Source organism: Scyliorhinus torazame, chromosome 5 (assembly GCF_047496885.1).
Source record: "Scyliorhinus torazame isolate Kashiwa2021f chromosome 5, sScyTor2.1, whole genome shotgun sequence".
Taxonomy (NCBI): domain Eukaryota; kingdom Metazoa; phylum Chordata; class Chondrichthyes; order Carcharhiniformes; family Scyliorhinidae; genus Scyliorhinus; species Scyliorhinus torazame.
In genome coordinates, this window is record NC_092711.1 from 65995520 (window position 1) to 66067608 (window position 72089).

Consider the following 72089-nt stretch of genomic DNA (forward strand, 5'->3'; position numbering starts at 1 on the left):
AGCACTGACAGTGCTGGGTGTCTGGTGGGAGCACTGACAGTGCTGGCTGTGTGGGTTAGCACTGACAGGGCTGGCTGTGTGGGGGAGCACTGACAGTGCTGGCTGTGTGGTGGGAGCACTGACAGTTCTGGCTGTGTGGTGGGAGCACAGACAGCGCTGGCTGTGTGCGGGGAGGACTGACAGTGCTGGCTGTGTGGGGGAGCTCTGACAGTGCTGGTTCTGTGGGGGAGCACTGACAGTGCTGGCTGTGTGGGGTAGCACTGACAGTGCTGGCTGTGTGGGGGGGAGCACTGGCAGTGCTGGCTGTGTGGGGGGAGCACTGACAGTGCTGGCTGTGTGGGGGAGCACTGACAGTGCTGGCTGTGTGGTGGGAGCACTGACAGTGCTGGCTGTGTGGGGGAGCACTGACAGTGCTGGCTGTGGGGGGGAGCACTGACGGTGCTGGCTGTGTGGAGGGAGCACTGACAGTGCTGGCTGTGTGGTGGGAGCACTGACAGTGCTGGCTGTGTGGGGGAGCACTGACAGTGCTGGCTGTGGGGGGGGGAGCACTGACGGTGCTGGCTGTGTGGAGGGAGCACTGGCAGTGCTGGCAGTGTGGTGGAGCACTGACAGTGCTGGCTGTGTGGGGGAGCACTGACAGTGCTGGCTGTGGGGGAGCACTGACAGTGCTGCCTGGGTGGGGGGAGCACTGACAGCGCTGGCTGTGTGAGGAGCACTGACAGTGCTGGCTGTGTGGGGGAGCTCAGGCAGTTCTGGCTGTGTGGGGGGAAGCACTGACAGTGCTGGCTGTGTGGGGGAGCACTGATAGTCCTGGATGTGTGGGGCAGCACTGACAGTGCTGGCTGTTTGGGGGGAGCACTGACAGTGCTGGCTGTGTGGTGGTGTAAATCTGTGTGTGAGCGGCTCTCTGATTTTAAACTGCGACTAAAAATACCTGGTCCTGAACTCGTGCTGACTGTGAAATAGACACCTGGTCAACGATATAATTGTCAAATGTCTTTAAGCATGTCAATGGTTTGAATCCCTTTCATCAACTCACAATAAACCACTGTTTATAACTCACTGGATCTCTCACCGGGGAAGTTATTATATTGAGTGGAATCTTATATAATGTTAGATTGGATCTCAGTGAAGTCAATCTCTCTGAACGGAGGGTTAAGAGGAGAAAGAATTAAATCACACTGAGTGTGGGTATCTGTCAGTGCAGAATTGTACTGACTGTGGGTCCCACACCAGAGTGGAATATCTGACAGCGGTGAACAAGGATTACTGGAAGTATCTGTCAGTGTAGAATTGTACTGACTGTGGGTCCCACACCAGTGTGGAATATCTGACAGCAGTGAAGAAGGATTACTGGAAATGTCTGTCAGTGTAGAATTGTACTGACTGTGGCTCTCTCACCAGAGTGGAATATCTGATCCAATTATCTCTCTATTACTGGGACTATCTGTCCGTGTGGAATTGTATTGTGTGTGGGTCAGTAACTGGACTGAAATTAGTTGGTTCTATTTTGAAATGATGTATTTTATTGGTGAGGGGTCGCTCCATTCTGTGGAGTTCTCTCTGTGTGTTTTAACTTTGGAATAGGTTGAAAACAGGAAGAGTTTGGATGTGTTTTGAAGATGTTTGATATTTATTGTATGAAGTGAAATGTCTCTATCTCTGTTTTCTATTGATCTACTCTAACATGAACAGATATCACCCACACTCTAATGTTTCATAAAACCCACAACAGTGCAGTATTCCACTAGGTTTTGTGATATTTTCTCATTCCTATTCATCCTGAAATGAACTCACATGTTTGATCAATTTTTATGGGTGTTTTTAAACTGTGTTTCTGCTTCACACGATTTGTGAATCTATTCACCTGAAGCCAGAAACCCCTCCACTCCATTCACACACTTGTTTTCCAAGGAGTGATTGGGGGACTTATTGTTCTGAACAAAATGCAGCAGCGGACACTGATCTGTCGGGACATTAATGTCCCATTGAAATACCCACTTTGCAAATTCATAATGAATGATGGTGTGTGCCTGTAATTAGTTGTATTCTGCCTCCGTATTCACTATCACTCTCAATTTGATTCTGTCTGTAAATTGTGTAATTATCATTCTGCTTCCCGATCCCATACTGTTGATGGGAATGGTGAAGGAGAGTGATCCCAGTGCTGATCCTTGTGGAACACCACTTCCCACCTCCACCAATCAGCCTAAATCCCTTTAACTCCTCTCGCTGTTTTCTGTGTGTGTCGCCAGCATGTGTCCATCCTGCTGCTGTGTCCCCTAACTCCACTGGCTCTGAGATTACCCATCAGTCTGTTATGTCGGATCTTACTGACGGCCTTTAGAAAATCAAATTGTTTAACATCCATCATACTACTCAGATCTATTATTTCTGGTAGTTATTGAAATAATTGGATGAAATGTGTCAGGAAGAATGTTGACTTTGGAATATGTGCCGACTATTTAGTATACTCTGTGTTACTGGATTTCTTTCAACTGAGACTTCTAATTCAATGCTTCCAACTGTTGACATTGTGACTGGAAGATGTGATATATTCTGTTCTAAATTCAAGGATAACAGAGACCGACTTCTGCTTTTCAATTCTTTGGTAATTATTCTGATGGTGATCAGTGAATAGATAATATTGTCTCTGCTGTTTCTGTCTATTTTATGAATATTTGTTGTGAAATCCATCCGCCTCCAGTAATCTCCCTCTACCTGGACCCCGCCGTCTGGCCTCCTATCAGCTCTTGATCTTTTCATTGAGATCTGTCAGTGCGACATCGACCGTCTCAATTTCCCTGTGCCTCTCACCAACTCTATCCTGACTCACTCTAAACTTGCTCCAGTCCGCTATCGAATATCCAACCCTGGCCTCGTGATCTAAGCTGCTCACAAGGGCGGTGTCATTATTGTCTGGTGTCCTGACCTCTTCCTCACAGAGGCTGACCGTCAGCTCTCAGGCCCATCCTGGTACCTCCCCCTGGACCAGCAGCACACCACCAAACATCATGATATTGTTTCCAGGACTTTCACTGACCTCGTTGACTCTGGATATCTTCTGTCCTCAGCCTTGGACAGCATAGTCCCACAACCCCACACATCCTGCATCAACCTCCCGCTTCTACCTCCGTCCCAATATCCACAAACAGGAAAGTCCCAGTGCACCCATTATTTCGGCCTGTTCCAGCCCCTCCAAGATCATTTCTTCAGATCTTGATCCCATCCGCTTTACCCTGTTCGGCCCCTTCCCAAAGACAGCGGTGTCACAGTGACACAGTGGTTTGCACTGCTGCCTCACAGCAGCAGGATCCCGAAATCAATTCCTACCTTGGGTGACTGTCTGTGAGGAGACTGTACTTTTTCTCCGTGTCTGCGTGGGTTTCCTCCGGGTCTCCGGTTGCCTCCCATAGTTCAAAGATGTGCAGGTTAGGTGGATTGGCCATGATAAATTACTCCGTAGTGTCCAAAAAGATGTGGAGGTTAGATTAAGGGGTTAATGAGATAGGCGGGGGAGTGAGCTTGGTTGAGGTACTCTTTCAGAGGTTTGGTACAGACTTAATGGGCCGAATGGCCTCCTTCTGCACTGTGGGGATTTTATGGTTCCTGATTCCTCTGGTGTCGTATGTCATATAAACAAGGTCCATTTCCCTGGCCCTACCCGCCTAATCTTCACAATGGACGTCCAATCCCTCTGCACCTCCGTTCCCCAACACGAGGGTTGTGTACAGATCCTCATACCCTGCTTCCTGTAAAGACTGCATCTCATTCTCCCACTTTCTCCGCCTCCATCGCCTCTGATCTGATGCTGGCGTCTTCGAAAGTGGCCCCCCTGGCATGTCTGTCTTTTCCTTAACCGGGCCGTCCCCACCACCTTCCTTTGTTAACAGGGATCTCAATCGTGTTCAATTCACTTCTCACACCTCTGTCCTCACACAGCCCCCTCCCTCCCGGAAACATGATAGGGTTCCTCTCCTCACTTTCCACACCATCAGCCTCCCCATTGAAAGGAAAATCCTCCTCCATTTCTGCCAACTCCAGCATGATGTCACCACCAAACACATCTTCACCTCTCTCCAACCACCCCCCTCAATGTCTGCATTCCTCAGGTACCGCTCCCTCCCCCTTGTCCACTTCCCCCTCACACCCCACACCCCTTTCCCTTCCCCCAGCACCTTCTCCTGCAATCACAGACGGTGCAACAACTGTCCCTTTACCTCCTCCCGTGTCCCGGTTCTCAGCAGCAAACTCTCCTTTCTGGGGAAGCAGCGTTTCACTTCTGTGCCTTCAGTTTGTTCTCCTGTATTCGCTTCTGCCAATACCGACTCCTCGACATTGGGGAGACTAAACGCAGACTGGGAGACTGCTTTGACGAACACCTTCACTCAGCCCACAGCATGGCCCCAGCCTTCCTGTTGTGGCCATGTTAACTCAGCACCTTGCTCTCAGGCCCACATGTCTGTCCTTGGCCTGCTGCCAGAATGCAGTGAAGCCCAACGCAAGCTGGAGGAGCAACATCTCATCGTCCAATTAGGATGTTGCATCCCGCAGGACGTAACTTTAATTTCAACTACTTTATTCTGGGAACTTTCTCCTCCATCTTAACGCTCTTGTTTTGGAATTTTCCTACTTTTTTGACGAATGCAATGAGTCCGAATCTGGAGAGAGTCTATTCTGGCCAAGTGAACCCTGGGGAATGTCCAATACCGGAGCGGGAATATTCCTGAGAAAAGCTTTGCAGGGATTCTTTCCAAGCAGGGAGAGGATGGATTCCTGGGAACAGTGATGTTGGGATGTTCCAGACATGGCAATGGGGGATTCTTGGGAGAAGGTGCTGTACGAATGACTAAACCTGGGAGGGGTGATCCCTCGGGATGTTCTGGAGACTGGACACACTCTATTCTGGACAGGCTGGGCTGCACGGTAGCACAGTGGTTGGCACAGTTGATTCACAGCTCCAGGGTCCCAGGTTCGATTCCCGGCTTGGGTCACTGTCTGTGCGGAGTCTGCACATCCTCCCCGTATCTGCGTGGGTTTCCTCCGGGTGCTCCGGTTTCCTCCCACAGTCCAAAGATGTGCGGGTTAGGTGGATTGGCCAAGATAAATTGTGTTTAGTTTCCAAACAATTTTGATGGGGTCACTGGATTATGGGGATGGGGTGGGATGAACTGGTTTTCTCTTTCCAAGGGCCAGTGCAGACTCAATGGGCCGAATGGCCTCCTTTTGCACTGTACATTCTATATTTCTATTCCCCCCATGGTTATGAAGTGGGAAGGTCCCGCGTTTGTTTTATTTTTCCCATTGATCGTGGAGTATTCAAATAAACCAGGAGTGGGGTCCAACCCCATCAGAATTCCAGTCCAGGGAACGGTCCAATCTGAGGTGTGGTCCAATAATTGAGCTGGGATGACAATCTCGGGTATGTTTGTATCCGGTTTGGGAAACCTGGCTGGCCTGAGTGAATCCTGTAAATCAGACTAAATGAGAAATGTAACCTCCCCAAAGGTCTCTGAATTATTAACATTTTCCTACCACTGCCATCAAACTTACAGGGCTGCAATTCACACTTTCCCCCCATTCCCCATCTTTAACACTGGAGTTACATTCCCTACTCCCCTCTCTGCAATGTTAATCTCTGCGCCCACTCCTCTCCCAGCACCCCCACCCACCCACTGTCCATTATATTGATGCTGCAATTGTGTCCTGGTTCAGACAGGGAGATTCATTACCCAGTAATTTCCCGCGTCTCTCCTTTCTCTCTCTGACAGTTAATATACTGGGAATTGTGATTCTGTGTCGGGGGAAGTGTGGCCTCTCTACCTGCACCACTCGCTACCTGGTGGCCATGGCAACGGCGGATCTGCTGTTTATTATCACTAAACCCATACTGAACATGATCAATGTTTATTATTTCCCCTGGAATTTCCTGGACCTCACCCCTGTGTGTCCTGTTAAAGCTGTCCTGCAGGCTGCAGCCACGGACTGTTCTGTCTGGTTCACCTTCACTTTCTCCTTTGATCGATTTGTGGCCATTCGCTGCCAGAAACTGAAAAGTAAATATTGCACCGGGAAAACTGCGGCTGTGGTTCTGTCCACTAGCGGCCTCCTGCTCTGTCTGAACAACATCCCCCGGTACTTTGCATTGGAACCTGGGAGGATAATCGACAATGTCCAGTGGTTCTGCGTCACAAAGAGCAGCGCCGTCACTGACCCGGGATGGGGTGGGTATCTCTGGTTTGATCAGGTTGTAACCCCATTGGTGCCGTTCTTCTCAATCCTGTTGACCAACGCTCTGACAGTCAGACACATTTTACTCAGCAGTCGGGTCCGGAAGACACTGAGGGCCCAGAGTCAGGGAGACAATCGCAGCGACCCAGAGATGGAGAGCAGAAGGAAGTCAATGATTTTACTCTTCAGCATCTCCGGAACTTTCATCCTCCTCTGGACCGTGTCTGTTATTAAATTTTTCTATATCGATGTGAGAGGATTATATAACATCACCCGTCCTCAATATAATTTACAACAAGTCGGATTTATGCTGCGGGATTTAAATTGCTGCACAAACACATTTATTTATGTGGTGACTCAGTCCAGGTTCAGGGAGCAGATCAAGGTCGCGGTGAAATATCCGGTCACATCAATTATTAAATTAATGAGAAAATAAAACGGACTGAAAACCTCTCAGCCAATCAGGAGCTCCAGCCGCTGACTGTCAGCCTCTCAGCCAATCAGGAGCTCCAGCCGCTGACTGACAATCTCTCAGCCAATCAGGAGCTCCAGCCGCTGACTGACAGCCACTCAGCCAATCAGGAGCTACAGCCGCTGACTGACAGTCACTCAGCCAATCAGGAGCCCCAACCGCTGACTGACAGTCTCTCAGTCAATCAGGAGCTCCAGCCGCTGACTGACAGTCTCTCAGCCATTCAGGAGCTCCAGCCGCTGACTGACAGTCTCTCAGCCAATCAGGAGCTCCAGCCGCTGACTGACCGTCTCTCAGCCAATCAGCAGCTCCAGCCGCTGACTGACAGTCTCTCAGCCAATCAGGAGCTCCAGCCGCTGACCGACAGCCTCTCAGCCAATCAGGAGCTCCAGCCGCTGACTTACAGCCTCTCAGCTAATCAGCAGTTCTAGTCTCTGACTGGCAGCATTTCAGCCAATCAGTAGCTCCTGGCGCTGACTGACAGCCTCTCATCCAATCAGCAGCTCCAGCCGCTGACTGACAGCCTATGAGCCAATCAGGAGCTGGGTCTGGTGCGTGGGGAGCACTGACAGTGCTGGCTGTGTGGGGGGAGCACTGACAGTGCTGGCTGTGTGGGGGGAGCACTGACAGTGCTGGCTGTGTGGGGGGAGCACTGACAGTGCTGGCTGTGTGGTGGGAGCACTGACAGTGCTGGCTGTGTGGGGGAGCACTGACAGTGCTGGCTGTGTGGGGGAGCACTGACAGTGCTGGCTGTGTGAGGGGAGCACTGTGGACCCTTTCCAAGGGAAGCATGCCCTTCTTCAGATACGGGGCCCAAAACTGCTCACAATACTCCAAATGGGATCTGACCAGAGCCTTATACAGCCTCAGAAATACACCCCTGCTCTTGTACTCTCGCCCTCTCGACATGAATGCTAACATTGCAATTGCCTTCCTAACTGCCGACTGAACCTGCACGTTAACCTTAAGAGAATCGTGAACAAGGCCTCCCAAGTCCCTTTGTGCTCCTGATTTCCGAAGCATTTCCCCATTTAGAGAATAGTCAATTCCTCCTTCTAAAGTGCATAACCTCACACTTTTCCACATTGTATTCCATCTGCCACGTCTTTGCAGAATCTCCGTGTCTCAAAGTCCTTCTGCAGCCCCCGCCCTTCCCCCCCCCCGCCCACCTGCCCCCCCCCCCCCCGCCCACCTCCCCCCCCCCCCCCACCGCTTCCTCAATACCACCTGTCCAGATCTTTGTATCATCTGCAAACTCAGCAACAGTGCCTTCAGTTCCTTCTTCCAGATCATTAATGTATATTGTGGAAAGTTGTGGTCCCAGTACAGACCCCTGAGGCACACCACTAGACACGGCTGCCGTCCTGAAAAATACCCCTTTATGCTGCTCTCTGCCTCTGCCAGTCAGCCAATTCTTTTTCCATCCCAGGATCTTACCCTGAACACCATGGGCTCTTAACCAATTTAACAGCCTCCTGTGCGGCACCATATCAAATGCCTCCTGGAAATCTAAATAAATCTTACCGCTGGTTCTCCTTTATCTAACTTCCGTGTTACTTCCTCAAAGAGAACTCTAACAGATTTGTCAGGCATGACCTCCCCTTGACGAAGCCGAGCTGACTCAGTCCTATTATATCCTGCACTTCCAAGTACTCCGCAATCTCATCTTTAATAATGGATCTAAAATCTTACCAATGACCGAAGTCAGGCTAACCGGCCGATAATTTCCCGTCTTCTGCCTCCCTCCCTTCTTAAACAGCGGTGCTACATTAGCCACTTTCCAGTCCTCTGGGACCCTTTCTGCCTTCAGTGATTCCTGTAAGATTCCCGCCACTGCCTCCACAAACTCCTCAGCTATCTCTTTTAGAACCCTGGGGTGTAGTCCATCCGTCCAGGTCATTCATCCACCTTCAGACCTTTCATTGTGGGCAGAACCTTCTCCTTAGTGATGGCCACGGCACTCACCTCTGCCCCCTGGCTCTCCTGGAGCTCTGGCATCCCACTGGTGTCTTCCACCGTGAAGACTGATGCAAAGTAACTATACAGCTCGCCTGCCATTTCTTTGTTGCCTATTATTGCTTCTCCAGTCACATTTTACAGGAATCCAATGTCTTTTTTTGTCTCTCTCTTACCTTCTATGTATTGAAAAAAACATCTTCCTATCTTCTTTTACATTACTAACTAGCTTGCCCTCAAATTTCATCTCCTTCTTTATTGCTTTTTCAGTTGTCCTCCTCTCGTGATTAAAGGCTTCCCAATTTTCTGGCATCCCACTATTCCGCGCCACATTGTATGCTTTTTATTTTGCATTACCGCTGTCCTTGACTTCCCTCATCAGCCATGGATTCCTTGTGCTCCCCTTGGCATGTTTCCTCCTCCTTGGGATGAAATTCTGTTGTTCCACCCGAATAACCCCCCACAACTGATGCCATTGCTGTTCCAATGTCTGTCCTGCTGGGCTCCTTCTCCAATCAACTCTGGCCAGCTCCTCCCTCATGTCTTTGTAGTTACCCCTATTTAATTGTAATACTGTTACAGCTGACTCCAGCTTCTCCCTCTCAAACTGCAGGGTAAGTTATATCATATTGTGGACACTGCGCCCTTCGGGTTCCTTCACTTTATGTTCACTAATCAAGTCTGCTTAAGTTCCCTAATCAAGTCTGTCTCACTGCACATCACCAAATCCAGAATTGCCTGTTCACAAGTCGGCTCTGTCACAAGCTGCAAAAAAACCCATCTCTTAGACATTCCACAAATTCCTTTTCTTGGGATCCACGACCAACCTGATTTTCCCAGTCCACCTGCATATTGAAGTCCCCCATGATTATTGTAATATTGCCTTTTTTACATGCCTTTTCGATCTCCTGATTTAATTTCTGCTCCACATCCTGACTACTGCTCGGGGCCCTGCAAATAATTCCCATCAGGGTATTTTTATCGACGCCATTCCTCAACTCTGTCCACAGAGAATCTATGCCTTCTGATCCTATATCACTCCTCGCTATCGATTTAACTTCATTCCTTCCTAACAATAGAGCCCCGCCTCCTTTACCCATCTGCCTGTCCTTTCGATAGAACACTTGCACATTTTGATCCCAGCCCTGATCACCTTGCAGCCACGTCTCTGGGATTCCAACAACATCATACCAGCCAATTTCAATGTGCGCAACATGCAAATTTACCTTGTTCCGTACACTGCGCACATTTAGGTCCACCACCCTCAATGCTGCATTGAGTACCTCCCTTCTCACACTCGGCACTTTTTTGCTCTGCCTGAGGGTGATGTTGTTCAGGTATTTGTGTTCTCCGTTTCCCCTTCAGTTATTACACCTGCTGAGCTACCTCTCTGGTTCCCATCCCCTTTCATATTAGTTTCAATTCTCCCGGGTGAGACTAACAAACCTCCCAGCGAGGATAGTGATGCCCCTCCAGTTTAGATGCTGCCCGCCCTTCTTGTCCAGGTCCCACCTGTCTTGGAAGATAGCCCAATGGCCCAGAAATCTGAAACCCTCCCTCCTACACCACCAGTTTAGCCACGTGTTTAGCTGCACTATCCTCTTATTTCTGGCCTCACTGTCACGAGGCACAGGGAGTAATCCTGAGAGTAATCCTCAGAGCACCCGGAGGAAATCCACGCAGACACGGCAGAACGTGCAGACTCCGCACAGACAGTGACCCAAGCCGGGAATCGAACCTGGGACCTTGGTGCTGTGAAGCAACAGGCTTCACGCCTCTGTGCTACAGTGCCGGCCTTCAAATCAGGAATCCTGAAGAATTGGGAGAGTGTCGGTATCACGGAGAGCTGTGGATCTGCTGTGTAATACTGAGAAATAAATCACCAAGGCCATGGCAGGGTTTGATTCTCCTACAATCCGCCAGCTCCAATCTTAACCATCACATTAGACCCCGGCATCGATCAGTCCATTAAGACTGGAAACAGACTCTAATTGATAAATAATGAATGGAAACAATGGTTGATCACTCTCTTATTGTGAAACAGTCAGTATTTTCCCGAGGAGAAACCCTAGAGGATACAGAAGGGAACCAAAAGGACCAGTCTCCCCAACAACACCAGCGGGAGCTTGTGGTTATCCAGTTGTGGCAGTCAGATAGCCTCAATAATTTAAATAAATATGTGACACAATATATAATTGTTTTTGAGCCCATTACTTCCCGGATTCGATTATTTAAATTGCTGGGACGTCTTCAGTAGAAACATGCAGAGAGATCACAATGTATTCCACCACATAGCAGCGATATGTCTAGTAACTAATGGAATTAAAACCTGAAAGATAATTTCTGATACTCATAGACATTTTCAAATGCATATTATTGTGAAAAGTATAAAGAGTTCTAGATATATTCAGTAATCATTGGACTGAAAATAATCATGTTCCTGGCATGATGATTCTATAGAAAGATAATCACAGTTTAGTTAATTGTGAGCAGAAATGTGCAAGTTCAGGTTATTATGTTATTATAGGGAGGTCAGGAATTACTGACTCTCTTTGAAAGAACAATCTTATTATGATTATTGTCTGAACAATATTTATTTACGCCTCTGAGGACTGGAATAATCAATCCTTCAATAATCACGTATTAAATGTTTTTCGTTATTTATTGTTCAATGGACTGAAAACGAATGTGATGCTTTCTATCAATGTTGTGCAAACATGATGGTGTAATATATGTCATCCTGCCTTCCATCATTGGATTTCAGAGATCATAGAATTTGCAGTGCAGAAGGAGGCCATTCGGCCCACCGAGTCTGCACCGGCTCTTGGAAAGAGCACCCTACCCAAGCCCACACCTCCACCCTATCCCCATAACCCAGCAACCCCATCTAACCTAAGAGCAATTTAACGTGTCCAATCCACCTAACCTGCACATCTTTGGACTGTGGGAGACAATCAGAGCACCCGGAGCAAACCCACGCAGACACGGGGAGAACGTGCAGACTCTGCACAGACAGTGACCCAAGCCGGGAATCGAACCTGGGCCCCTGGCGCTGTGACGTCATAGTGGCACCACTATGCTCCCGTGCTGCCCGAGTTACTCAGTTTTCTTTGGGAGAAACAGGCAGAGAGAATTCTCACACTATTCAGTCATGGCACAACTATGATCAATGAAATTAAATCCTGAGATATGATTGCTGGTATCATAGACATGGAAAATATTTCCCAATACATATTATTGTTGGAAGTTAAAATATTTATTCATACCGTTAGTGATCAATGGATTAATCAGTTTCTGCCATGATAATTCTCTTGGAAAATGACCATCGGTTTAATGTCCTGTACCCGGCTCTCCGTCCCACCAGCCCCGTTATCCGGCGCTGCCCACCCACCGCCACAACGGGATTCTCCGTTCCCGCATCCGGTCAATGAGGTTTCCCACCGTGACCACCCCACGCCATCGAGAAACCCGCCGTCATGGGTGCGCTGCCGGTGGGATTGGAGGATGCTGCCGAGGGAGAATCCCATTGATTGGGATTGTGAGCTGAACAAATGCATTTTTAATTGATGCTATTATTGTTGTGTGGTGAGGAATTACAGATTCTATTCCACTGATTAACAATCTCAATTTGATTATGGTCTGAACAGTAATTAGAACCCGCCTGTGATTATTGCAATGAACAATCCTTTGACAATCACAGTGAAAGATGCAATGAAATGTCTTTAGTTATTTGCTGTGTTTAATGGACTGAAAACTAATTTGGTATTTTCTCTCAATGTTGCACAAATAATAATTAGTTATGTAATGCTTGTTGGACTTTAACATAATGAGCTGTTCACTGATTTAATTCAACCTCGCACTGAATGAATGAGATAATTGTTTATTGGACCAAACAATCAATTCCAGTTCACTCTGATTATTGGGATGAACTATGTTAACAGGTGATTAATCTTCCACAGAAAATAATTAAATAATTCAAGTAAAAAGCACCATATCCGTCAGAATTTCACCAGTTTAAAGACATTTAATGTTGGGTCTCTGGCAATCATTGATTAAAATATCTGAGCCATTTTAACAGCTAGTTCTTCCATATTCGCTTAGATTATTGGGTGGAATGATTAAAGGTTAGTTACTTTAACTCTTGGACTGATGAAGAATTTGCTCTTCACTTTTATACGGAATCCAAGCAGTATAAAAAGTGTTGGCCCTCAGGACAATCTCAACGAAAGGACATTTGAAAAGGGACCTGTTGCAGTGACTGATGTTGTCTCCAAATCCCTCAGCCCACTCACCCCTCTCTGGGGTTGGGTGATATCTGGGGTTGGGTGATATCTGGGCTTGGGTGATATCTGTGGTTGGGTGATATCTGGGGTTAGTGATCTCTGGTGTTGGGTGATATCAGGGGTTGGATGATCTCTGGGGTTGGGTGATCTCTGGGGTTGGGTGATCTCTGGGATTGAGTGATATCTGGGGATGGGTGATCTCTGGTGTTGGGTGATATCAGGGGTTGGGTGATCTCTGGGGTTGGGTGATCTCTGGGATTGGGTGATATCTGGGGATGGGTGATCTCTGGTGTTGGGTGATATCAGGGGTTGGGTGATCTCTGGGGTTGGGTGATCTCTGTGATTGGGTGATATCTGGGGATGGGTGATCTCTGGTGTTGGGTGATATCAGGGGTTGGGTGATCTCTGGGGTTGGGTGATCTCTGGGGTTGGGTGATCTCTGGGATTGGTTGATATCTGGGGATGGGTGATCTCTGGTGTTGGGTGATATCAGGGGTTGGGTGATCTCTGGGGTTGGAGATCTCTGGGATCGGGTGATATCTGGGGATGGGTGATCTCTGGTGTTGGGTGATATCAGGGGTTGGGTGATCTCTGGGGTTGTGTGATATCTGGGGTTGGGTGATATTTCGGTTTGGGTAATCTCTGGGGTTGGGTGATATCTAGAGTTGTGTGATATCGGGGATTGGGTGATCTCTGGCATTGCGTGATAACTGGGGTTGGGTGATATCTGGGGTTGGATGATCTCTGGGATTGGGTGATATCTGGGGATGGGTGATCTCTGGTGTTGGGTGATATCAGGGGTTGGGTGATCTCTGGGGTTGGGTGATATCGGGATTTGGGTGATGTTTGGCAAGGGGGCATGAATTCCAGGCAGGGTTCATATCCGAGGGGGGGGGGGGCTGATATATTAATAATAATAATCGCTTATTGTCACAAGTATATTTCACTGAAGTCACTGTGAAAGGCCCTTAGTCTCCATAGTCCGGCGCCTGTTTGTTGAGGCCGGCACGGGAATTGATCCCGCGCTGCTCGCATTGTTCTGCATTGCAAGCCAGCTATTTAGCCCACTGAGCTAAACAAGGCCATGTTGGGCTGGTTCGGAGGGGATGAGGGTGTCATCGGGCGGGATGAGACCTTGCTGGGGGCATCCACGGTTTGTGGGTGTTAATCAGGGTGATAATATCGAGGGTCATTATATCTGGGGACTGACATACGAGGGGGGGGCATGATCTTTAAGGGGGTGGTATCCGGTTGGGAGGGGTGACATTTGGCGGGCGGTGGTGATCTCTGTGGGAGGGGCGGAGTTGAAATCCAAGAGTAGTGAAATCTGCCGGTGGGTGATATCGGGGTGGGGGTGATATCGGGATGGGGGTGATATCGGGGTGGGGGTGACATCGGGATGGGGTGATATCGGGGTGGGGGTGATGAAGGGGAGGGGGTGATATTGCGCTGGGGGTGATATCGGGGTGGGGGTAATATCGGGGAGGGGATGATATCGGAGAGGGAATGATATCGGGGTGGGGGTGATATCGGGGATGGGGTGATATCGGGGCGGGGGTGATATCGGGGAGGGTGTTATATCGGGGAGGGTGTGATATCAGGGAGTCGGTGATATCGCGGAGGATGTGATATCGGGTGGGGGTGATATCGGGGAGGTAGTGATATCGGGGTGCGGGTGACATTGGGGAAGGGGTGATATTGGGGTCGGGTGATATCGGGGTGGGGATGATATCGGGGAGGGGATGATATTGGTGAGGGGGTGATGTCGGGGAGGGGGTGATATCGGGGTGGGGATGATATGGGGAGTGCGTGAAATTGGGGGTGGGGTGATATCGGGGAGGGGGTGATATCGGGGTGGAGGTGATATCGGCGGAGGAGTGGAATCAGCGAGGGGTGATATCGTGGAGGGGGTGATATCGGGGAGGGGGTGATATCGGGGAGGGTGTGATATCGTGGCTGTCGTGATATCGGGGTGGGGTGATGTCGTGGAGGGTGTGATATCGGGGAGGGGTGATATCAGGGTGGAGGCGATATCGGGGAGGGGGTGATATCGGGGAGGGGTGATATCGGGGAGGGGGTGACATCGGGGAGGGGGATGCTATCGGGGTTGGGTGTTATCGGGGAAGGGGTGATGTAGGGGAGGGGGTGATATCGGAGAGGGGGTGACTTCGGGGTAGGGGTGATATCGGGGAGGGGGTGATATCGGGGTGGGGTGAAATAGGTAGGGGTGATATCGGGGAGGGAGTGATATCGGGGTAGGGGTTATATCGTGGGTTGGGTGATCTCTGAGGGTGGGTCATATCTGGGGTTGGGTGATATCTGGGGATGGGTGATATCTGGGTAGGGTGATCTCTGGGGTTGGGTGATATCTGGAGTTGGGTGATGTCTGGGGTTGGATGATCTCTGCGGTTGGGTGAAAACTAGGGTTGTGTGATCTCTGGGGTTGGGTGATATCTGGGGTTGGGTGATGTCTGGGGTTGGGTGATCTCTGGGATTGGGTGATCTCTGGGGTTGGGTGATATCTGGGGTTGGGTGATATCTGGGATTGGGTGATCTCTGGGGTGTGGGTGATCTCTGGGGTTGGTGATCCCTGGGGTTGGGTGATATCAGTGGTTGGGTGCTATCTGGGGAAGGGTGATATTTCGGGTTGGGTAATATCTAGGGTTGGGTCATCTCTGTCATTGGGTGATATCTGGGGTTGGGTGATGTCTGGGGTTGGGTGATATCTGGGTTTCGGTGATATCTTTGGTTGGGTGATATCGGGGGTTTGGGTGATATCTGGGGTTGGGTGATATCTGGGGTTGGGTGATATCTGGTGTTTAGTGATATCTGGGGTTGGGTGATCTCTGGGGTTGGGTGTTCTCTGGAGTTGGGTGATCTCTGGGGTTGGGTGATCTCTGGGGTTAGGTGATCTCTGGGGTTGAATGATCTCTGGGGTTAGGTGATCTCTGGGGTTGGGTGATCTCTGGGGTTGGGTGATCTCTGGTGTTGGGTGATCTCTGGGGTTAGGTGATCTCTGGGATGGGGTGATCTCTGGGGTTGGGTGATCTCTGGGGTTGGGTGATATCTGGAGTTGGGTGATCTCTGGGGTTGGGTGATCTCTGGTGTTGGGTGATATCTGGGATGGGGTGATCTCTGGGGTTGGGTGATATCTGGGGTTGGGTGGTATCTGGGGTTGGGTGATATCGGGGGTGGTGCCGGTATCCGTTCTGCGGTGATGTTTGGCGGGGGGCATGAATTCCAGGCTGGGTTCATATCCGATCGGTTGGGGGTGATATATCAATGATAATAATCGCTTAGTGTCATAAGTATATTTCACTGAAGTCACTGTGAAAAGCTCCTAGTCGCCATAGTCCGGCGCCTGTTTGTGGAGGCCGGCACGGGAATTGATCCCGCGCTGCTCGCATTGTTCTGCACTGCAAGTCAGCTATTTAACCCACTGAGCTCAGCATGTTAGGCTGTTCCGGGGGGTGGGTGTATCATCCGGTGGGATGATACATGGCTGCGGGCATCCAGGGGTTGTGGCTGTTAATCAGGGTGATAATACCGAAGGTCGTTTTCTCTGGGGACTGACATAAGAGGTGTGGGGTGATATTTAGGGGGTGATATCCGGTTGGGAGAGGTGACATTTGGCGGGCGGGGGTGATATCCGGGGGAGGGGCGGAGTTGATATCCAAGAGTAGTGACATCGGCCGGTGGCTTCTGTCGGGATGGGTGTGATACCGGGGAGGGGTGATATCTGGGAGGGGGTGATATTGGGGTGGGGGTGATATCGGGGATGGGGTGAGATCGGGGAGAGGGTGATATCGGGGAGGGGGTGATATCGGGGTGGGGGTGATATCGGCGTGGGAGTGATATCGGAGAGGGGGGTGATATCGAGGAGTGGGTGAAATCGGGGAGGGGGTGATATCGGAGAGGGGGTGATATCGGGAGGGGGTGATATCGGAGAGGGGGTGATATCGGGTAGGGGTGATATAGGGGAGGCGTGATATCGGGGAGGGGTGATATCTGGGAGGGGGTGATATCGGGGAGGGGGTGATATCGGATGGGGGTGATATCGGAGAGGGGGTAATATCGGGGAGGGGGTGATATCTGGAAGGGGGTGATATCGGGGAGGGGTGATACCTGGGAGGGGGTGATATCTGGGTGGGGATGATATCGGGTAGGGGTGATGTCGGGGAGGGGTTGATATCGGGGAGGGGGTGATAACGGAGAGGGGGTGATATCGGGGTGGGGGTGATATCAGGGAGGGGGTAATATCGGGGAGGGGGTGATATCGGGGAGGGGGTGATATCGGGGAGGGGGTGATATCGGGGAGGGGGTGATATCGGGGAGGGAGTGATAGCGGGGTGGGGGTGATATCAGGGAGTGGTGATATCGGGGAGGGGGTGATATCGGGGATGGGGTGATATCGGAGTGGGGTGATATTGGGGAGGGGATATCTGGGGCGGGGGAGGGGCCGTGCTGCGGTGTCTATTGAGGCACATCAATCCCGTACACCCCCAATTGGTCCAATGGGCAGCAGAAGCCGCCACTGCGCCTGTGCCACACCCATCCCAGCATGCCCTGCGTGTCGGAGGCAGCCATCTTGTGTTGCCAGGGGTCCCCCGGCAGCCATCTTGTGTTGCCATGGGAGACACCCCGTGGCAATCTTGTGTTGCCAGGGGAGACACACGGCAGCCATCTTCTGTTGCCAGGGGCGTCTCCCGGTGGCCATCAACTGTTGCTAGGGGAGTCACACGGCAGCCATCTTGTGATGCTAGGGGCATCTCCCCGCAGCCATCTTGTGTTGCCAGGTGCGTCTCCCGGCAGCCATCTTGTGTTGCCAGGGGAGACACCCCGCGACCATCTTGTGTTGCCAGGGGAGACACCCCGCAGCCATCTTGTGTTGCCAGGTGCGTCTCCCGGCAGCCATCTTGTGTTGCCATGGGAGACACCCCGTGGCAATCTTGTGTTGCCAGGGGAGACACACGGCAGCCATCTTCTGTTGCCAGGGGCGTCTCCCGGTGGCCATCAACTGTTGCTAGGGGAGTCACACGGCAGCCATCTTGTGATGCTAGGGGCATCTCCCCGCAGCCATCTTGTGTTGCCAGGTGCGTCTCCCGGCAGCCATCTTGTGTTGCCAGGGGAGACACCCCGCGACCATCTTGTGTTGCCAGGGGAGACACCCCGCAGCCATCTTGTGTTGCCAGGTGCGTCTCCCGGCAGCCATCTTGTGTTGTCAGGGGAGACACCCCGCGACCATCTTGTGTTGCCAGGGGAGACACCCCGCGACCATCTTGTGTTGCCAGGGGAGACTCCAGGTGGTCATCTTTTGTTGCCAGCGGCGGTTGGACAGCGGCCTCTGACGGCAGGGAGGGGGCACAGCAGCTGGTGAGCAGTGAGTGCGGGTGGGGCTGAGTCTGTCTCTGTCTGTGTCTCTGTCTCTGTGTCTGTCTGTGTCTGTGTCTCTGTCTGTGTCTGTGTCTGTGTCTCTGTCTCTGTCTCTGTGTCTGTGTCTATGTCTCTGTCTTTGTCTCTGTCTGTGTCTCTGCCTCTGTCTGTGTCTCTGTCTCTGTCTTTGTCTCTGTCTGTGTCTCTGCCTCTGTCTGTGTCTCTGTCTGTGTCTCTGTGTCTGTCTGAGTCTGTGTCTGTTTCTCTGTCTCAGTCTGTGTCTCTGTCTCTGTGTCTGTCTGTGTCTCTGTCTCTGTGTCTGCCTGTGACTGTGTCTCTGTCTGTGTCTCTGTCTCTGTGTCTGTCTGTGTCTCTGTCTCTGTGTCTGTCTGTGTCTGTGTCTCTGTCTGTGTCTCTGTCTCTGTGTCTGTCTGTGTCTCTGTCTCTGTGTCTGTCTGTTTCTCTGTCTCAGTCTGTGTCTCTGTGTCTGTCTGTGTCTCTGTCTCTGTGGCTGTCTGTGTCTGTGTCTCTGTCGCTGTCTGTGTCTCTGTCTCTGTGTCTGCCTGTGTCTGTGTCTATGTCTCTGTCTTTGTCTCTGTCTGTGTCTCTGCCTCTGTCTGTGTCTCTGTCTGTGTCTCTGTGTCTGTGTCTCTGTCTCTGTCTCTGTCTCTGTCTCTGTCGCTGTCTGTGTCACTGTCTCTGTGCCTGCCTGTGTCTGTGTCTGTGTCTCTGTCTGTGTCTCTGTCTGTGTCTCTGCCTCTGTCTGTGTCTCTGTGTCTGTCTGTGTCTGTCTCTGTCTCTGTCTGTGTCTGTGTCTGTGTCTGTGTCTCTGTCTCTGTCTGTGTCTGCGTCTGTGTCTTTGTCTCTGTCTGTGTCTCTGTCCGTGTCCCTGTCCGTGTCTCTGTCTCTGTCTGTGTCCCTGACTCTGTGTCTGTCTGTGTCTCTGTCTCTGTCTGTGTCTCTGTCTTGTCTGTGTCTGTGTCTCTGTCTCTGTCTGTGTCTGTGTCTCTGTGTCTGTCTGTGTCCCTGTCTCTGTCTGTGTCTCTGTCCGTGTCTCTGTCTCTGTGTCTGTCTGTGTCTCTGTCTCTGTCTCTGTGTCTTTGTCTCTGTCTGTGTCTCTGTCCGTGTCCCTGTCCGTGTCTCTGTCTCTGTCTCTGTGTCTTTGTCTCTGTCTGTGCCTCTGTCCGTGTCCCTGTCCGTGTCTCTGTCTCTGTCTGTGTCCCTGCCTCTGTGTCTGTCTGTGTCTCTATCTCTGTCTGTGTCTCTGTCTTGTCTGTGTCTGTGTCTGTGTCTGTGTCTCTGTCTGTGTCTGTCTGTGTCCCTGTCTCTGTCTGTGTCTCTGTCCGTGTCTCTGTCCGTGTCTCTGTGTCTGTCTGTGTCTCTGTCTCTGTCTCTGTGTCTGTGTCGCTGTCTCTCTGTCTGTGTCTCTGTCTCTGTGTCTGTCAGTGTCCCTGTCTCGGTCTGTGTCTCTGTCTCTGTCTCTGTCTGTGTCTGTGTCTGTGTCTCTGTCTCTGTCTGTGTCTCTGTCTCTGTCTCTGTCTCTGTCTCTGTGTCTCTGTCGCTGTCTGTGTCACTGTCTCTGTGCCTGCCTGTGTCTGTGTCTATGTCTCTGTCTCTGCTGTGTCTCTGTCTGTGTCTCTGCTTCTGCCTGTGTCTCTGTGTCTGTCTGTGTCTGTCTGTGTCTGTGTCTCTGTCCCTGTCTCTGTCTGTGTCTCTGTATCTGTCTGTGTCTCTGTATCTGTCTGTGTCTCTGTCCGTTTCTCTGTCTCTGTCTGTGTCTCTGTGTCTGTCTGTGTCTAAGTTTCTGTGTCTGTCTGTGTCTTAGTCTCTGTCTCTGTCTGTGTCTCTGTCTGTGTCTCTCTGAACATCTGTCTGGATCTCTGTGTCTGTCTGTGTCTCTGTCTCTGTGTCTGTCTGTGTCTAAGTTTCTGTGTATGTCTGTGTCTCAGTCTCTGTCTCTGGCTGTGCCTCTGTCTGTATCTCACTGTACCTCTGCCTGTGTCTCTGTGTCTGTCTGTGCCTGTGTCTCAGTCTCTGTCCTGGGCACATTCTGCTGCACAGACAGTGTTTAAGTGTGAGGCACACATCCAGCTGATCGGCATTGGGAGAGTCACACACATCCAGCTGATCGGCATTGGGGGAGTCACACACACCCAGCTGATCGGCATTTGGGGAGTCACACACACCCAGCTGATCGGCAATGGGGGGAAGCACACATCCAGCTGATTGGCCATGGCGGAGGCACACAACCCGCTGATGGGCAATTGGGCGAAGCACACACCCTGCTGATCGGCAATGGGGGGAAGCACACTCCCAGCTGATCGGCAATGGGGGGGGGAAGCACACTCCCAGCTGATCGGCAATGGCAGGAAGCACACTCCCAGCTGATCGGCAATGCGGGGAAGCACACACACAGCTGATGGGCCATGGGGTAGTCACACTGAACCAGCTGATCGTCCATGGCGGGAGTCACACTGACCAGGTTGACCGGCCATGGGGGGAGTCACACTGACCCAACTGATCGACCATGGGGGGAGTCACACTGAACCAGCTGATCGGCCATGGTAGATTCACACTGACCAAGTTAACCGGCCGTGGGGGGAGTCACACTGACCCAACTGATCGGCCATGGGGGGAGTCACACTGAATCAGCTGATCGGCCATGGGAGAGTCACACTGGCCCAGTTGATCGGCCATGGGGGAGTCACACTGACCCAGTTGATCGGCCGTGGGGGAGTCACGCAATCCCAGCTGATCGGCCATGGGGGAGTCACACTGACCCAGTTGATCGGCCATGGGGGAGCCACACTGACCCAGCTGATCGGCCGTGGGGGAGTCACACACACCCAGCTGATCGGCCATGGGGGAGTCACACTGACCCAGCTGATCGGCCATGGTGGAGTCACACTGACCCAGTTGATCGGCCATGGGGGAGTCCCACTGACCCAGCTGATCGGCCGTGGGGGAGTCACACAGATCCAGCTGATCGGCCGTGGGGGAGTCACACAGACCCAGCTGATCGGCCGTGGGGGAGTCACACTGACCCAACTGATCAGGCATGGGGGGAGTCACACTGAACCAGCTGATCGGCTGTAAGGTTTTCGGGCAATTCGGCCCTTTTTGGACTGCCCAAGAATAAAACTCAGAGACTGTAAACTGACTTTTCAGCCAAGAGAACGGAACCAGTTTTCCCAGCAGGCTTGGTCCGCTGAGCTGAGTAGGGACATAAGTACATAAATATTTACAAACACCCCCCGAGGAGCTACAAGGAAGAAGGAGCCAGACAACAAGATAACATCAAAACACAGACAAAGGGGCACGGGAATACACAGGAGGCTTGCATGCAAGCAGGACAATGGGATGGTCATAGCCCCATGCAGATGTAAAGGACTTTGCCTCCACCAGAGCAGAATCCAATCAACACCGCATCAACATAGCAGCTATCTCCGGAGCAGATGGAAGTCTTTGAAAATCTTCAAGGGAGCTCAACCTCGTTATCTCAAAAAAAACAGACTGGAGGCGGACCTAGGGGAGGTACTCCCATCTCGACAGGTCTGACCGGCCCAAAGGGGGCGGGACCAGCGGGAACTTTAAACCTTACCTTTTTCAATGCAAAAGGGGCTGGCCGATCACAGGACAAAGCCAGGTAAAACAATATAAAAGGGGCTGTGTTTCGATTGAGGGTCTCTTCGTTCTTGGCTCGACCTCTGCACCCCTGACTTGACCTCTGCAGCCTGTGACCGTAAGTATCCTGCAGCAGCTTGCGAAACTCCCTTGACTTTAATAGTGGTTGAGGCTTTGGGGAAGGGAACTTGTTTTGTGCCTTGTGATATTGCTAAAAACTGTGTAATCATAAGAATTTTCGTTGTGTCCGCTATATTACTTTTGAATAGCCTTAGTTTGTATTAGAGCATAAGATTTTATTGTGTTTCTTCTGTTGATGATTTTGACCTGGGTTTTGCAATAAACCTTGATTTGATGATAATTGGAGTCGTTTAAATTCTTCAATCTTTCACCAGCGATCTCTGACCAAGTCATTGTTAAAATACTCCTCACCTTAATTCCGGGTTCAGGAATCGAGGGTCATCTTGAGCGATTCACTCAGGACAGACTGCTGGTTAGGGAATAAACAGCAGTGTCCTATTCTCTCTCTTGGGAAAGCTACTCTAGTGGAGTAGGAACCGGGTGAGTGTTGCACCACCGGCAAGAGAGAGAATCACCTGGGTATTGGTAGGGGTCTGGAGATCTGTGTGCTATAAGTCTCAGGCTGTCGGTTAGGAATAAACGGCAGGCTTGAATCAGTGCTCTCTTCAGTGGAAGTGTCCCAGTGCGACATCCCCTGGCCTCTGAAGTTTCAGTGCCAGCTGGAGAGAGACACACACAGATATTCAAACCCCAGATATCGGCCCAGTAGTGGAGTAGCGGAGATTGCACCCTCTACAATGGCGAGCCAGCCAGGAGCCCGGTGGTTTGGAGTATGTGACTTGGCAGAGGGGGTGAGGGAACGAAGTAAAATGGAGGAGAGAGTCTCCTCGTATTTGTGGCAAAAGGTCAACCTCACCAAACCTTGGGTCTCAGAATTAATCAATGCGGAGCAACCGGTAATGGCAGCGGCTGCATGGACAGACAGTAAGGCGCACAAAAAGCACTTGGAGAAGGCAGTTTGGCTGGTTTGCCTGTCCGAGCAGGTAGTCAAAACAGAGGATAGGGTCGAAGAGTTAGAGCAGGAGTTGAGAGAAGTGAGGGCCAGCGCAGGGGACAGCGCTAGCGCAGCGGAACGACTGCGGGAAGAAATGGCAGAAATGAAACAGGAAAGCGAGTCTAACCGGTGTGAGAAGGACTATCTCCACTGCCAGATAGTGGAGGGTAAAGAAAAGGAACGGAGGCTCCAGGAACTCTATGCTCGGAGTACAGAGCAGTGTAGGAAGCTGGAGGGGAAGTTCCGGGACATCCAGGCAGCGTACCGAGTGGCTCGCGAGGAAGTAGGGGACTGTGCCCATGGGCCGTGCCAGGCACGAATAACGGAGTTGGAGGAGGCCTTGTCCAAGGTCAGGGGACAGATACACCTGGTAGGTCCAGGGGGGTCCCCAAGGGGCAAGGTGCTCCTCGCAGCGGATGATTCCCCACAGGCCAAGGGGAAGAGACCGCCTCCTGAGGCACCGGGATCGTGCCCGGGTCGGCAGGCGGGGAACGGACTGCACGTTCAAGGGCAAGTCCAAGGGGGGTCGGCAGGGTACCCCCAGCTGGCGGCGTGTCCGCCTGGTTTCGTATGTGGGTCCCCATGGGATGGGGACAGACCGCTGCCTGGGATGCCGGTGATGGGGCCGGGTCAGCAGGTAGGGTTTGGACCGCCCAGTCAGGGGCAGGTCCAAGGGGGGTCAGTGGTGTATCCCCAGATAGCGGCGTCTCCTATATGGGTAGCTAGCCCGGGGACAGGGGGGCTACCCAACGAGGCAGGAGAGCTGGACAGTGGGGAGGAGGAGCAGGGACCCCAGGTAGGGCAGATGTGCCCTGTCAGGCAAAGGAGGTATGGTCCCCCGGCGGGGATGGCAAATAGGGGACCGGTTGAGGGCGACATTATCGTTCCTCATGGGGCATCCGCGCTCAGGGGGATGGTGGCCCACGTTCCCAGACTAACTCCAAAGGGGGATCCGTCGCTGCATTTTATGGAGGTGGAACAGGCTGCCAACATCAATGACTGCGACGAAGGGGAGCAAATAAAGATGCTCCTGATGACCCTAGATGCACAGCTATGCAGGACAGTGACCTCTGGGAATGGGGGAAGACCTGACACATGGGCGGCAGCACAGACTGCTGTTCTGGAGGCGATGGGCTTAAATCTGGGGAGCCCTTTCATGAGGGTGGGGGAAACCAAGCAGCAACCAGGAGAATCTCCCACCATGTTCGCAGACAGACTGTGGACTGTCTATATGGAGGCATGCGGGGTTCCCGCGGATAGACGGAATTTAGGGGAAAGAACCGCCCACTGGCTGAAGACCCTAGTTGCCAACTGTCTCCCTAACGTTAGGGCAAAAGCCGAACACTGGTTCGACCCGCAGACCCCGGCCCTTAATGAGGAAGAGGTCCTTAGGAAACTTACCCTCGCATATCGTAATGGGGAGAGGGGTGAGGACAAGCCCCTTAAGGGTAGGGTGCATGGAATCGCGCCAGCAGGCCCTAAGAGAGAGTGGAAGCATGAGGAATACTTATGCTACGGGTGTGGGAAGGCCGGGCATTTCAAGAGGGAATGTAAAAACCCTAGCAAGGAGGAGAGGGCTCCCGCAGTAGAGAGTCAGACCCCGGCGGCAGGAGCAGCTGCCCCGGAAACCTTCGAGGTAAAGAAACTTTTAGCCTTTTTGCAGAGCCTAGCAGCTGGGTCGGGACAGGTGGCAATGGCAACGGGCCAGGGCCTGCCCGCACCCACACCACAAGAACCCGTATGACTACCCAGGGAGCAGCCTCAGGAAAAAGGGAGCGCAGGGGTAGTTCTAGCCCCAGACCCTGGTCCGGTCCAGGTGCAGGGTCCCATTCTGGAGGCTGCCTCAGCGGCTATTTGCAGTTTAAATCCCTTAAGGTGGGACCCATGCGAACGCCACATCAGTCAATTTAAATTGTTCCACCCCATAAGGGCAAGAAAGAGCAAGGTGGGGGGAAGACTGGGGGTGGTAGTGGAGAAACCGCCTGCAGAATTAACGACGGTGGGGGAGGTCCCTGACTCCACGATCACACAACCGGTGACAAGGTGCTGTCCCGAAGGGGCAGTCCCAAAGAGACCGACAGTGCTGCAAGCACCCAGCCCAGGGACAGTAACGATTCCCAAGCCCTTACCTGTGGGTCAGGTGGCCTGCCTTAGTATAGAGGCTAAGGAGGCGGAGGAAGTGGAAGTATCACCTTGGGCTTGGGAACCAGTCAGGGGACGAAGGAGCAATCGGGTCTCCAAGCCCCCTCTAAGATGGTCCCCATCACAGCTCCCTAGAACCCGGTCCCGCAGTAAGGGGGCCCGAGTAGAAGGGAACGCTGAGGGATCCCCAAACCCTGTTGGGGAAGGAGAGGCAAGGGGCAGCCCGAACCCCCGGAAGGGGACGGTCTGGCCCGAGCCGTTGGACCAAACAGGTGAACTGCCCCAGTTTAGCGGGGCACAGTTTTAATTTGGCCACCCGGAGACGGGTGGCATTGTATATAGCATTCCCCCCCTGTTAGTTCTAATTAGTGTGTAGTGGTGTGTGAAGTATTTAGGATCGTGGGAACACAGAAGCGCCTGGTGCAATGGTAAAATGATGAAGCACCAGGCACTAGGACCCTGGTGCAGCCGGGCTGTAAACACAGAATCACAGACAGGCTGCGGCAACTTCAAAGCGGGAGCTGCTGCTGCCGCTGGATAGCGGCAGGCACTAGGACCCTGGGGAGCCGGGCTGTGGACACAGAATCACAGACAGGCTGCGGCAACTTCAAAGCGGGAGCTGCTGCTGCCGCTGGATAGAAGCCATGCACTTTAAGGTAGGTAGGGCTGTAGAGGCAAGGATGTGTTTTGTCTGTTTTACAGATGGGGCACCCGACGATGTGGAGCTTGCTGATGATCTTGGCGATGGTGGGACCGGGAGAACTCCGCAGAGGCGAGACAGAAGAGTCCTTCGACTGACCGGGTTAGGGTGACTGAGGGCAGGCGGGTGTGTTTAACCTGTGAGGGGGACGTTCCTTTGGGGAGATGGTGGTGGCCCAGGAAGCTGAGGCTGGACATGAGGGATCGGTCCTCGGACTGGGAACACCTGGACACCAACACCTACCGGACCATCACGGGGTCACCGGGTAGGATCACCGTTTGCTGGGATAAGGGGTGGGCTTCTGACCAGGGCATTAATTTGTGTTCATGGGGATCTACCAAGGCATGTCCACAAGGGGCACTAATCACTTTTGTAAGGTGGTGGCAGAACCCAGGGAACGGGATAAATTGACCGCAGTGGGGAGGGATGTGTAACGCCCAGGGAAGGGATGACTGTAAAAGCTACCGAACTGCTGGTTCAGGTAGAGCGACCCCTGCCCACAGCCCAACCGATCGACCCTCACAACTGTCCGATCACCACCAGGGGGGGGGCCTGAGAATGGTTTAGTGTTTGCCCCCACAAAGAAAATGTTGTACAGGGGGTACATTATGCTGTCGCCTCAGTTGGACTAAACCTCTCAGCTGCAGGTATCGACGATGGAGGAAAAATGAAGAGCCTTCAACGGGAAGAAGCGAAGTGCAGCCAAGAAAGGAGGATCCTTGGTGAAATAAAGAGATGCAATTGTAAATAGTTGTCTGGATTCGCGGGTTTTCACTTACTTGATTGTGATATATGTACAGGGACCCTTACGTTTGGGGTTCCGGTGAAATGTGTACTTGATTGTGATATATGTACAGGGACCCTTACGTTTGGGGTTCCGGTGAAATGTGTATATGTTACTGTGTGTTTGAATTAAGTATGGTCTTGTCTTTCCCTTTCATTGAAATCAGGGGTAGCCTAGATTAAGGGAACTGTCTTGGGACTTGTAGTTTCGCATGTTGTTGAGGGGGGGCCTACGGTCCACACAAAAGGAAATGATTGCCCTTCACCTGTGTCGATACGGTCCAAGCAGGTAGGGACGTATCGAAGGGGCATCTGTAAGGTTTTCGGGCAATTCGGCCCTTTTTGGACTGCCCAAGAATAAAACTCAGAGACTGTAAACTGACTTTTCAGCCAAGAGAACGGAACCAGTTTTCCCAGCAGGCTTGGTCCGCTGAGCTGAGTAGGGACATAAGTACATAAATATTTACAAACACCCCCCTAGGAGCTACAAGGAAGAAGGAGCCAGACAACAAGATAACATCAAAACACAGACAAAGGGGCACGGGAATACACAGGAGGCTTGCATGCAAGCAGGACAATGGGATGGTCATAGCCCCATGCAGATGTAAAGGCCTTTGCCTCCACCAGAGCAGAATCCAATCAACACCGCATCAACATAGCAGCTATCTCCGGAGCAGATGGAAGTCTTTGAAAATCTTCAAGGGAGCTCAACCTCGTTATCTCAAAAAAAACAGACTGGAGGCGGACCTAGGGGAGGTACTCCCATCTCGACAGGTCTGACCGGCCCAAAGGGGGCGGGACCAGCGGGAACTTTAAACCTTACCTTTTTCAATGCAAAAGGGGCTGGCCGATCACAGGACAAAGCCAGGTAAAACAATATAAAAGGGGCTGTGTTTCGATTGAGGGTCTCTTCGTTCTTGGCTCAACCTCTGCACCCCTGACTTGACCTCTGCAGCCTGTGACCGTAAGTATCCTGCAGCAGCTTGCGAAACTCCCTTGACTTTAATAGTGGTTGAGGCTTTGGGGAAGGGAACTTGTTTTGTGCCTTGTGATATTGCTAAAAACTGTGTAATCATAAGAATTTTCGTTGTGTCCGCTATATCACTTTTGAATAGCCTTAGTTTGTATTAGAGCATAAGATTTTATTGTGTTTCTTCTGTTGATGATTTTGACCTGGGTTTTGCAATAAACCTTGATTTGATGATAATTGGAGTCGTTTAAATTCTTCAATCTTTCACCAGCGATCTCTGACCAAGTCATTGTTAAAATACTCCTCACCTTAATTCCGGGTTCAGGAATCGAGGGTCATCTTGAGCGATTCACTCAGGACAGACTGCTGGTTAGGGAATAAACAGCAGTGTCCTATTCTCTCTCTTGGGAAAGCTACTCTAGTGGAGTAGGAACCGGGTGAGTGTTGCACCACCGGCAAGAGAGAGAATCACCTGGGTATTGGTAGGGGTCTGGAGATCTGTGTGCTATAAGTCTCAGGCTGTCGGTTAGGAATAAACGGCAGGCTTGAATCAGTGCTCTCTTCAGTGGAAGTGTCCCAGTGCGACATCCCCTGGCCTCTGAAGTTTCAGTGCCAGCTGGAGAGAGACACACACAGATATTCAAACCCCAGATATCGGCCCAGTAGTGGAGTAGCGGAGATGGCACCCTTAGGAATAAACGGCAGGCTTGAATCAGTGCTCTCTTCAGTGGAAGTTTCCCAGTGCGACATCCCCTGGCCTCTGAAGTTTCAGTGCCAGCTGGAGAGAGACACACACAGATATTCAAACCCCAGATATCGGCCCAGTAGTGGAGTAGCGGAGATGGCACCCTCTACACGGCCATGGGGTAGTCACACTGACCCAGTTGATCGGCCTTGGGGGAGTCACACAGATCTTGCTGATCGGCCATGTGGGAGTCACACTGACCCAGCTGATCGGCCAATGGGGAGTCACACAGACCCAGCTGACCGGCCATGGGGGACTCACACAGACCCAGCTGATCGGCCAATGGAGGGTCACACAGACCCAGCTGATCGGCCATGGGGGAGTCACACTGAACCAGCTGACCGGCCATGCGGGAGTCACACTGGCCCAGCTGATCGGCCATGGGGGAGTCACACTGACCCAGCTGATCGGGCATGGGGGAGTCACAATGACCCAGCTGATCGGCCATGGGGGAGTCACACAGATCCAGCTGATCGGCCATCGGGGAGTCACACAGACCCTGCTGATCGGCCATGGGGGAGTCACACTGACCCAGCTGATCGGCCATGGGGGAGTCACACCCACCGACCTACAGTCTCTCCTGGTAATGCAGAATGGTAAATCTCTGCCTGTGTCCCTGCCTGTATCTGTCCATCTCTCTCTCTGTCTGTGTTTCTGTCTGTTTCTCTGTCTGTGTCTGTCTCTGTCTGCGTCTCTGTCTGTGTCTCTGTCTATATCTGTGCCTGTATCTCTGCCTGTGCCTGTGTCTCTGTCGCTGTCTCTGACTGTCTCTGTCTGTGTCTCTGTCTGTGTCTCTGTCTGTGTCTCCGTCTGTGTCTCCGTCTGTGTCTGTGTCGATGTCTGTGTCATTGTCTGTGTCTCTGTGTCTGCCTGTGTCCCTGTATCTGTCTGTGTCTCAGCCTGGGTCTCTGTCTGTGTCTCTGAATCTGACAGAGTTTCTGTAGGTGTCTTTTTCTCTCTCTCGGTCTGTGTCTATCTGTGTCTCTGTCTGTGTCGCTCTCTCTGTCTGTGTCGCTGTCTGTGTCTCTGTGTCTGTCTGTGTCTCTGTCTCTGTCTGTGTATCTGTCTGTGTCCCTGTCTCTGTCTGTGTCCCTGTCTGTGTCTGCCTGCGTCCCTGTATCTGTCTGTGTCTCTGCCTGGGTCTCTGTCTGTGTCTCTGAATCTGACTGCGTATCTGTCTGTGTCTCTGTCTGTGTATCTGTCTGTGTTTCTGCCTGTGTCTCTGTCTGTGTATCTGTCAGTGTTTCTGTCTGTGTCAGTGCCTCTACCTGTGTCTCTGTCTCTTTCTGAGTCTATGTTTGTGTCTTTGTCTGTGTCTCTGTCTGTGTCTGTGTCTCTCTCTGTGATTCTGTCTCTGTCTCTGTCTGTTTCTCTGTCTGTGTCGGTGTCTCTGTCTGTATCTCTCTCTCTGTGTCTCTGTCCCTGTTGTGGCTGTGTCTGTGTCTCTATCTGTGTCTCTATTTGTGCCTCTGTCTGTGTCTCTATCTGTGTCTCTATTTGTGCCTCTGTCTGTGCCCCTGTCTGTGTCTCTTTCTCTGTCTATCTCTGTATCTCTGTCTGTGTCTCTGTCTGTGTCACTGCCTCTGTCTCTGTCGGTGTCTGTGTCTCTGTCTCTGTCTGATTCTGTGTGTGTGTCTCTATCTGTGTCTCTGTCTGTCTCTCTGTCTGTGTCTCTGTCTGTGTCTCGGCCTCTGTCTATGTCTGTGTTTCTGCCTGTGTCTCTGTGTGTACGTCTCAGCCTCTGTCTCTGTCTGTGTCTCTGTCTGTGTCACTGTCTCTGCCTGTGTCTCTGTCTGTGTCTCTGTCTGTGTCTCTCTGTACCTCTGTCTGTGTATGTGTGTCTGTCTGTGTCTCAGTCTCTGTCTCTGTCTGGGGCACATTCAGCTGCACAGACTGTGTTTAAGTGTGAGACACACACCCAGCTGATCGGCAATGGGGAGAGGCACACACCCAGCTGATCGGCAATGGGGAGAGGCACACACCCAGCTGATCGGCAATGGGGGGAAGGACACACCCAGCTGATCGGCAATGCGGGGGAGGCACACACCCAGCTGATCGGCCATGGGGGGAAGCACACACCCAGCTGATCGGCAATGGGGGAGGCACACACCCAGCTGATCGGCAATGAGGGGGAGTCACACCCACCCACCGATAGTCCCTCCTGGTAATGCAGAGTAGTAAATCAGGGTGAGGCTGGCTGGGGATGGTCAGTTTTAACGTCAGTGCGAGGAGAGAGATGCCGCGTGGGTGGGGTTTCCTCTCAGGATTTAATGAATTGAAGAATTGAACTAAAGGGAACTTTCAGCACATTCTTCAACTGCTGCCTGAACTGAGTCTGTGTCACGGCGTAAATCGCAGTGTTTGTGCAGCAACTCAGGAGCTGCAGCATGAAGCCCAATTCTATAACATAAAAATCTAACCACACAGACCGATACCCCAGATAGTCCATCCGGCTCCATATATAATAAACCATTAACGTTGACCATAACAGGATGAAATTGGCGGAGATAATGAAGAGTAAAATGATGGATTTCCTCCGACTCTCCATCTCTGGGTCTCTGGCACTGTGCCCACTGCTGTGAGCCCGGAGTCTCCTGCGGGCCCTGCTGCTCAGGACAATGTGCCTGACGGTGAGAACATTGAGCAGCAGAATCAGGGCGAATGGAACACCGGGGGTTAGAATGTGGTGGAGGAACTCGATTGGTCCCCAGACCGGAGATTCCACAGCACCCTCTGTGACAGCACAAAACCAGGGTTCGTTCCCCAGCCGATACCCACCGGACAGCATCACCCCCCAGGAAATGTCCTTCAAACAGCTCAGCACAGCCACTGTTCCCAGAACCACAGCCGCCGTTTTCTCGCTGCAATATTTACTTTTCAGCCTCGGGCAACAAATGGCCACAAATCGATCAAAGGTGAAAGTGACGGTGAACCAGACAGAACAGTCAGTGGCTGCATAAAGCAGGGCGGCGTGGATATTACACACGCGGATGGACCACAGGAAATAAAACTGTTCCCAAAAAACAATGGGAATGTGTCTCAATATCAGGTCGAGAATAACGACCAGTAGATCCCCCACTGCCATGGCCAACAGGTAACAAGTCACACATTTGGACAGCCCACAGTCTCTTCTCTTCAGGGTCACAATTGTGATGAGGTTCACTGTGAGGAAGGGAAATACACAATGGAATTATACATCAGCCTGGGAAAGACATTACAAGTATGGTCGACGTGGTGTTGAGGAAGTCAAATAAATATATACTAATACACACACTCACACACACACACACACACACACACACAGACAGTAACACACTCACACACACACAGACACTAACACACACACACTAACACACTCACACACACACAGACACTAACACACACACACTAACACACTCACAGACACAGACACACAGAGACAGCAATACACTCTCACACACACAGACACGAACACACTCACACACAGAGACAGTAATACACTCACACTCACACAGACACTAACAGACTCACACTCACACAGAGACAGTAACACACACACACAGACACTAACAGACTCATACAGAGACAGTAACACACTCACACTCACACACAGAGACAGGAATACACTCCCACAGACACTAACACACTCACACACTCACACACAGATAGTAATACACTCACACAGACACTAACGCACTCACACTCACACACAGAGGCAGTAATACACTCACACACACAGACACTAACACACTCACACTCGCACAGAGACAGTAACACACACACAGCCACTCTCACACTCACACACAGAGACATTAATACACTCACACACACACTAACACCTCCCACACACACTAACCCTCCCACACACACATTATACCCCCCACACACACACACACACACTAACCCCCCACACACACTAACACCTCCCACACACACTAACCCCCCCACACACTAAACACTCCACACACGCACTTAACCCCCCCCCCACACACACAGAACCCCCCCCACACACACATATTGCCTCCACATACACTAACCCCTGCCCCATTAACACACACACTCACCCCTTCACACATGCACTCTAACCAACGTACACTGTACGTACACTACAACCAACGTACTCTAATCACACGTACACTGGGCAGCATGATAGTAGTGGTTAGCACAATTAGGAGCTCCAGTCACTGAATGTCAGCCTCTCAGACAATCAGGAACTCTAGCCACTGACTGTCAGCCTCTCAACCAATCAGGATCTCTAGCCTCTGACTGACAGCCTCTCAGCCAATCAGGAAATACAGCGTCTGACTGACAGCTCATAATTTGGGAAGCACGGTAGCACAGTGGTTAGCACAGTTGCTTCACAGCTCCAGGGTCCCAGGTTTGATTTACCGTTGGGTCACTGTCTGTGCAGAGTCTGCACATTTTCCCCGTGTGAGCGTGGGTTTCCTCCGGGAGCTCCTGTTTCCTCCCACAGTCCAAAGACATGCAGCTTAGGTGGATTGGCCGTGATAAATTGCCCTGAGTGTCCACAAATGTCAGGAAGGGTTGTTGGGTTACGGGAATGGGGTGGAAGTGAGGGCGAAAGTGGGTCGGTGCAGATTTGATGGGCTGAATGGCCTCCCCCCACACACTAACCCATCCCCACACACTAACCCATTCCATCCCCACACACACTAACCCCCAACACACACTAACCCCACCCACACACTAACCCATCCCCACACACTAACCCCCCACACACACACTAAACCCCCCCCCACACACACACACACACACACTCACTAACCCCCCACACACACTAACCCATCCCCACACATCAATAATCCCTGGGAGCAGGGGTCAGGCAGTGTGGCCTCGGGAGCCCCCAATTAAAAAGTTGTTACAGAGATCTCTGTGCCTGTAGAAAGTTAACCATTTACTGCTCAATAATCCCTGGGAGCAGTGGACAGGCAGTGTGGTCCGGGAGCCACCAATTAATAAGCTGTTTCAGTGACTTCTGTGCTGTATATAGTAAACCATTTACTGCTCAAGAACCCCTGGGAACAGGCAGTGTGCCCTCGGGAGCCCCCTATTAAAAAGCTGTGTCAGAGACCTCTATGCTGTATATAGTTAACCATTTACTGCTAAATAATCCCTGGAAGTAGGGGTCAGGCAGTGTGGCCTCGGGAGCTCCCAGTTAAGAAGCTGATTCAGAGACCTCTGTGCTGTATATGGTTAACCATTTACTGCTCAATAATCTCTGGGAGCAGGGGACAGGCAGTCTGGCCTCGGGAGCCCCCAATTAAAAAGCTGTTTCAGAGACCACTGTGCTGTATATAGTTAACCATTTACTGCTCAATAATCCCTGGGAGCAGGGGACAGGCAGTCTGGCCTCGGGAGCCCCCAATTAAAAAGCTGTTTCAGAGATCACTGTGCTGTATATAGTTAACCATTTACTGCTCAATAATCCCTGGGAGCAGGGGAGAGGCAGTGTGGCCTCGGGAGCCCCCAATTAAAAAGCTGTTTCAGAGACCTCTGTGCTGTATATAGTTAACCATTTACTGCTCAATAATCCCTGGGAGCAGGGGAGAGGCAGTGTGGCCTCGGGAGCCCCCAATTAAAAAGCTGTTTTAGAGACCTCTGTGCTGTATATAGTTAACCATTTACTTCTCAATAATCCCTGGGAGAAGGGACAGGCAGTGTGTTCCAGAAGCCCCCAATTAAAAAAGCTGTGTCAGAGACCACTGTGCCTGTATATAGTTATGATGTGGAGGAGCTGGCGTTGGACTGGGGTGAGCACAGTAAGAAGTCTTACAACACCAGGTTAAAGTCCAACAGGTTTGTTGCGATATCATTAGCTTTCGGAGCGCTGCTCCTTCCTCAGGCAGTTTGGCTTCGCAGCACCCCATGAAAAAGCTATTTGGGAGACCCCTGTGCCTGTATACAGTTAATCATTTTCTTCCCAATAATCCCTGGGAGCAGGGGACAGGCACTGTGGCCTTGGGAGCCCCCAATTAAAAGGCTGTTTCAGAGACCTCTGTGCTACACATAGTTAACCATTTACTGCTCAATAATTCCTTGGAGCAGGGTTCAGGTAGTGTGGTCTCGAGAGCCCCCAATTAAAAAGCTGTTTCAGAGACCTCTGTGCTGTATATAGTTAACTATTTACTGCTCAATATTCCCTGGGAGCAGAGGACAGGCAGTGTGGCCTCGGGAGCTACCAATTAAAAAGCTGTTTCAGATACATCTGCGCCTGTATATATTTAACCATTTACTTCTCAATAATCCCTGGGAGCAGGGGACAGGCAGTGTGGCCTCAGGAGCCCCCAATTAAACAGCTGTTTCAGAGACCTCTGTGCTGTATATAGTTAACCATTTACTGCTCAAGAATCCCTGGGAGCAGGGGACAGGCAGGTTGGCCTCGGGAGCCCCCAATTAAAAAGCTGTTTCAGAGACCTCTGTGCCTGCATATAGTTTTAAAAAATATATATTTTATTAAAGTTTTTCGATCAACCAAGAATTTTCCATTTTTACAACATTGTAACAATATATACATTGATCGTTTTTAAAATAATATATTAACTAACGGCAAGTGCCAATACAAATAAAAAGAAAAACGAAAAGATATAGTAACATTGAGAAGATAACTATGAACAACACATATGTAACAACACACAAAAATCCCCCAAAGACCTGAATGCCCCCCCCCCCCTCACTGGGTTGCTGCCGTTTTCTTTCCTGTTTTCCCTTATCGCTCTGCGAGATAGTCGAGGAACGGTTGCCACCGCCTGGTGAACCCCTGAGCCGAACCTCTTAGTGCGTACTTTATCCGCTCAAATTTTATAAACGCTGCCATATCGTTTATCCAGGCCTCCACGCCCGGGGTTTAGCTTCTTTCCACATAAGTAGAATTCTTCGCCGGGCTACTAGGGACGCAAAGGACAGAACAGCGGCCTCTCTCGCCTCCTGCACTCCCGGCTCATCTGCAACCCCGAATATAGCCAACCCCCAGCTTGGTTCGACCCAGACCCCCACCACCTTTGAAATCACTTTTGCCACACCCACCCAGAACCCGTGCAATTCCGGACATGACCAAAACATGTGGGTGTGGTTCGCAGGGTTTCCCGCGAACCTCCCGCACCTATCCTCCACCCCAAAAAACCTGCTCAATCTTGCTTCCGTCGAATGCGCCCTGTGTAGTACCTTGAATTGGATCAGGCTGAGCCTGCACACGAGGACGAGGAATTTACCCTACTTCGGGCATCTGCCCACAGCCCTTCCTCAATCTCTTCCCCCAGCTCCTCCTCCCATTTTCTTTTCAGTTCCACTATCATCGTCTCCCCCTCGTCTCTCATTTCCCTGTATATATCGGACACCTTACCATCACCCACCCATGCCCCCGAAATCACTCCGTCCTGGATCCCTTGTGCCGGGAGCTGTAGAAATTCCCTCATTTGTTGCCTCACAAATGCCCTCACTTGCATATAACGAAATGCATTTCCAGGTGGCAACCCGTATTTTTCTGTCAGTGCTCCCAGACTCGCGAACGTCCTGTCTAAGAACAAGTCCTTCAGTTGCGCCATTCCTGCTCGCTGCCAAGATTGAAATCCCCCATCTATCCTTCCCGGGACGAACCTGTGGTTGTTTCTTATCGGGGACCACACTGAGGCCCCCGGCACTCCCCTATGTCGTCTCCACTGCCCCCAAATCTTCAGAGTCGCCACCACCACTGGGTTTGTGGTGTACCTTTTTGGGGAGAACGGCAGCGGCGCCGTTGCCAGTGCTTTTAAGCTAGTTCTCCTACAGGACGCCATCTCCAGCCTTTTCCACGCCGCTCCTTCTTCTTCCCTCATCCACTTACATGTGATAGACACGTTAGCGGCCCAATAATAATCACTCAGGCTCGGCAGTGCCAATCCCCCTCTATCTCTACTGCGCTGCTCTACCCCTCTTTACCCTTGGGGTCTTTCCGGCCCACACAAAGCTCATGATGCTCCTGTCCAGCTTCTTAAAAAAGGTCTTTGTAATCAGTATAGGGAGGCACTGAAACACAAAAAGAAACCTCGGGAGGACCACCATTTTAACCACCTGCACCCTGCCCGCCAATGACAGGGGCGCCATGTCCCACCTCCTAAAGTCCTCTTCCATCTGCTCTACCAGTCGTGTCAAGTTAAGCTTATGCAGGGTTCCCCAGTCTCTGGCCACCTGGATCCCTAAATACCGGAAATCTCTTGTTACCCTCCTCAGCGGCAGCTCATCTATTCCCCTGCCCTGTTCCCCGGGGTGCATCACAAACAGTTCACTCTTCCCCATATTCAGTTTGTATCCCGAAAACTCTCCAAACTCCCTGAGTGTCTGCATTATCTCAGGCATCCCTTCCACTGGGTCCGCGACATATAACAGCAGATCATCCGCGTATAATGACACCCGATGTTCTTCTCCTCCTCTAAGTGCCCCTCTCCACTTCCTAGAGCCCCTAAGCGCTATGGCAAATGGCTCAATTGCCATCACAAACAGTAACGGGGACAGGGGGCACCCCTGTCTTGTGCCCCTATATAGTCGGATGTAGTCGGATCGTTGCCTGTTCGTAATCACACTTGCCACCGGGGCACCATATAGGAGCCAAACCCATCTAATGAACCCCTCTCCAAATCCAAATCTCTTCAGTACTTCCCACAAGTAGTCCCACTCTATCAAATGCCTTCTCTGCATCCATAGCCACCACTATCTCCGCCTCCCCCTCCGGTGGGGGCATCATCATCACCCCCAACAACCTCCGTATATTGGTATGCAATTGCCTCCCTTTAACAAATCCTGCTTGGTCACCATGCACCACCCCAGGAACACAGTCCTCTATCCTTGTTGCCATCACTTTGCCCAATAATTTGGCATCTACGTTCAGGAGGGAGATGGGCCTGTATGACCCGCACTGCAGCGGGTCTTTGTCTCTTTTCAGGATCAGCGATATCGTCGCCTCCGACATCGTCGGGGGTAGTGTCCCCCTTTCCTTAGCCTCATTGAAGGTTCTCGTCAAGAGTGGGGCCAGCAGGTCCACATATTTCCTATAGAATTCCACCGGGAACCCATCTGGTCCCGGGGCCTAACCTGTCTGCATGTTCCCGATTCCTTTTTCCATCTCCTCTACCTCAATCTGTGCTCCCAGTCCTGTCCTCTCCTGCTCCTCAACCTTCGGGAACTCCAACTGGTCTAGGAAATGCATCATTCCTTCTTTCCCTTCCGGGGGTTGGGCCTTATACAACCTCTCGTAGAATACCTTAAATACCCCGTTCACCCTCTCTGCTCTCTGTTCCATCCTTCCCTCCTCATCTCTAACTCCTCCGATCTCTCTCACCGCCCCCCTCTTCCTCAGTTGTTGGGCCAGCAGCCGGCTCGCCTTCTCTCCATATTCATACTGTACTCCCTGTGCCTTCCTCCACTGCGTCTCCGCCTAACCCGTGGTCAACAAGTCAAAGTCCGCGTGTAGCCCTTCGTCCGGAGCCTCCGCATATTGCCTATCCACCCTCAGAATCTCCCCAATCAGTCTCTCCCTTTCTTTACCCTCTTGGTTCCCCTTATGGGCCCTTATGGAAATCAGCTCCCCTCTCACCACCGCCTTCAGCGCTTCCCAGACTACTCCCACCTGGACCTCTCCGTCATCATTGACCTCTAGGTATCTTTCAATACATCTCCTCACCCTTCCACATACCCCCTCGTCCGCCAACAGTCCCATGTCCAATCTCCAAAGTGGGCGTTGCTCCTTTTCCTCCCCTAGTTCCAGATCTACCCAATGTGGGGCATGATCTGAAATGGCTATAGCCGAGTACTCCGCTCCTGCCACCTTCGGGATCAGCGCCCTTCCCAGGACAAAGACATCTATCCGGGAGTACACTCTATGAACGTGGGAGAAGAACGAAAACTCTTTACTCCTCGGTCTAGTAAACCTCCAGGGATCTACTCCTCCCATCTGCTCCATAAAGCCCTTAAGCACCTTGGCCGCTGCCGGCCTCCTCCCGGTCCTCGATCTGGACCGGTCCAGCCCTGGGTCCAGCACCATGTTGAAGTCCCCCCCCCCCCCCCCATTACCAACTTTCCCATCTCCAGGTCTGGGATGTGCCCCAACATACGCTTCATAAAGTTCGCATCATCCCAGTTCGGGGCATATACTTACACCAGCACCACTGCCTCACCTTGCAATCTGCCACTCACCATCACGTACCTACCCCCGTATATTGGCCTTCGCCTCAAACGATACCCGTTTCCCCACCAATATTGCCACCCCTCTATTTTTTGCATCCACGCCCGAGTGGAATACCTGTCCCACCCATCCTTTTCTTAATCTGACCTGATCCGCCAGTTTCAGGTGCGTCTCCTGAAGCATGACCACGTCTGCCTTTAGCTTCTTTAGCTGCGCAAATACCCTTGCCCTCTTAATCGGCCCATTCAACCCTCTCACGTTCTACGTGATCAACCTGGTTGGGGGGCTCTTTACCCCCCCCCCCCCCCCCATCGTCGACCAGCCATCCCCTTTTTTAAACCAGCTCCTCACCCGGTTCCCACGCAACCGTTGTCCCCCAGACAGCACCCTCCCGTCCCGACCATCCCATCCCGTAACAGCTCCCCCTTCCCCTTATCAGCAGCAACCCAGTTAATTCCACCCCCCCCCCCTCCGCTAGATCCCGTTCTAGCTTGATTGTACCCCCATATTGCTTCCCGGAGTCAGCAAACTCTGGCTGACCTCAGCTTCCCCCGTTTATCCTTAGCCTCCCTGCGTGTGAGGCCCCCTCGTTCCTATGCCCCCTTTTCCCGCCACACTGTCCATATCGCGGGAACAGAGCCCGCGCTTCCCTCTCGGCCCCGCCCCTAATGGTGCAGCTCCCTCTCTCCTTCCCCATCCCCTTCCCCACCGGTGCCCACATTTCTTCGTGTCCCCCTCCTTCGAGGGGAAAACATTCCCCCATCTGATTTACAATTTCTTGCCACCACCTCGCTACTTCATTCCAAATATCCTTTCCCAAATCTAGTCCAACTTCTCCTCTTGAATGAATGTCCACGCCTCCTCTGCCATCTCGAAGTGGTGGTGTTTGCCCTGGTGTGTAACCCACAGTCTTGCCGGCTGCAACATTCCAAATTTTGCTTTCTTCCTGTGGAGCACCGCCTTGGCCCGATTGAAACTTGCCCTCCTTCTCGCCACCTCCGCACTCCAATCTTGGTAGACGCGGATCACCGCGTTCTCCCATCTGCTGCTCCGTGTCGTCTTAGCCCATCTCAGGACCACCTCCCTGTCCTTGTAGCGGTGGAATCTCACCACTATTGCTCGTGGTGTTTCCCTTGCCTTTGGTCTTCTCACGAGGACCCGGTACGCTCCCTCCACTTCCAGGGGGCCCGTCGGGGCCTCAGCTCCCATTAAGGTATGGAGCATCACGCTCACGTGCGCCCCAACGTCCGCTCCCTCTGCCCCTTCGGGAAGACCCAAAATCCTTAAGTTCTTCCTCCTCGAGCTATTTCCCAGGGCTTCCAATCTCTCCATACACCTCTTGTGTAGAACCTCGTGCGTCTCCGTCTTCACCACCAAGCCCTGTATGTCGTCCTCATTTTCGGCAGCTTTTGCCTTCACTCCACGGAGCTCCATCTCTTGGGTCTTTTGCGTCTCCTTCAGCCCCTCAATCGCCTGCAGCATCGGCGCCAGCACCTCCTTCTTGAGCTCCTCCACACATCGCCGGAGGAACTCCTGCTGTTCCAGGCCCCATACAAACTGGGCTCCCTCAGCCGCCATCTTGCTTCTCCATTCCCTTCTTTGCCACTGCTCCAGAGGATCCTCCACGATCTGGCCACTACTATCACTTCTTTTCATCCACACCCGGTGGGACTCCTTCCTATGTCGCCTCACACTGGGTTTAGCCTTTGGAAATTTCCGTTGGGGCTACCGATAAGAGCCCAAAAGTCCGTTGAAACGGTAGGTGCCGAAACGTGCGACTTAGCTAGTCATCGCCGCACCCGAAAGTCACCTGCCTGTATATAGTTAACCATTTACTGCTTAATAATTCCTGGGAGCAGGAGTCAGGCAGTGTGGCCTCGGGAGAACCCAATTAAAAAGCTGCTTCAGTGAACTATGTGCCTATTCATAGTTAACCATTTACGTCTCAATAATCCTGGGGAGCAGTGGACAGGCAGTGTGGCTCCGGGAGCCCCGAATTAAAAAGCAGTTTCAGAGACCTCTGTGTTGTGTATAGTTACCCATTTATTGCTCAATAATTCCTGGGAGCAGAGGACAGGCAGTGTGGCCTTGGGAGCCCCCAATTAAAAAGCTGTTTCAGAGACCTCTGTGCCTGTATATAGTTAACCATTTACTGCTTAATAATCCCTGGGAGCAGAGGACAGGCAGTGTGGCCTTGGGAGCCCCCAATAAAAATGCTGTTTCCGAGACCTCTGTGCATGTATATAGTTAACCATTTACTGCCAAATAATCCCTGGGAGCAGGGGTCAGGCAGTGTGGCTCCGGGAGCCCCGAATTAAAAAGCTGTTTCAGAGACCTCTGTGTTGTGTATAGTTAACCATTTACTGCTCAATAATCACAGGGAGCAGGGGACAGACAGTGTGGTCCGGGAGGCCTCTATTAAAAAGCTGTTTCAGAGAACTCTGTGCCTGTATATAGTTAATAATTTAATGCTCAATAATCCCTGGGAGCAGGGGACAGGCAGTGTGGTCTGGGAGGCCCCTATTAAAGAGCTGTTTCAGAGACCTCTGCGCCTGTACATAGTTAACCATTTACTGCTCAATAATCTCTGGGAGCAGGGGACAGGCAGTGTGGCCCGGGAGCCCCCAATTAAAAAGCTGTGTCAGAGACCACTGTGCTGTACATAGTTAACCATTTACTGCTCAAGAATCCCTGGGAACAAGCAGTATGCCCTCGGGAGCCCCCTATTAAAAAGCTGTGTCAGAGACCACTGTGCTGTACATAGTTAACCATTTACTGCTCAATAATCCCTTGAAGCTGGGGACAGGCAGTGTGGCCTCGGGAGCCCCCAATTAAAAAGCTGTTTCAGAGACCTCTGTGCTGTATGGAGTTAACCATTTACTGCTCAATAATCCCTGTGAGCAGGGGACAGGCAGTGTGGCCTCGGGAGCCCCCAGTTGAAAAGCTGTTTCAGAGACCTCTGTGCTGTATATAGTTAACCATTTACTGCTCAATAGTCCCTGGGCCAGGGGACAGGCAGTGTGGCTTCGGGAGACCTCAATTAAAAAGCTGTTTCAGTGACGTTTGTGCTGTATATAGTTAACCATTTACTGCTCAATAATCCCTGGGAGCAGGGGACAGGCAGTGTGGCTCCGGGAGCCCACAATTAAAAAGCTGTTTCAGAGACCACTGTGCAGTATATAGTTAACCATTTATTTCTCAGTAATCCTTTGGAGCAGGGGACTGGCAGTGTGGTCCGGGAGCCCTCAAATTAAAAAGCTGTCCCGGAGACCTCTGTGCTGTATATAGTTAACCATTCACTGCTCAATAATCCCTGGGAGCAGAGGACAGGCAGTGTGGCACCGGGAGCCCCCAATTAAAAAGCTGTTTCAGAGACCTCTGCGCCTGGAAATAGTTAACCATTTACTGCTCAATTATCCCTGGGAGCAGGGGACAGGCTATATGGCCTCGGGAGCCCCCAATTAAAAAGCTGTTTGCGAGACCTTTGTGCCTGTATATATTTAACCATTTACTGCTCAATAATCCCTGGGAGCAGGGGCAGTGTGGTCCGGGAGCCCCGAATTAAAAAGCTGTTTCAGAGACCTCTGAGTTGTATATAGTTAACCATTTACTGCTCAATTATCCCTGGGAGCAGGGGACAGGCAGTGTGGCCTCGGGTGCCCCCAATTAAAAAGCTGTTTCAGAGACCTCTGTGCTGTATATAGCTAACCATTTACTGCTCAATAATCCCTGGGAGCAGGGGATGACAAACCATAAATTTCTTTACCCGTCAGTCTGGCTTCAATAAAAGTCGAGATGGATTTGCAGGTATAGCATTAGTTATTTTATTTGACTTGCAAGTGTGTCTCAGTTCACAGCTGTACAGAACACAACCTGCTTTCTGCACCTCCGGAATCGAAAGAGTCTGTAGAACAAAGACGTCTCTACTGATGCATTCAAATGGCATCGAGTTTCACATACACGAGTCCCATAGGTCATCCTATACCCCTCCTGACCTGGCCATACATCCTAATTGGCTTACTTCCAATCCCTTCCTCTGGCCCGCTATTACCCAGCATTCTTTTCCCCTCCGTAGCTGGACACCCACTCTGCTCACTTTGCCATGCGTTCTGAAATCCTTTGTCTGTGAACTAATAAAATCAGACCGGCCTACCTACATTACAGTAACTAATATCTCTAAAACAATTATTTTATATCACATTCGTCATTCCCTCCTTTTATCATTCCATGATAACCAAACAATTCAATCCATAGCTACGGTCCCTCATCTAAAAAGATTTGTTGCTGCATTTCCAATTCCTGTAGTAGCCCCCCTTCAACCGCTGCACCCTCATGGATTTTAACAGCCAAGATTCTAGGGGCGTTGATCTGTTCCAGTGCACCCCGCATTCTACCCATCACACATTTAAGGATGGCCAGGCCCACAAAGATGCAGCCAATAGCCACCACTAAATACATGGCCATATTTATCAACCAGTCCTTCCAACCTCCAAATCCCCAGTTACCCCAAGAGCCAGGATCCTGCATTCCGTCCAGGTGATCCCGTATGCGATCCATAAATTTAGTGATGTTAGCCATCAAGTCTTGAACTCCCATTATACACTTGCCCTGTACTATGGCGCATACCCCACCCTTACGGGCCAGAAGATAGTCAAGGGCATACCGGTTCTGCATTGCAAACAATCGCAGCTGAGACCATTCCTTGGTTATTGCCCCAAGGGCTCCCAAGGTTTCATTTCCCAAGATGGTAAGGCCACAAATAAAATAATTCCTATCGCTGACAGCCAAGGAACCCGCCACACCTCCCAGTGTCAAGTCGCTCAGAATTCCCCACACGGCTGAGTGGCCACGGTTGTGTGCGACAACCTGAGTTTTTGTCCAGTTCTCGCAGAATTCAGCTGAGACTGCCCGGTGGGTTAACTGAGTATGCAGCATCCACGCCGAGGGGCAGGGGACATTGGTAGGGACTAGTGTCCCAATAGCAATTTGGAGGGGAAATGGGGGTGACAAAACATTGGTCGCTGTGCCATTAAATAAAAATTAGTACCCTTGCTCCGTGTGCAGGCTAGCATCACAATCAATATATCGATTGCGTAGGGATCCCACAGTAGCCCAGTTTATCCAGTTTTGAAACGCCCATTCGGGTCGCCTAGCAATGCGGAAAGCCCTAGTCCCAACAGTAATATGAGCGACATTCGCCCAGCCACAAAGGAGCTGGAGGCCGGTGTTCAATGGAACGCAGGTGGTGTTATAACAAACGCATCGGCCAGACGCCTGGGTGATATGACACCTCCTGTCTGTACAGGTGGGGAACAGACATGTTATATTCGTTTCCACCTCTACCAGCAAACAGCCGTACCCGTCACTGCTGAAACAATTCTCGTACGACCGGGAGTCTCTATTGGGAGTGAAGTGGGTAGGTATGTACGCCCTCCACCGTTGCAGCCTATCATACTGGCAAATAGCCGGTGGTGCTGAATCCGGATCGTAAGGAAGAGACTTGCTCGGGCGGTGGCTCGGAATGCTGACAATGACCCACCGTTTGGGGAGTGCCCCAAAGCGGTGAAACAGAAAATAACCTGGACACTGCTGCGGGGTTCGGGTAGCAGACAACCCGTCCCTGGCCATACAAGCGGTGGTAAATCTGGTAGAAGAGATTCATACTCCCCGGGTTTTCCTCAATTTGGCCTCTAAATGAATTAAGTGTATCTCCTGATAACCTACGTTCTAGCTGTACTTCACTTCTCACACGCTCCGTCCTCTCTCTAGTCCCCCTCTCTCTCCCACAACCTCTTCCTACCCTCTCCTGACGGTCTGAATTTACCTTTATCGCACCAATCTTACCACATCCAAAATCAAATTTACATGTACACCAAAAACAAGACAATGTCCATGTAATGTTCCCTTCCCATCGCCGGGACCGGTGCAATTGCTTCATGAGTCCTGCATTTTCCATTAACCTGGTGACCTTCCATGAGTCGATACCATGCCCTCGTATATGGGGGCAGCGAAGAACATCACCTCTGCATAAACGAAATGTCCTTGTAGTTTGGTTGGGGTTACAAATGTAGATAATATTTCCCTTTTCCATGTCCGTCGCCAATAACACTCCAAGCGAGGTGAGGCCGAATGTCACACAGACCATCATGCTCCACACCTGTAAAATAGCGCTGGGGAAGGGAGGCAGGTTAGTAACCAACCTTTTTACAGTGGTGGAGGTGGACCCAATTTACAGTGGTGGAGGTGGACACAAGCACTCCGCCCCTCCACTTTAACTGCCGTGGGAGTGGTTAGGAGAACTTCGAAGGGCCCCTCCCATCGCGGCTCCGACACTTTCCGAGTCCAATCTTTGACCATGACATAACTACCGGGCTGGACTGAAAGTGAGCTAGGTAATGGGTGCGGTGCCTGGTGAGCCGCGTAGACCTGGCCATGGAGTTCCTTGAGGACCTGAGTGAGGGCTAGAACATAGGTGGTCATCTCTTCAGTCATATGGTGAAACTGAACCAGTCTGGAAACATGCAGACTCCAGGGAGTTCTAAGAGGCCTGCCATTAAGAATCTCGGCAGGAGAGAGCCGGACCGGTCCCGCAGGTGTAACCCGCAGCTAGAAGAGGGCAACGGGAAGCAACTTAAGCCATGTCAGTCCCGTGTCTGCTCTTAATTTAGCCAATTTAGTTTTAAGGGTCCGATTGTGTCTCTCAACCAACCCGGCCGCCTGCAGTCTTTCCGCACAGTGTAACTGCTGGCGTATGCCCAACTGGGAGCAAAGCTCCTCGTTAATTTGTCCAATAAAATGAGGCCCTTTATCAGAACTTAACTGAGCTGGTATACCGTACCGGGGAATGATTTCCCGCATCAGAACTTTAACCACAGTAGCAGCTTTATTATCGATAGTCGGATACGCCTCCACCCATCTGCTGAACACATCCACAATGACCAAAACATATTTATAACATTGACACCTTTCCAACTCAATGTAATCCATTTGGAGCGTCTCAAAGGGACCACTGGGCAACGGGGTTTGCCCCATCCCACAAGGGATACCTTTTCCGGTGTTATATTGCTGACAAATCAAACACCGATTCCTAACCGTTTCCACATTTGTTTATCACTCTCAGGAGCGTCCTCCTGTAACCTTATGACGTATTGGATGGCTGGCATTGACTTGTCAGAAGCAGACATATTTATAGTAGATCGTTTAGTCTGACTTAACATCTTAGGCACCATCACTTGCTGAATTTGCGGTGCTGTCCGCGCTGCACAACCTGCTTGTTCATTACCAACGTCAACTGGGGTCTTACCATTTGCGTGGGCAGCGCATTTAATGACGGAAATCTGCGCGGGCATAAGGAGGGCCTGCAGTAAGTCATTAACTAAACCCTGGTGGGGTATTTCCGTGCCTGCCGAGGTAAGGAATCCCCTATTCTTCCAGAGTTGTCCGAAGTCATGAACTACCCCGAAAGCGTATCGGGAGTCAGTGTAAATATTTACCCGACGATCTACCCGAAGTAGACATGCACGGGTAAGGGCAAAAAGTTCGGCTTGTTGGGCTGAATAAGGCATCTGGAAAGCTGCCGCTTCTAGGATCAGACCATCCTGTTCTACGATTGCATAACCGGACAATCTCCGGCCAGTGGGGCTTACTAATGCACTGCATCAACATACATAATCCTGTCAGGTTGTTCTAACGGAATATTACTCAGATCGTCCCTTATTGTGGTAGTTTCCTGAATCAAGGCTAAACAGTCGTGACCAGGTGCGTCCTCATGTCAGACGTGAATTGTACAAAAGGTTTATCTCATACCTATTCTGACGAGATGCGGTAAGATGTTGAGTTTGCAGTTGCCCCAATAGTGCGAATACCGAGTGGGAGCTATATACCGTAATATCCTGTTGGAGAGTGATATTGGCAGCAGCTTGCAAACTATTGTATATCGCTGCCAAGATCTGGGTGGAAACAGGGTGGCCCAACGCCACTGGGTCTAGTTTGGAGAGTAATATGCTACTGTCCACATGTTGCTGGGTGAGTACCGCAGTTGAACATCCTTCCAGAACAGTACAGTATATCTGGAACGGTCGGTCGTACAAGGGCCTCCCAAGGGCCGGTGCTTGTAACAAGGCCTGCTTCAGGCAACGGAAGGCTTCGAGTGCCTCGGTGGTGAGAGTAAAATTCCCCCCTTCACTAGTGTAAGGCGTCAGCAGCTTTGTATAGACAGCGATGTTTGGTATCCACTGCCGACAATAATTCACCATACCCAGCCAATGACGGACCTCCTTGGCTGTGGTAGGGGCGGGGAATTGGCATATTGGTTCAATCCTACTGGGTTCGAGACTTATTTCTGTGGCTGTAAGTAAAACTCCTAAGAACTTGACCTTTCTCTGAGCCACCAAGACCTTTGCTTGTGAAACAACATAACCCAACGAGGATAGGTGGTTTAATAGCTGGATCACATCATCCCTATTACTGGGCTCGTCAGGACTCGCTACCAATATGTCATCTACATACTGCACTAGAGTGGAACCGTGCTCCAATGTCAAGGCCTGGAGTTTGGTCTGCAGACATCTGGAGAAGAGCGTAGGTGAGTTGACGAACCCCTGTGGCAGTCTGGTCTAGGTATACTGCTGTCCATTGTAAGTGAAGGCAAACAAATATTGGCTTCAGTTGCAAGTAGGAGGGCAAAGAAGGCGTGCTGAAGGTCAATTATGGCGAAGACCCGGGCTTGAACTGGAATTTGAGCCAGTATGTGGGCAGGGTTAGGGACGAGAGCATGTAACGGCTGTGCGAAGTCATTGATTGAACGTAAATCCTGTACTAATCGGTACTGGTCTGGTTTGGCTGGTTTAGGCACAGCAAGTATGGGGGTGTTACATTCTGATTGGCAAGGGACCAAAATACCCTGTTTCAACAGCTCTTGAATTAATTTGTCTATAGACGGGGCAGCTTGGGATTTCAGGGGGTATTGCCGAATGGAAGGCAGTTTACATGGTCCTTAATCGTTACCTTAATAGGTGTAACATTTGTCTTTCCCACTTGTGATGGGTATTCCGCCCAGACCTGTGGATTGACATATTCCAAAACATCATGTCCCCGGTGATGCTGCAGTCGAGTGTTAATCGTTTCAGGGACCTCAAAATGTTTTATGGCAGTGCCGTCTGGCGTGACTTGAAGTGCGTACTCTGTTGGATCTGAATGATCCACTGCCCTCCTTACCATAGGCCCCAGATCCCTGGCATCGCACTGGTCGTGGACCTGACGTGTAATATGAGGGCTTAACGAAGCTGACTGTGGCCATAAATGTGGTGGTATTGTAACAAAATCGGCTGTACCTTCTTTTCCCGTGACTGTGGCTGTAACCTTGACTGGCCATTCGGTCCCAATTAATGGCCGATATTTGTCCTCCAACTCCCTGTTTTGTCCGGTTCTGTCATAGGCCAGGGTAACGTGATGCAGTGAATGTTCAATGTCTAACGTCCACCACTGGGGGGGGGGGGGGGTGATAGAAATATAGCACTGTTGTCTCATCCTCCATGATTGAACCGTTACCCCTTCGTCTCCGCACTCTAGCTGAAGCTGGAAGGTACACAGTAAATCTCGGGCCAACAATATACAGTCCAATCCAGTAGTCACTACAAACTGATGATCTGCAGACATATTCTCTTAAGTGACTGTCACAGGTTCAGAAATAGGATACTCACAAACCTGTCCTTGGAACCTGGACAAATGCTGGGTGTGGTCGGATAGTGGGAGTCGAAGTTCTGATTGCACAGAAGACATGGCTGCTCCAGTGTCGATTACAAATGGGTGATGTTGATCTCCTATCTGCAGAGAAATAATAGGTTCTCTGTCCGATTGGAGTGTCCTTATGACTAAATTAGCTAGCCAATCCTGTGTTGGGAAAGGGTTTGCCTGGGAGAAGTCAGTGTATCTCGTCTGTCCTCCCCTTGGTGGGTACCCCCTCCTTTGGGTCGGGTAGTCTCCTTCAATTTCCTGTCTTTAAAACGGGCATTCCTGATGCTAGTGATCTGCACGGCGGCAATTAAAACATGCATTGTTCCCTCTATATCTGCCCCGTCCTCTTCTCCCAGTAGACCAATGGCCCCTCAGTGGGGGCGGCGGTTGTTAAGCTGATGGTGCATACGGTGGGCCATAAAGAGGAGCTGAGGGTCCATTTGGGTGGGTTTGATATCCTCCCCCTAGCTGATCCACCCACCCAAAGTCACAATTTTGGGGTTCCAGCTGGTAAGCCACCGTTTCTGCCGCTGGTTCGGGTCTCAGATCATCCTTTTTCATTACATACTCAGTCTTAATCTTTGTAACTGAGCCTCCTTCCTGGCCTACACCCTCCTTCCAATAAAATCTGACTGCCCTTGCCATCTGGGAAGGGTCGTTCTCTGTCCAATTCATGTTATTACATTTCACAGCAGTAGCCACGGAAGGTGGTAGGCAATGCATTAACATAGCACAATATTGAGGGGAATTCTGACCATTTTGATATGGCAAGTCGCCTGACTGCCCACGGTAGATTTCATTAAAACGTTCCAGAAATTCCTCTGGCTCTTCAGTCTTTTTAGGTTTGAGGTCTAAGATAGCAGAAATGTTTATGGGCTTTTGAAATGTGCTATTCAACGCATTCAGGATTTGTGACCGTCTATCATCGTCCAACGCATGGGCTTGCTGAAGTGAGGCGTGGCTCGCATAATTCAAGTGATTAAGATGATTGCGGTACTCTGCTGGGGTTAAAACCTGCTGGACTAGGGCCCAGAGGTCCCTAGAATCAGCTTGATAAATTGAGATGGTAGTTCTCAGGTAATCCACGAAAGCAGCAGGAGATTTTTTTCTGTCTGGGATTGTAGCCATAATAGCCATCATCTCACTCGGTCTCCATGGGAAATAAACGTCTATCGTGGGCTGGGCCCCGGCCGTCACAGCGTCAGAGTTTGGTATTTTCCTAATCGGCAACTGTCTCCGAGTCTCACCAGGGGGCACTCTAGCTATTTCCTCTGGCTCTTCCAAGACTTCGACGTCCATCTCTGTCACTAGAGGGAGCTCCTTCTCTTCAGAACCATCCCTTTCCTCTCCCTTTGTTCTCGGAGTTTGCTGTTCCCCCTTATCGGTCTGAAGGGATTTAGGTGGTATGCTTGATTGTTTCTGGATAGGATCAGGCCCTTCTCTCGCTGTCCTAGACCGGGTCCTAGAACTAACTGGGCTTGTGGAACAGAGCTCCCCTTCTCTCTTAGATAGTGAAGATGGTAAATTAGGACCCACGCTATCAACCAAACGGGCTGGAGTGACTGGCATGATTGGAATCTGGGGAGCAGTGACTGGATATAAATTATTATACTCTGGTGGTTTTGGAATTAGTGCAGACAATGCTACAGGTGCAGTCGGAATCCTAGCCGACGTGGTCAAATTGTCCAATTCGTCATATTCGGTAAGTTCAAGGCCAGCCATTGAACTACTTAGCCCATTTTATGTTTGACGCGAACCTTCCCTGTCTTTACTTGCGCGTTTTTTGAATGCACACTCCTTTTTCAAGACCTGTAATGTGTTTTTTTGTTACCCTCTTCACTAATTGGAATTCCCATTTTAAGGGCATTGTCTTGCCAACTTGATAACATGATCTTATCTCTTTCCTCTTGACAATATTGTCTCCATAATCCGATTAATTATTTTGCTTTCATACTTTGACTCTTTTTCCAGATATGTCCCTGAATTTTCTTAATGATTTCTAGGTCTTTGGTGCCCCCTAGTGGCCATTCTTCACCCAATTTGCTCCTTAACGTTACTGACATTTTCCTAAAATCTTTTGCTTTATCCGGATAAATATCGCATAATATTTGCAGTGACATGCCTGGATCATTTGTGTTATCCAAGCAATTCCCCATAATCTCAACTAGTCCTCAAAACTGCGTTTTTCGCCACTACAGTCCAAGGGTACAATTTAAGCTTAATCAACTGTAGATTTAAAAAGCTCACACATGGAATTGATCCATCTTTTTTTTAGATGCTACATGAACCCAAAACCTAACCCGAGCCGAATCAGAACTCACACATGGAATTGAATCATCTCTGTTTAGATGTTACATCAACCCAAAACCTAACCCAAAGCCGATCAGAACTTACACATGGAATTAATCCATCTTTTTTTAGAAGTTACATAAACCCAAAACCTAACCCAAGCCGAATCAACAATCTGAAATCCCATCGATTAAATTTCTAATCCCCAGACTGACCTTTGATTTCGTCAAGACGATCTTTCCGTACCAACCGTGAGTGACCAGAGTAATCAGAATATAAGAAGAGGGGAAAAATCAATGCGCGGTCATTTTCCAGCTGTACATTGTGGGCCCTTTTTCCCACTGTCCCTGTTCATAATCAGTCTAATTCTGATTTCGCGGTTGGTCAGAACCGTCTTGAGTTATCCTGGGTTTCGGCACCAAATGACAAACCATAAATTTCTTTACCCGTCAGTCTGGCCTCAATACAAGTCGAGATGGATTTGCAGGTATAGCATTAGTAATTTTATTTGACTTGCAAGTCTGTCTCAGTTCACAGCGGTACAGAACACATCCTGCTTTCTGCACCCCCGGAATCGAGAGAGTCTGTAGAACAAAGAGGTCTCTACTGATACATTCAAATGGCATGGAGTTTCACATACACGATTCCCATAGGTCATCCTATACCCCTCCTGACCTGGCCATACATCCTAATTGGCTCACTTCCAATCCCTTTCTCTGGCCCCCTATTACCCAGCATCCTTTTCCCCTCCGTAGCTGGACACCCCTCCTCCTCACTTTCTCATGCGTTCTAAAATCCTATGTCTGTGAACTAATAAAATCAGACCGGCCTATCTATATTGCAGTAACTAGTATCTCTAAAACAATTATTTTATATAACATTCGTCAGGAGCACGGTCAGGCAGTGTGGCGTCGGGAGCCCCCAATTAAAAAGCTGTTTTAGAGACCTCTGAGCTGTATATGGTTAACCATTTACTGCTCAATAATCCCTGGGAATAGGGGGTAGGCAGTGTGGCCTCGGGAGCCCCCAATTAAAAAGCTGTTTCAGCGAATCTGTGCCTGTATACAGTTAACCATTTACTTCTCAATAATCCCTGAGAGCAGGAAACAGGCAGTGTGGCCTCGGGTGCCGCCAATCTATGAAATTAAAAAGCGGTTTCAGAGATTCTGTGCTGTATACGGTTCACCATTTACTTCTCAATAATCCCTGGGAGCAGGGGAGAGACATTGTGGCCTCGGGAGACCCCAATTAAAAAGCTGTTTTAGAGACCTCGGTGCCTGTATATAGTTCACCATTTACTTCTCAATAATCCCTGGGAGCAGGGGTCAGGCAGTGTGGTCCGGTAGCCCCCAATTAAAAAGCTGTGTCAGAGACCTCTGTGCCTGTATATAGTTGACCATTTACTGCTCAATAAGGGACAGGACAGCAAGGAACAGGCAGTGTGGCCTCGGGAGCCCCCAGTTGAAAGGCTGTTTCAGATACCTCTGTGCTGTATATAGTTAACCATTTACTTCTCAATAATCCCTGGGAGCAGGGGACAGGCAGTGTGGCCTCGGGAGCACCCAATTAAAAAGCTGTTTCAGAGACCTCTGTGCTGTATATAGTTAACCATTTACTTCTCAATAATCCCTGGGAGCAGGGGACAGGCAGTGTGTTCCAGAAGCCCCGAATTAAAAAGCTGTGACCGAGACCACTGTGCCTGTATATAGTAATGATGTGGAGATGCCGGCGTTGGACTGGGGCGAACACAGTAAGAAGTCTTACAACACCAGGTTAAAGTCCAACAGGTTTGTTTCGATGTCACTAGCTTTCGGAGCGCTGCTCCTTCATCAGGCTGTGTGGCCTCGCAGCACCCAATGAAAAAGCAGTTTGGGAGACACCTGTGATGTATATAGTTAACCATTTACTTCCCAATAATCCCTGGGAGCGGGGGACAGGCAGTGTGGTCCGGTAGCCCCCAATTAAAAAGCTGTGTCAGAGACCTCTGTGCCTGTATATAGTTGACCATTTACTGCTCAATAAGGGACAGGACAGCAAGGAACAGGCACTGTGGCTCCGGGAGCCCACAATTAAAAAGCTGTTTCAGAGACCACTGTGCTGTATATAGTTAACCATTTACTTCTCAGTAATCCCTTGGAGCAGGGGAGGCAGTGTGGTCCGGGAGCCCTCAAATTAAAAAGCTGTCCCGGAGACCTCTGTGCTGTATAGAGTTAACCATTCACTGCTCAATAATCCCTGGGTGCAGGGGACAGGCAGTGTGGCACCGGGAGCTCCCAATTAAAAAGCTGTTTCAGAGACCTCTGCGCCTGTCTATAGTTAACCATTTACTGCTCAATTATCCCTGGGAACAGGGGACAGGCAGTGTGGCTTCGGGAACCACAATTAAAAAGCTGTTTCAGAGACCTCTGTGCTGTATATAGTTAACCATTTACTTCTCAATAATCCCTGGGAGCAGGGGACCAGGCAGTGTGGTCCGGGAGCCCCCAATTAAAAAGCTGCTTCAGAGACCACTGTGCTGTATATAGTTAACCATTTACTGCTCAATAATCCCTGGGAGCAGGGGATGACAAACCATAAATTTCTTTACCCGTCAGTCTGGCCTCAATAAAAGTCGAGATGGATTTGCAGGTATAGCATTAGTTATTTTATTTGATTTGCAAGTATGTCTCAGTTCACAGCTGTACAGAACACATCCTGCTTTCTGCACCTCCGGAATCGAAAGAGTCTGTAGAACAAAGATATCTCTCCTGGTGCATTCAAATGGCATCGAGTTTCACATACACGAGTCCCATAGGTCATCCTATACCTCTCCTGACCTGGCCATACATCCTAATTGGCTCACTTCCAATCCCTTCCTCTGGCCCCCAATTACCCAGCATCCTTTTCCCCTCCGTAGCTGGACACCCACTCTCCTCACTTTGCCATGCGTTCTGAAATCCTTTGTCTGTGAACTAATAAATTCAGACCGGCCTACCTACATTACAGTAACTAATATCCCTAAAACAATTATTTTATATCACATTCGTCATTCCCTCGTTTTATCATTCCATGATAACCAAACAATTCAATCCATAGCTACGGTCCCTCATCTAAAAAGATTTGTTGCTGCATTTCCAATTCCTGTAGTAGCCCCCCTTCATCCGCTGCACCCTCATGGATTTTAACAGCCAAGATTCTAGGGGCGTTGATCTGTTCCAGTGCACCCCGCATTCTACCCATCACACATTTAAGGATGGCCAGGCCCACAAAGATGCAGCCAATAGACACCACTAAATACATGGCCATATTTATCAACCAGTCCTTCCAACCTCCAAATCCCCAGGTACCCCAAGAGCCAGGATCCTGCATTCCGTCCAGGTGATCCCGTATGCGATCCATAAATTTAGTGATGTTAGTGGTCAAGTCTTGAACTCCCATGATACACTTGCCCTGTACTATGGCGCATACCCCACCCTCACGGGCCAGAAGATAGTCAAGGGCATACCGGTTCTGCATTGCAAACAATCGCAGCTGAGACAATTCCTTGGTTATTGCCCCAAGGGCTCCCAAGGTTTCATTTCCCAAGATGGTAAGGCCACAAATAAAATAATTCCTATCGCTGACAGCCAAGGAACCCGCCACACCTCCCATTGTCAAGACGCTCAGAATCCCTCACCCGGCTGAGGGGCCCCGGTTGGGTGCGAGAACCTGAGTTTTTTTCCAGTTCTCGCAGAATTCAGCTGAGACTGCCCGGCGGGTTAACTGAGTATGCAGCATCCACGCCAAGGGGCAGGGGACTGTGGTAGGGACTAGTGTCCCAATATCAATTTGGAGGGGAAATGGGGGTGACAAAACATTGGTCGCTGTGCCATTCAATAAAAATTAGTATCCTTGCTCCGTGTGCAGGCCAGCATCACAATCAATATATCGATTGCGTAAGGATCCCCCAGTAGCCCAGTTTATCCAGTTTTGAAACGCCCATTCGGGTCGCCTAGCAATGCGGAAAGCCCTAGTCCCAACAGTGATATGAGCGACATTCGCCCAGCCACAAAGGAACTGGAGGCGGTGTTCAATGGAACGCAGGTGGTGTTATAACAAACGCATCGGCCAGACGCCTAGGTAATATGAGACCTCCTGTCTGTACAGGTGGGGAACAGACATGTTATATTCGTTTCCACCTCTACCAGCAAACAGCCGTACCCGTCACTGCTGAAACAATTCTCGTACGACCGGGAGTCTCTATTGGGAGTGAAGTGGGTAGGTATGTACGCCCTCCACCGTTGCAGCCTATCATACTGGCAAATAGCCAGTGGTGCTGAACCCGGATCGTAAGGAAGAGTGACTTGCTCGGGCGGTGGCTCGGAATGCTGACAATGACCCACTGTTTGGGGAGTGCCCCAAAGCGGTGAAACAGAAAATAACCTAGACACTGCTGCGGGGTTCGGGTAGCAGACAACCCGTCCCTGGCCATACAAGCGGTGGTAAATCTGGTAGAAGAGATTCATACTCCCCGGGTTTTCCTCAGTTTGGCCTCTAAATGAAATAAGTGTATCTCCTGATAACCTACGTTCTAGCTGTACTTCACTTCTCACACGCTCCGTCCTCTCTCTAGTCCCCCTCTCTCTCCCACAACCTCTTCCTACCCTCTCCTGACGGTCTGATTTTACCTTTATCGCACCAATCTTAACACATCCAAAATCAAATTTACATGTACGCCAAAAAGAAGGCAATGTCCATGTGGTGTTCCCTTCCCATCGCCGGGACTGGTGCAATTGCTTCATGAGACCTGCATTTTCCATTAACCTGGTGACCTTCCATGAGTCGATACCATGTCCTCGTATATGGGGGCAGCGAAGAACATCACCTCTGCATAAACGAAATGTCCTTGTAGTTTGGTTGGGGTTACAAATGTAGATACTATTTCCCTTTTCCATGTCCGTCGCCAATAACACTCCAAGCGAGGTGAGGCCGAATGTCACACAGACCATCATGCTCCACACCTGTAAAATAGCGCTGGGGAAGGGAGGCAGGTTAGTAACCGACCTTTTTACAGCGGTGGAGGTGGACCCAATTTACAGTGGTGGAGGTGGACCCAAGCACTCCACCCCTCCACTTTAACTGCCGTGGGGGTGGTTAGGAGAACTTGGAAGGGCCCCTCCCATCGCGGCTCCGACACTTTCCGAGTCCAATCTTTGACCATGACATAACTACCGGGCTGGACTGAAAGTGAGCTAGGTAATGGGGGCGGTGGCTGGTGAGCTGCGCGGACCTGGCCATGGAGTTCCTTGAGGACCTGAGTGAGGGCTAGAACATAGGTGGTCATCTCTTCAGTCATATGGTGAAACTGAACCAGTCTGGAAACATGCAGACTCCAGGGAGTTCTAAGAGGCCTGCCATTAAGAATCTCGGCAGGAGAGAGCCGGGCCGGTCCCGCAGGTGTAACCCGCAGCTAGAAGAGGGCAACGGGGAGCAACTTAAGCCATGTCAGTCCCGTGTCTGCTCTTAATTCAGCCAATTTAGTTTTAAGGGTCCTATTGTGTCTCTCAACCAACCCGGCCACCTGCGGTCTGTAAGCACAGTGTAACTGCTGGCGTATGCCCAACTGGGAACAAAGCTCCTCGTTAATTTGTCAATAAAATGAGGCCCTTTATCAGAACTTAACTGAGCTGGTATACCGTACCGGGGAATGATTTCCCGCATCAGAACTTTAACCACAGTAGCAGCTTTATTATCGATAGTCGGATACGCCTCCACCCATCTGCTGAACACATCCACAATGACCAAAACCAATTTATAACATTGACACCTTTCTAACTCATTGTAATCCATTTGGAGCGTCTCAAAGGGACCACTGGGCAACGGGGTTTGCCCCATCCCACAAGGGATACCTTTGCCGGTGTTATATTGCTGACAGATTAAACACCGATTCCTAACCGTTTCCACATTTGTTTAACACTCTCAGGAGCGTCCTCCTGTAACCTTATGACGTATTGGATGGCTGGCATTGGCTTGTCAGAAGCAGACATATTTATAGTAGATCGTTTAGTCTGACTTAACATCTTAGGCACCATCACTTGCTGAATTTGCGATGCTGTCCGCGCTGCACAATCTGCTCGTTCATTACCAACGTCAACTGGGGTCTTACCATTTGTGTGGGCAGCGCATTTAATGACGGAAATCTGCGCGGGCATAAGGAGGGCCTGCAGTAGGTCATAAACTAAACCCAGGTGGGATATTTCCTTGCCGGCCGAGGTAAGGAATCCCCTATTCTTCCAGAGTTGTCCGAAGTCATGAACTACCCCGAAAGCGTATCGGGAGTCAGTGTAAATATTTACCCGACGATCTACCCGAAGTAGACATGCACGGATAAGGGCAAAAAGTTTGGCTTGTTGGGCTGAATAAGGGGTCTGGAAAGCTGCCGCTTCTAGGATCAGACCATCCTTTTCAACCATTGCATAACCGGACAATCTCCGGCCAGTGGGGCTTACTAATGCACTGCCATCAACATACATCATCATGCCAGGTTGTTCTAACGGAATATCATTCAGATCGTCCCTTATTGTGGTCGTTTCCTGAATCAAGGCTAAACAGTCGTGACCAGGTGCGTCTTCATGGACAGGGGGACAACTAAGAAAACAGGCTGGATTGATAGTGTTACTGTATTTAAATGTCAGACGTGGATTGTTCAAAAGGTATATCTCATACCTATTCTGACGAGCTGCGGTAAGATGTTGAGTTTGCCGTTACCCCAATAGTGTGATTATCGAGTGGGAGCTATACACCGTAATATCCTGTTGGAGAGTGATATTGGCAGCAGCTTGCAAACTATTGTATATCGCTGCCAAGATCTGGGTGGAAACAGGGCGGCCCAACGCCACTGGGTCGAGTTTGGAAGAGTAATATGCTATGGGCCGGTGCTTGTCCCCATGTTGCCGGGTGAGTGCCGCTGTTGAACATCCTTCCAGAACAGTACAGTATATCTGGAACGGTCGGTCGTACAAGGGCCTCCCGAGTGCTTGTGCTTGTAACAAAGCCTGCTTCAGGCAACGGAAGGCTTCGAGTGCCTCGGTGGTGAGAGTAAAATTCCCCCCTTCACTAGTGTAAGGCGTCAACAGCTTTGTATAGACAGCGATGTTTGGTATCCACTGCCGACAATAATTCACCATACCCAGCCAATAACGGACCTCCTTGGCTGTGGTAGGGGCGGAGAATTGGCATATTGGTTCAATCCTACTGGGTTCGAGACTTATTTCTGTGGCTGTAAGTAAAACTCCTAAGAACTTGACCTTTCAATGAGCCACCAAGATCTTTGACTGAGAAACAACATAACCCAACGAGGATAGGTGGTTTAATAGCTGGATCACATCATCCCTATTACTGGGCTCGTCAGGACTCGCTACCAATATGTCATCTACATATTGCACTAGAGTGGAACCATGCTCCAATGTCAAGGCCTGGAGTTGGGTCTGCAGACATCTGGAGAAGAGCGTAGGTGAGTTGACGAACCCCTGTGGCAGTCTGGTCCAGGTATACTGCTATCCATTGTAAGTGAAGGCAAACAAATATTGGCTTTCAGTTGCAAGTAGGAGGGCAAAGGAGGAGTGAGGAAGGTCAATTATGGCGAAGACCCGGGCTTGAGCTGGAATTTGAGCCAGTATGTGGGCAGGGTTAGGGACGAGAGCATGTAACGGCTGTGCGATGGCATTGATTGAACGTAAATCCTGTACTAATCGGTACTGGTCTGGTTTGGCTGGTTTGGGCACCGCAAGTATGGGGGTGTTACATTCTGATTGACAAGGGACCAAAATACCCTGTTGCAACAGCTCTCGGATTAATTTGTCCATTGACGGGGCAGCTTGGGATTTCAGGGGGTATTGCCGAATGGAAGGCAGCTTTACATGGTCCTTAATCGTTACCTTAATAGGTGTAACATTTGTCTTTCCCACTTGTGATGGGTATTCCGCCCAGACCTGTGGATTGACATATTCCAAAACATCATGTCCCCGGTGATGCTGCAGTCGAGTGTTAATCGTTTCAGGGACCTCAAAATATTTTATGGCAGTGCCGTCTGGCGTGACTTGAAGTGCGTACTCTGTTGGATCTGAATGATCCACTGCGCTCCTTACCATAGGCCCCAGATCCCTGGCATGGTACTGGTCGTGGACCTGACGTGTAATATGAGGGCTTAACGAAGCTGACTGTGGCCATAAATGTGGTGGTATTGTAACAAAATCGGCTGTACCTTCTTTACCCGTGACTATGGCTGTAACCTTGACTGGCCATTCGGTCCCAATTAAAGGCCGATATTTGGCCTCCAACTCCCTGTTTTGTCCGGTTCTGTCATAGGCCAGGGTAACGTGATGCAGTGAATGTTCAATGTCTAACGTCCACCACTGGGGTGGGGGTGGGGGGGTGGGGGGGGGGGGGGTGATAGAAATATAGCACTGTTGTCTCATCCTCCATGATTGAACCGTTACCCCTTCGTCTCCGCACTCTAGCTGTAGCTGGAAGGTACACAGTAAATCTCGGGCCAACAAGTTACAGTCCAATCCAGTAGTCACTACAAACTGATGATCTGCAGACTTATTCTCGTAAGTGACTGTCACAGGTTCAGAAATAGGATACTCACACACCTGTCCTTGGAACCTGGACAAATGCTGGGTGTGGTCGGATAGTGGGAGGCGAAGTTTTGATTGCACAGAAGACATGGCTGCTCCAGTGTCGATTACAAATGGGTGTTGTTGATCTCCTATCTGCAGAGAAATAATAGGTTCTCTGTCCGATTGGAGTGTCCTTATGACTAAATTAGCTAGTCAATCCTGTGTTGGGAAAGGGTTTGCCTGGGAGAAGTCAGTGTATCTCGTCTGTCCTCCCCTTGGTGGGTACCCCCTCCTTTGGGTCGGGTAGTCTCCTTCAACTGCCTGTCTTTTAAAGGGGCATTCCTGATGCTAGTGATCTGCATGGCCGCAATTAAAACATGCATTGTTCCCTCTATATCTGCCCCGTCCTCTTCTCCCAGTAGACGAATGGCCCCTCAGAGGGGGCGGCGGTTGTAAAGCTGCTGGTGCATACAGTGGGCCATAAAGAGGAGCTGAGGGTCCATTTGGGTGGGTTTGATATCCTCCCCCTCGCTGATCCACCCACCCAAAGTCACAATTTTGGGGTTCCAGCTGGTAAGCCACCGTTTCTGCCGCTGGTTGGGGTCTCAGATCATCCTTTTTCATTACATACTCAGTCTTAATCTTTGTAACTGAGCCTCCTTCCTGGCCTACACCCTCCTTCCACTAAAATCTGACTGCCCTTGCCATCTGGGAAGGGTCGTTCTCTGTCCAATTCATGTTGTTACATTTCACAGCAGTAGCCACGGAAGGTGGTAGGCAATGCATTAACATAGCACAATATTGAGGGGAATTCTGACCATTTTGATATGGCAAGTCGCCAGACTGCCCACGGTAGATTTCATCAAAACGTTCCAGAAATACCTCTGGCTCTTCAGTCTTTTTAGGTTTGAGGTCTAAGATAGCAGAAATGTTTATGGGCTTTTGAAATGTGCTATTCAACGCATTCAGGATTTGTGACCGTCTATCATCGTCCAACGCATGGGCTTGCTGAAGTGCGGCGTGGCTAGCATAATTCAAGTGATTAAGATGATTGTGGTACTCTGCTGGGGTCAAAACCTGCTGGACTAGGGCCCAGAGGTCCCTAGAATCAGCTTGATAAATTGAGATGGTAGTTCTCAGGAAATCCACGAAAGCAGCAGGAGGTTTCTTTCTGTCTGGGATTGTAGCCATAATTCCTATCATCTCACTGGGTCTCCATGGGAAATAAACGTCTATCGAGGGCTGGGCCCCGGCCGTCACAGCGTCAGAGTTTGGTATTTTCCTAATCGGCAACTGTCTCCGTCTCACCAGGGGGCACTCTAGCTATTTCCTCTGGCTCTTCCAAGACTTCGACTTCCATCCCTGTCACTAGAGGGAGCTCCTTCTCTTCAGAACCATCCCTTTCCTCTCCCTTTGTTCTCAGAGTTTGCTGTTCCCCCTTATCGGTCTGAAGGGATTTAGGTGGTATGCTTGATTGTTTCTGGATAGGATCAGGCCCTTCTCTCGCTGTCCTAGACCGGGTCCTAGAACTAACTGGGCTTGTGGAACAGAGCTCCCCTTCTCTCTTAGATAGTGAAGATGGTAAATTAGGACCCACGCTATCAAACAAAAGGGCTGGAGTGACTGGCATGATTGGAATCTGGGGAGCAGTGACTGGATATAAATTATTATACTCTGGTGGTTTTGGAATTAGTGCAGACAATGCTACAGGTGCAGTCGGAATCCTAGCCGACGTGGTCAAATTGTCCAATTCGTCATATTCTGTAAGTTCAAGGCCAGCCATTGAACTACTTAGCCCATCTTTTGTTTGACGCGAACCTTCCCTGTCTTTACTTGCGCGTTTTTTGAATGCACACTCCTTTTTCAAGACCTGTAATGTTTTTTTTGTTACCCTCTTCACTAATTGGAATTCCCATTTTAAGGGCATTGTCTTGCCAACTTAATAATATGATCTTATCTCTTTCCTCTTGACAATATTGTCTCCATAATCCGATTAATTATTTTGCTTTCATACTTTGACTTTTTTACAGATGTGTCCCTGAATTTTCTTAATGATTTCTAGGTCTTTGGTGCCCCTAGTGGCCATTCTTCACCCAATTTGCTCCTTAACGTTGCTGACATTTTCCTAAAATCTTTTGCTTTATCCGGATAAATATCGCATAATATTTGCAGTGGCATGCCTGGATCATTTGTGTTATCCAAGCAATTCCCCATAATCTCAACTAGTCCTCAAAACTGCGTTTTTCGCCACTACAGTCCAAGGGTACAATTTAAGCTTAATCAACTGTAGATTTAAAACGCTCACACATGGAATTGATCCATCTTTTTTTTAGATGTTACATCAACCCAAAACCTAACCCAAGCCGAATCAGAACTCACACATGGAATTGATCCATCTTTTTTTAGAAGTTACATAAACCCAGAACCTAACCCAATCAGAATCAACAATCTGAAATCCCATCAATTAAATTTCTAATCCCCAGACTAAGCTTTGATTTCGTCAAGACGATCTTTCCGTACCAACCGTGAGTGACCAGAGTAATCAGACGATAAGAAGAGGGGAAAAATCAATGCACGGTCATTTTCCAGCTGTACATTGTGGGCCCTTTTTCCCACTGTCCCTGTTCATAATCAGTCTAATTCTGATTTCGCGGTTGGTCAGAACCGTCTTGAGATATCCCGGGTTTCGGCACCAAATGACAAACCATAAATGTCTTTACCCGTCAGTCTGGCCTCAATAAAAGTCGAGATGGATTTGCAGGTATAGCATTAGTAATTTTATTTGACTTGCAAGTCTGTCTCAGTTCACAGCGGTACAGAACACATCCTGCTTTCTGCACCCCCGGAATCGAGAGAGTCTGTAGAACAAAGAAGTCTCTACTGATACATTCAAATGGCATGGAGTTTCACATACACGATTCCCATAGGTCATCCTATACCCCTCCTGACCTGGCCATACATCCTAATTGGCTCACTTCCAATCCCTTTCTCTGGCCCCCTATTACCCAGCATCCTTTTCCCCTCCGTAGCTGGACACCCCTCCTCCTCACTTTCTCATGCGTTCTGAAATCCTATGTCTGTGAACGAATAAAATCAGACCGGCCTATCTATATTGCAGTAACTAGTATCTCTAAAACAATCATTTTATATAACATTCGTCAGGAGCAGGGTTAGGCAGTGTGGCGTCGGGAGCCCCCAATTAAAAAGCTGTTTTAGAGACCTCTGTGCTGTATATAGTTAACCATTTACTGCTCAATAATCCCTGGGAATAGGGGGTAGGCAGTGTGGCCTCGGGAGACCCCAATTAAAAAGCTGTTTCAGAGACCTTTGTGCCTGTATACAGTTAACCATTTACTTCTCAATAATCCCTGAGAGCAGGAAACAGACAGTGTGGCCTCGGGTGCACCCAATTAAAAAGCGGTTTCAGAGATTCTGTGCTGTATACGGTTAACCATTTGCTTCTCAATAATCCCTGGGAGCAGGGGACAGACAGTGTGGCCTCGGGAGCCCCCAATTAAAAAGCTGTTTTAGAGACCTCTGTGCCTGTATATAGTTAACCATTTACTTCTCAATAATCCCTGGGAGCAGGGGTCAGGCAGTGTGGTCCGGTAGCCCCCAATTAAAAAGCTGTGTCAGAGACCTCTGTGCCTGGATATAGTTGACCATTTACTGCTCAATAAGGGACAGGACAGCAAGGAACAGGCAGTGTGGCCTCGGGAGCCCCCAGTTGAAAAGCTGTTCCAGATACCTCTGTGCTGTATATAGTTAACCATTTACTTCTCAATAATCCCTGGGAGCAGGGGACAGGCAGTGTGTCCCAGAAGCCCCGAATTAGAAAGCTGTGACCGAGACCACTGTGCCTGTATGTAGTAATGATGTGGAGATGCCGGAGTTGGACTGGGGTGAACACAGTAAGAAGTCTTACAACACCAGGTTAAAGTCCAACAGGTTTGTTTCGATGTCACTATCTTTCGGAGCGGTGCTCCTTCATCAGGCAGTGTGGCCTCGCAGCACCCAATGAAAAAGCAGTTTGGGAGACACCGGTGCTGTATATAGTTAACCATTTACTTCCCAATAATCCCTGGGAGCGGGGGACAGGCAGTGTGGCTCCGGGAGCCCACAATTAAAAAGCTGTTTCAGTGACCTCTGTGCTGTATATAGTTAACCATTTACTTCTCAGTAATCCCTTGGGGCAGGGGACTGGCAGTGTGGTCCGGGAGCCCTCAAATTAAAAAGCTGTCCTGGAGACCTCTGTGCTGTATATTGTTAACCATTCACTGCTCAATAATCCCTGGGTGCAGGGGACAGGCAGTGTGGCACCGGGAGCCCCCAATTAAAAAGCTGTTTCAGAGACCTCTGTGCTGTATATAGTTAACCATTTACTGCTCAATTATCCCTGGGAGCAGGGGAAAGGCTATGTGGCCTCGGGAGCCCCCAATTAAAAAGCTGTTCCAGAGACATCTGTGCCTGTATATAGTTAACCATTTTCTGCTCAATAATCCCTGGGAGCAGGGGACAGGCAGTGTGGTCCGGGAGCCCCCAATTAAAAAGCTGTTTCAGAGATCTCTGTGCTGTATATATTTAACCATTTACTGCTCAATAATCCCTGGGAGCAGGGGCAGTGTGGTCCCGGAGCCCCGAATTAAAAAGCTGTTTCAGAGACCTCTGTGTTGTATATAGTTAACCATTTACTGCTCAATTATCCCTGGGAGCAGGGGACAGGCAGTGTGGCTTCGGGAACCCCAATTAAAAAGCTGTTTCAGAGACCTCTGTGCTGTATATAGTTAACCATTTACTTCTCAATAATCCCTGGGAGCAGGGGATCAGGCAGTGTGGTCCGGGAACCCCCAATTAAAAAGCTGTTTCAGAGACCTCTGTGCTGTATATAGTTAACCATTTACTGCTCAATAATCCCTGGGAGCAGGGGATGACAAACCATAAATTTCTTTACCCGTCAGTCTGGCCTCAATAAAAGTCGAGATGGATTTGCAGGTATAGCATTAGTTATTTTATTTGACTTGGAAGTCTGTCTCAGTTCACAGCTGTACAGAACACATCCTGCTTACTGCACCTCCGGAATCGAAAGAGTCTGTAGAACAAAGATGTCTCTACTGATGCATTCAAATGGCATCGAGTTTCACATACACGAGTCCCATAGGTCATCCTATACCCCTCCTGACCTGGCCATACATCCTAATTGGCTCACTTCCAATCCCTTCTTCTGGCCCCCTATTACCCAGCATCCTTTTCCCCTCCGTAGCTGGACACCCACTCTCCTCACTTTGTCATGCGTTCTGAAATCCTTTGTCTGTGAACTAATAAAATCAGACCGGCCTACCTACATTACAGTAACTAATATCCCTAAAACAATTATTTTTTATCACATTCGTCATTCCCTCCTTTTATCATTCCATGATAACCAAACAATTCAATCCATAGCTACGGTCCCTCATCTAAAAAGATTTGTTGCTGCATTTCCAATTCCTGTAGTAGCCCCCCTTCATCCGCTGCACCCTCATGGATTTTAACAGCCAAGATTCTAGGGGCGTTGATCTGATCCAGTGCACCCCGCATTCAACCCATCACACATTTAAGGATGGCCAAGCCCACAAAGCTGCAGCCAATAGCCACCACTAAATACATGGCCATATTTATCAACCAGTCCTTCCAACCTCCCAATCCCCAGGTACCCCAAGAGCCAGGATCCTGCATTCCGTCCAGGTGATCCGGTATGCGATCCATAAATTTAGTGATGTTAGTGGTCAAGTCTTGAACTCCCATGATACACTTGCCCTGTACTATGGCGCATACCCCACCCTCACGGGCCAGAAGATAGTCAAGGGCATACCGGTTCTGCATTGCAAACAATCGCAGCTGAGACAATTCCTTGGTTATTGCCCCAAGGGCTCCCAAGGTTTCATTTCCTAAGATGGTAAGGCCACAAATAAAATAATTCCTATCGCTGACAGCCAAGGAACCCGCCACACCTCCCAGTGTCAAGACGCTCAGAATCCCCCACCCGGCTGAGTGGCCCCGGTTGGGTGCGAGAACCTGAGTTTTTTTCCAGTTCTCTCAGAATTCAGCTGAGATTGCCCGGCGGGTTAACTGAGTATGCAGCATGCACGCCAAGGGGCAGGGGACTGTGGTAGGGACTAGTGTCCCAATAGCAATTTGTAGCGGAAATGGGGGTGACAAAACATTGGTCGCTGTGCCATTAAATAAAAAGTAGTATCCATGCTCCGTGTGCAGGCTAGCATCACAATCAATATATCGATTGCGTAGGGATCCCCCATTAGCCCAGTTTATCCAGTTTTGAAACGCCCATTCGGGTCGCCTAGCAATGCGGAAAGCCCTAGTCCCAAGAGTGAAATGAGCGACATTCGCCCAGCCACAAACGAGTTGGAGGCCGGTGTTTGGAATGCAGGTGGTGTTATAACAAACGCATTGGCCAGACGCCTGGGTGATATGACACCTCCTGTCTGTACAGGTGGGGAACAGACATGTTATATTCGTTTCCACCTCTACCAGCAAACAGCTGTACCCGTCACTGCTGAAACAATTCTCGTACGACCGGGAGTCTCTACTGGGAGTGAAGTGGGTAGGTATGTACGCCCTCCACCGTTGCAGCCTATCATACTGGCAAATAGCCAGTGGTGCTGAACCCGGATCGTAAGGAAGAGTGACTTGCTCGGGCAGTGGCTCGGAATGCTGACAATGACCCACCGTTTGGGGAGTGCCCCAAAGCGGTGAAACAGAAAATAACCTAGACACCGCTGCGGGGTTCGGCTAGCAGACAACCCGTCCCTGGCCATACAAGCGGTGGTAAATCTGATAGAAGAGATTCATACTCCCCGGGTTTTCCTCAGTTTGGCCTCTAAATGAATTAAGTGTATCTCCTGATAACCTACGTTCTAGCTGTACTTCACTTCTCACACGCTCCGTCCTCTCTCTAGTCCCCCTCTCTCTCCCACAACCTCTTCCTACCCTCTCCTGACGGTCTGATTTTACCTTTATCGCACCACTCTTAACACATCCAAAATCAAATTTACATGTACACCAAAAAGAAGGCAATGTCCATGTAATGTCCCTTCCCATCGCCGGGACCGGTGCAATTGCTTCATGAGTCCTGCATTTTCCATTAACCTGGTGACCTTCCATGAGTCGATACCATGCCCTCGTATATGGGGGCAGCGAAGAACATCACCTCTGCATAAACGAAATGTCCTTGTAGTTTGGTTGGGGTTACAAATGTAGATAATATTTCCCTTTTTCATGTCCGTCTCCAATAACACTCCAAGCGAGTTGAGGCCGAATGTCACACAGACCATCATGCTCCACACCTGTAAAATAGCGCTGGGGAAGGGAGGCAGGTTAGTAACCGACCTTTTTACAGTGGTGGAGGTGGACCCAATTTACAGTGGTGGAGGTGGACACAAGCATTCCGCCCCTCCACTTTAACTGCCGTGGGGGTGGTTAGGAGAAATTGGAAGGGCCCCTCCCATCGCGGCTCCGACACTTTCCGAGTCCAATCTTTGACCATGACATAACTACCGGGCTGGACTGAAAGTGAGCTAGGTAATGGGGGCGGTGCCTGGTGAGCCGCGCGGACCTGGCCATGGAGTTCCTTGAGGACCTGAGTGAGGGCTAGAACATAGGTGGTCATCTCTTCAGTCATATGGTGAAACTGAACCAGTCTGGAATCATGCAGACTCCAGGGAGTTCTAAGAGGCCTGCCATTAAGAATCTCGGCAGGAGAGAGCCGGGCCGGTCCCGCAGGTGTAACCCGCAGCTGGAAGAGGGCAACGGGAAGCAACTTAAGCCATGTCAGTCCCGTGTCTGCTCTTAATTCAGCCAATTTAGTTTTAAGGGTCCGATTGTGTCTCTCAACCAACCCGGCCGCCTGCAGTCTTTCCGCACAGTGTAACTGCTGGCGTATGCCCAACTGGGAGCAAAGCTCCTCGTTAATTTGTCCAATAAAATGAGGCCCGTTATCAGAACTTAACTGAGCTGGTATACTGTACCGGGGTATGATTTCCCGCATCAGAACTTTAACCACAGTAGCAGCTTTATTATCGATAGTCGGATACGCCTCCACCCATCTGCTGAACACATCCACAATGACCAAAACATATTTATAACATTGACACCTGTCTAACTCATTGTAATCAATTTGGAGCGTCTCAAAGGGACCACTGGCCAACGGGGTTTGCCCCATACCACAAGGGATACCTTTGCCGGTGTTATATTGCTGACAGATTAAACACCGATTCCTAACCGTTTCCACATTTGTTTATCACTCTCAGTAGCGTCCTCCTGTAACCTTATGACGTATTGGATGGTCGGCATTGGCTTGTCAGAAGCAGACATATTTATAGTAGATCGTTTAATCTGACTTAACATCTTAGGCACCATCACTTGCTGAATTTGCGATGCTGTCCGCGCTGCACAACCTGCTTGTTCATTACCAACGTCAACTGGGGTCTTACCATTTGTGTGGGCAGCGCATTTAATGACGGAAATCTGCGCGGGCATAAGGAGGGCCTGCAGTAAGTCATTAACTAAACCCTGGTGGGGTATTTCCGTGCCTGCCGAGGTAAGGAATCCCCTATTCTTCCAGAGTTGTCCGAAGTCATGAACTACCCCGAAAGCGTATCGGGAGTCAGTGTAAATATTTACCCGACGATCTACCCGAAGAAGACATGCACGGGTCAGGGCAAAACGTTCGGCTTGTTGGGCTGAATAAGGCATCTGGAAAGCTGCCGCTTCTAGGATCAGACCATCCTGTTCTACGATTGCATAACCGGACAATCTCCGGCCAATGGGGCTTACTAATGCACTGCATCAACATACATAATCCTGTCAGCTTGTTCTAACGGAATATCACTCAGATCGTCCCTTATTGTGGTAGTTTCCTGAATCAAGGCTAAACAGTCGTGACCAGGTGCGTCCTCATGGACAGGGGGACCGCTAAGAAAACAGGCTGGATTGATAGTGGTACTGTAGTTAAATGTCAGACGTGGATTATACAAAAGGTATATCTCATACCTATTCTGACGAGCTGCGGTAAGATGTTGAGTTTGCAGTTGCCCCAATAGTGCGAATACCGAGTGGGAGCTATATACCGTGATATCCTGTTGGAGAGTGATATTGGCAGCAGCTTGCAAACTATTGTATATCGCTGCCAAGATCTGGGTGCAAACAGGGTGGCCCAACGGCACTGGGTCGAGTTTGGAGAGTAATATGCTACGGGCCGGTGCTTGTCCCCATGTTGCTGGGTGAGTACCGCAGTTGAACATCCTTCCAGAACAGTACAGTATATCTGGAACGGTCGGTCGTACAAGGGCCTCCCAAGGGCCGGTGCTTGTAATAAGGCCTGCTTCAGGCAACGGAAGGCTTCGAGTGCCTCGATGGTGAGAGTAAAATTCCCCCCTTCACTAGTGTAAGGCGTCAACAGCTTTGTATAGACAGCGATGTTTGGTATCCACTGCCGACAATAATTCACCATACCCAGCCAATGACGGACCTCCTTGGCTGTGGTAGGGGCGGGGAATTGGCATATTGGTTCAATCCTACTGGGTTCGAGACGTATTTCTGTGGCTGTAAGTAAAACTCCTAAGAACTTGACCTTTCTCTGAGCCACCAAGACCTTTGCTTGTGAAACAACATAACCCAACGAGGATAGGTGGTTTAATAGCTGGATCACGTCATCCCTATTACTGGGCTCGTCAGGACTCGCTACCAATATGTCATCTCCATACTGCACTAGAGTGGAACCATGCTCCAATGTCAAGGCCTGGAGTTGGGTCTGCAGACATCTGGAGAAGAGCGCAGGTGAGTTGACGAACCCCTGTGGCAGTCTGGTCCAGGTATACTGCTGTCCATTGTAAGTGAAGGCAAACAAATATTGGCTTCAGTTGCAAGTAGGAGGGCAAAGAAGGCGTGCTGAAGGTCAATTATGGCGAAGACCCGGGTTTGAGTTGGAATTTGAGCCAGTATGTGGGCAGGGTTAGGGACGAGAGCATGTAACGGCTGTGCGAAGTCATTGATTGAACGTAAATCCTGTACTAATCGGTACTGGTCTGGTTTGGCTGGTTTAGGCACAGCAAGTATGGGGGTGTTACATTCTGATTGGCAAAGAACCAAAATACCCTGTTTCAACAGCTCTTGAATTAATTTGTCTATAGACGGGGCAGCTTGGGATTTCAGGGGGTATTGCCGAATGGAAGGCAGTTTACATGGTCCTTAATCGTTACCTGAATAGGTGTAACATTTGTCTTTCCCACTTGTGATGGGTATTCCGCCCAGACCTGTGGATTGACATATTCCAAAACATCACGTCCCCGGTGATGCTGCAGTCGAGTGTTAATTGTTTCAGGGACCTCAAAATGTTTTATGGCAGTGCCGTCTGGCGTGACTTGATGTGCGTACTCTGTTGGATCTGAATGGTCCACTGCCCTCCTTACCATAGGCCCCAGATCCCTGGCATCGCACTGGTCGTGGACCTGACGTGTAATATGAGGGCTTACCGAAGCTGACTGTGGCCATAAATGTGGTGGTATTGTAACAACATCGGCTGTACCTTCTTTTCCCGTGACTGTGGCTGTAACTTTGACTGGCCATTCGGTCCCAATTAATGGCCGGTATTTGTCCTCCAACTTCCTGTTTTGTCCGGTTCTTTCATAGGCCAGGGTAACGTGATGCAGTGAATGTTCAATGTCTAACGTCCACCACTGGGGGGGGGGGGGGGGGGGGGGGATAGAAATATAGCACTGTTGTCTCATCCTCCGTGATTGAACCGTTACCCCTTCGTCTCCGCACTCTAGCTGTAGCTGGAAGGTACACAGTAAATCTCGAGCCAACAATTTACAGTCCAATCCAGTAGTCACTACAAACTGATGATCTGCAGACTTATTCTCGTAAGTGACTGTCACAGGTTCAGAAATTGGATACTCACACACCTGTCCTTGGAACCCGGACAAATGCTGGGTGTGGTCGGATAGTGGGAGGCGAAGTTTTGATTGCACAGAAGACATGGCTGCTCCAGTGTCGATTACAAATGGGTGATGTTGATCTCCTATCTGCAGAGAAATAATAGGTTCTCTGTCCGATTGGAGTGTCCTTATGACTAAATTAGCTAGTCAATCCTGTGTTGGGAAAGGGTTTGCCTGGGAGAAGTCAGTGTATCTCGTCTGTCCTCCCCTTGGTGGGTACCCCCTCCTTCTGCTGCCTGTCTTTGAAAGGGGCATTCCTGTTGCCAGTGATCTGCACGGCCGCAATTAAAACATGCATTGTTCCCTCTATATCTGCCCCGTCCTCTTCTCCCAGTAGACCAATGGCCCCTCAGTGGGGGCGGCGGTTGTTAAGCTGATGGTGCATACGCTGCGCCATAAAGATGAGCTGAGGGTCCATTTGGGTGGGTTTGATATCCTCCCCCTAGCTGATCCACCCACCCAAAGTCACAATTTTGGGGTTCCAGCTGGTAAGCCACCGTTTCTGCCGCTGGTTGGGGTCTCAGATCATCCTTTTTCATTACATACTCAGTCTTAATCTTTGTAACTTAGCCTCCTTCCTGGCCTACACCCTCCTTCCAATAAAATCTGACTGCCCTTGCCATCTGGGAAGGGTCATTCTCTGTCCAATTCATGTTATTACATTTCACAGCAGTAGCCACGGAAGGTGGTAGGCAATGCATTAACATAGCACAATATTGAGGGGAATACAGGTGCAGTCGGAATCCTAGCCGACGTGGTCAAATTGTCCAATTCGTCATATTCTGTAAGTTCAAGGCCAGCCATTGAACTACTTAGCCCAACTTTTGTTTGACTCGAACCTTCCCTGTCTTTACTTGCGCGTTTTTTGAATGCACACTCCTTTTTCAAGACCTGTAATGTTTTTTTTGTTACCCCCTTCACTAATTGGAATTCCCATTTTAAGGGCATTGTCTTGCCAACTTGATAACATGATCTTATCTCTTGCCTCTTGACAATATTGTCTCCATAATCCGATTAATTATTTTGCTTTCATACTTTGACTCTTTTTCCAGATGTGTCCCTGAATTTTCTTAATGATTTCTAGGTCTTTGGTGCCCCCTAGTGGCCATTCATCAACCAATATGCTCCTTAACGTTGCTGACATTTTCCTTAAATCTTTTGCTTTATCCGGATAAATATCGCATAATATTTGCAGTGGCATGCCTGGATCATTTGTGGTATCCAAGCAATTCCCCATAAATCAACTAGTCCTCAAAACTGTGTTTTTCGCCACTACAGTCCAAGGGTACAATTTTAGCTTAATCAACTGTAGATTCAAAATACTCACACATGGAATTGATCCATCTTTTTTTTAGATGTTGCATCAACCCAAAACCTAACCCGAGCCGAATCAGAACTCACACATGGAATTGAATCATCTCTGTTTAGATGTTACATCAACCCAAAACCTAACCCAAAGCCGAATCAGAACTCACACATGGAATTAATCCATCTTTTTTTAGAAGTTACATAAACCCAAAACCTAACCCAAGCAGAATCAACAATCTGAAATCCCATCAATTAAATTTCTAATCCCCAGACTGACCTTTGATTTCGTCAAGACGATCTTTCCGTACCAACCGTGAGTGACCAGACTAATCAGACGATAAGAAGAGGGGAAAAATCAATGCGCGGTCATTTTCCAGCTGTACATTGTGGGCCCTTTTTCCCACTGTCCCTGTTCATAATCAGTCTGATTCTGATTTCGTGGTTCGTCAGAACCGTCTTGAGATATCCTGGGTTTCGGCACCAAATGACAAACCATAAATTTCTTTACCCGTCAGTCTGGCCTCAATAAAAGTCGAGATCGATTTGCAGGTATAGCATTAGTTATTTTATTTGACTTGCAAGTCTGTCTCAGTTCACACCGGTACAGAACACATCCTGCTTTCTGCACCCCCGGAATCGAGAGAGTCTGTAGAACAAAGAAGTCTCTACTGATACATTCAAAT